The sequence below is a fragment of the Seriola dumerili genome, unplaced genomic scaffold (assembly GCF_002260705.1).
Source record: "Seriola dumerili isolate Sdu_G_001 unplaced genomic scaffold, Sdu_1.0 BDQW01012242.1, whole genome shotgun sequence".
Lineage (NCBI taxonomy): Eukaryota > Metazoa > Chordata > Actinopteri > Carangiformes > Carangidae > Seriola > Seriola dumerili.
In genome coordinates, this window is record NW_019186497.1 from 330,525 (window position 1) to 402,076 (window position 71,552).

The window sequence follows — 71,552 nt, forward strand, 5'->3', positions numbered from 1 at the left end:
AAAGGGGGGTTTCTAATATTTTGTCCACCGCATCTGCATACATGAGGGGGGCAAAATATAGTGTACCTAATAAAGTGGCCAGCAAGTGTAAATATGTTTACTATCAGAGATTTTGCCATACTGTTTACACTGTGGAAGCTATCGCTATCTATTTAATAATGCGAGCAGCTACATTTCACTTATCCAGTGAAATGTCTCTACATCTTCTACATAGATTGGCACATTATCGTGTAGATGTTCATGTTCGCCAGTTATCTACCCTTATGACTTTCGGATATCAGCTGACTCTTTCTGTTGCACCTCCATGAGGTTGACATTTGTGGATTTGAGTGAATTGTCTCTAGAACTATTAGATGAATTGCCGTCAGATTTGGAAAATTTGGTATAATGTTGGAAATTCAGGTCTCTGTCTGGATAAATTGTAAAGCTTTGATGATCCTTTAACTTCATCTATCACCATCATAAGCTCAAGATTTTGACCTACTGTGGTTTATGGCCAAACCTATGACATTCCCACCAGCCTCAGGTGTACTGCGTTTAGTGGTAATTTTGTTAGCATACTAACATGCTAATCTAACATTGTAAACATGGTAAACAATAGCCTATACCTGTTAGCATATTAGCATTGTCACTGTCAATGGGTTAGCATGCTGATGTTAGCATTTAGCTCTAAGCACCACTGTGCCTAAGTACAGCCTCACAGAGCTTCTAGCAGGACCGTTTTATGATAGTATATGTTTTTATATGATTTTTTTTTTCTATTATCAATTTGATAAATTTCCTAATTTTCTGGTATTTAACTCTGGATCAGACAAAAAAACAAACAAACAAACAACAAAAGCAGAGATTTCTACCTGGTTATTTTACCATTTTTAGTGAATGCACACTGTTGATGAAATGAAAACACCTGTTGACAAAACAATCTCCACTCAAGATCCACTTGTTCCGGAGCTTTCAATGGTCATCATGGTCACAAGTTTGTGTGGAGATTGTGAAGAACAAACCTTTAAGCCAAAAACACGGATAAGAAGTCTATTGGTAAAAGTTTGAACAACTACAGTTCAGTGACAACTGAGCAAACTTAATTTGCTTGTGAGAATCTTGTGATGTGCTTGAAAGCCTTGAGTAAGCTTGAGTGGAAATTGTCCTGCAAAAATTATATTTTCTTTGAATTACTACTGCTTAAATTTTACTTTCTAGTACAGATAAGTAGATTTTAGAAGATACACAGAGATCCCCAGTATGACATTACAGCTTTGAAAGAAACCCTCTATGAGAAAATACCTTGTCTGTATGAGGCGAGTGGAACAGAAGTGAGCTTAAAAAGGTGGCAGCTTTTTGTCTCTTTACATACGATAGGGAATTCCTATATGTTTTGTCAGTTTTTAAGTGCTTAACTAAGTGATAATCTATTAAAGCAACCACAACAGGCTTAAATAACTGTAAAATGTACATACATTTACGCTGAGCAGTTGGTAAAGTCCATACTCATGGCTTGTAGAGATGTGTTTTCCCTCAGGGAACTTCTGAATGGTGTTCATAGTTTCTGGCACGGTGGTGCAGTTGGACCAGTTTCTCATATTTGTTGCTTTCAGAATTAGGGCAGTTGATTTTAACCTGACCTTTTTTTTTTTAACAGAATAAGAGCAAGAAAACATTCCCTTATCTCTCACCAACTTGTTGAGAGAAACAATATGCTGATATGTGTAAATATGCGTAGATGTCACTGAAACGCTTGCAGATATTAGGTAACACAAACATTGTAGCTGTTAGTTGATCCTAAGATAACCAGTCAGATACTGTATGAATGACCATGCATGCCTGTATTTATGTAGTCAGAGGCACACACACTATAATGATATTCTAGATTTGGCTTACGTTTCATGGCCACTTGTCAAAAAAAAAAAAAAAAAAAAAAAAAAAAAAAAAAAAGGTAACACGTGGAAACTGCCATACCAACCCACAAACGTACAGACACACTGGTTTCAATACAATTGTGATCTGTGAACCCTTTGACCTCTGTCAGGACAGTTCTAGCACAGCTTCATCCCTGGCTGACTTTTGTCCAGGAGCAGCAACGGTCAGCCAGGGTAAACTATAACCACCACTGTTGTTAGTGGACAAGTTTCAACACATTCCCACCATGAGCTGCTGTTTTTACAGTTGGACAGTGGACTTGTTCAAGGGCTGATTGGGCTGTTTGTTCACATTAAACAGTTTAAGCTAACTGGTTTCACTTACATATATCTTCTTTTCTCTCACAGAACTTTTACAAACTGTTTAATCATATCCATGTTTACCATAGAATTTATTCAAACGGTTTTTCCCCATCAAAAAAAAAGAAGATTGTATCTATATAGTATTTCTGCCTCTCAACGGTTTGCTTGGAACTGCAAATGAAAAAAAGGATTGTTGAAAATGTCTGCCAAAATTGCACATTTAAGGAACAATCATTGATTCGCTTGGGAATTCAGTACTTGATGCAGTTTATACCACAAATAAATTCTCAGCCTGTACGAAATACAGCATATCACTAGCTAGATAACAACAGCAGCTGCCATTGTTGAGCAGTCTTCAGCACTGTGTCAAAAGCAAATCTGTGTCTTTTCACTGCTGCCCCATTTTACTCACACCTGAGCCCACATGTAGCTGAATTTGGCAAACCATTCATTGACATTAGAGGCTTATTCACTGACAATCCTTCGTATGTGGAGTTTGCACAATTAAAATAAAAAAATAAAAAAATGGGCAAAAGAGAAACCAGATTTAAAAAAAAAAAAAAAAAAATCCTGTTTGTCAAAGTCTTTTTTTCTTCTGAGAATAACATATTTCTGGTATATTCCTTTAAAGGCTCTGTACACCCACACAGGTGTTTCCACTGACTGTGGCTCATTAGACGTCTGCACAGGTGTAGGTTAGGTGGAACCATTTGGGAATTGCATGAAATTCACTAACTTCTCCTACCCAAACTGGTGCAACAATGTTAATACAGTAGGACGGTCAGAGAGATGTCAGTCAAACACATTAACCTAGTGAAACTACCTGTGTGGGTAGACTACATATGTGCTGAACTTTTAAAGCACTTTGGTACGACTAGTACAGTTTATTCATATTGTTGAATAACACAAGTTATTCAGTTTTGTTAAATTGAAAACAGCCATTGTGGCTGAAAGAAGAATTGTGATGTCTGTGAACTGACTCAGTAATGTCTGTTAGCTAATATTAGCTAACATTAGCCACCACAAGCTACTTGGGGTGGTTTCCCAAAGACATTTAAGACTGGCCCATAGTGTTAGGCCAGTCTAAATTTTGCTCTTAGGTTAGTCTAATACAAGTTAGACAGTTTCACAAAAACAAAGACTGACGTATTTCAAACCTAAGAAGTTAGCCACCTGACCCCAAAACTCATTCTGAACTAAGATCCATGTTTACATGGTAACCATCAATGACACCTGCTAGAGGTACTGGTGGTAAATATTTTTTTCCTTGCATCTGGTACCATGTAATTTACCCAGAATTCATGAACTAATCAGCTTTGTGCAGCAGATGAATCTAAAGTCTGACATTAGTTAGATCTAAGCCATAGTCAAAGTCTATCTTTGTGAAACTGGCCCCGGGTCACACCAGACCAGGTAAGGCTGGAGCAGAAAAACTTTTTCTAAAAGTTATGTGGTGTTGCTTTAAAATAGTTTTACTTAAAATGGGTGTTTGTCACATAGCAAGGGGCCAATCAAAAGATGCTAATTGTTGCATCATAGGAAATGTAGGCCTCACTTATATTTGGGACCAAAACTCAGGATATCTCAGCCTTTGCTGCATTGATTTTGACCATACTCATAAAAATCTCTTTCATGTGGAAGGCGCAATAATAAGTTACTGGAGTCGCCCTTTAAACTGATGAATGATTGAATTTGATTCCACATTTGCAGTTTTGGGAGAAATGGCACAAATTGCAAGCTACTGTCTGACATTGGGAGAACAAAATGATACCCTTACTGCCAACTAGATCATCAATACCCATTCATATCCTTTAATTCTTTTAGTGTATTATTATTATTTGCACTAGTGCAAATAAAGAATAATAATACAGACATCATACATTAGTGTGCATTGTTGAAAAGAGGCAGTGTATTTTTTGTTTTTCAAAGGCACCAAGTTTTATGAACGAATCGTCACAATGTTCTGGTGAGTGATGATTGCATTACTGTACAGAAACTTGTAATAGTTATTATTCTGTTCCTGTTATGAATGTGGCCAATACCAAGTCCTCACAAAAAACCTCTCAACAAACCAAATGAGAACAACAACATCAATATATTCCAGACACCTCTCAGTTTTAAAGCATGCACACTAACAGCCTCTTACGTTATAATGGAGCAATAATGTAGCTGCAGAGTCAACTGTAGCATTCACTGTCTGAACATGTCTGAGTTAATAAACCATTTCATTTGAGGATTGTTGCTGGGTTCATATGAGCCTCACTGTGCCTGACTTAAATGCATTATAAATGCAATTATTGTGATGTCTTTAAATTGTCTGTTAAATGTATTTAGTAAAAACTGGAAAAGATTTTATCCCATTTCTTTTAATATTGTTTCTAAAACATGTAAAAAATATATTAATCACATAAAGTATAATTAAAATTTTCTGGGAAATCCATTTGTCTGTTTATAGACCTTCTCTGATAAATCAGACCATAGACGACTGAAACAAATAAACTAAAATAGAAAACATTTCACTCAGTTGCACAAACACGTTAATATTAGAGCAGAGTTCACTATTTTTGTTACAAAAACAGCTTCCTCAGTTAACTGTTGACTGTTTGGAGTGAAAACAAACATTTTCATCTGTACATGATTGTCCCGCTTGTATTTAGAATATAAAAATGAGCTCTATACGAACCAGCAGCCATAAACTCTTGAAAACAAATTACTGTCCTTCAAAAACAGAGTAATTGTTTAGTTGCCATTTCAGGGCTAAATGTTAAACATAAAGGCGTTACAGACCAGTGCTCTGTATCTTGGGGTTACATTACTGTTTCTGTAAAGTGAAAAATTACTACAGTTTGTTACAGAATGCATTATACACTGCAGACTACAAGCTACTACAGCCTTAACCTTATGAAAACTCTTCAAGTATAGATGTGTATTCTTTCAAAACAATACTCAGATGCTTGTTGTGCGTTCAGTTACTGGTTGCTGTAAACCACTGGTTCCCAATCTGACAACAAGATACAGTATCGGGTCATGCTATACACCAAATGTGTTAATATCTTTGCCATAGTTTTCCCTCTTCATCCCTATAAAAGGTATTCAAATGCAAAAGCCTGGAAAGATTTGACTGTTCACAACTCAGACATATGCTGAGCAGACATTGCATCATGAAGCCAAAAATGTGGTTGGGAATCACTAATTTTTCCTGTCCATTATAGCCACGAAGTGATTCATTCCTATTTCTACTCCAGTGTTAGAAATGGTAGACAAAATCAACAGTCCTCATTCTTTGCAAAAATGTATACAACCAAAGCAAATGAGTCTTTGAGTCTGAGTTTGCCAAATCAAATGATAATCTTCCCAAGTTGGTCTTTTTAAAAGAATTCTCACTGCGTTACCAAGAGAATTTCATCCTAAAAAGACAGTATTTGGAGCATACACATTTCACTTCATCTAATTCAGGCTACTAAGGCCTCACATAGTGCGGTCTTTGCTACAGATGAATATCAGAAAGTGGACTGTGGATTTTGTCCTTCTTTTACACTGGACTCACTACAATAGGATCTCCTCATGGCAAGAATGGAGAGGAGAAATGAACAGTGTCCAACTGCTATTTCCACATACATACTGGCATGGGAGTATTTTTTCATGACAAACTTGTAAAAAAATCCATACTTATCTTTAAGACTGGACACAAAGCCTTTCCTGTGTAGTTATACACAGTCACCATCACTGTAGAGAACAAAATGTGGCCATATGGCCATCATTTCATCCCTTTACGTTAATTTTGGAACATGAGAAAAGCAAGGCAGGAAGAGAGAAAAGCACAAAATGTTAACATTTTATTTACAAAGTTGTTTTTTGTCATACAGAAAGTAAAAATGTAGCTACAACCTTGATTTGTGCAACAGGCGGCCACACTAAAAATCATGGCTCGCTGGTTGCACAGCTGCTATAGCAATAATTTTATTGGGAAAAATAAGGAACAGAAAAAAAAAAAAAAAAGACAAAAAATGAGAAATAATAAACCCAACAACAAAAAATAATTCATCCAACAAAATATTAAAAGCACAGACCCAAAACTAGATACCAGTCCCAAAGTTCTCACACGGGAATACATAAAGAGGGATCGACAGTGAAATTGTGGAATGCTGAGTGGTGGGCTGCCTGAGAACCTCGGGGGGCCGTGGGGTGGGTGAGGTGGAGGGTGTTGGGTGGCTCTCAGTTCCATTGGGGGAGAAAAAAAAGGGTTGGGGGGGGGGCAGCTCCACTCGGCCCACCCATCCGGTACAGTCTTGCCCCATTAAAAGAGCTCAGAGCTGGGGGGGTAGACGTGGATTACAAAGGCGGTGCGAGTTGTAAGAGGGCGGATGTTCGGGTTTGTGGGGGAGGAAGGGTAACTCGGTAGGCTCATGTTTTCAGTTTTGCTCTTAATCGTCGTCTTCATCGTCGTCATCGTCGTCTTCGTCCTCTGGGTCTCGCTTTCTCTTCTCGCCTTTGCCAGTTTCTGCTTCTTGGGACAAAAAGGAGAAGGGTGTCAAGACCACAACACTTCACTGCGATTCATTTGTATTTTTATTATCAATTAATCTGCCAATTCTTTTCTCAATTAATCAGATTAAGACCATAAAATGTCAGAAAAATGTGATCTCATTCATGCAACTGAAGTTGTGCACTGCATGTGCTACATATTTTAGACATGTGGTGACTTTTTAAACAATCTGTAAGATTTTTAAATTTGGCCTTTACCATAATAAACAACCGTAGACTAAGCATTATTCATGAGATCCGCTGGTGGGTTCACTAGGGGAGTGTCGGCAGTGTTAAAGAATGGTCACTATCATGTTTTGCTGTTCCTACATGTTAAAATGTTACAGGATTAGGAGCTTAAAATAAAGTGACAGATACACGATCAGCTACAACATTAACACCGCCTGCCTAATAATGTGTAGGTCCCGCTCATGCAACCAAAACAGTTCTGACTCGTCGACGCATGGACTCCACAAGACCTCTGACTGTGTCCTGTGGTATCAGGCACCGTGACGTTTGCAGCAGATCCTGTAAGTGCTGTAAGTTGCGAGATGGGGCTTCCCTGGCTCGGACTTGTTTGTCCAGCACTTCCCACAGATGATCGATTGGATTGAGATCTGGGGAATTTGGAGGCCATGGCAACAGCTTGAACTACTTGTCTGATCAATTTTTGCAGTGGCAGGGGGCATTATCCTGCTGAAAGAGGCCACTTTCTTCAGGGAATACCATTGCCACGAAGGGGTGTACGTACTCTGCATGATGTTTAGGTAGGTGGTACGTGTCAAAGTAACATCCACATGAATGCCAGGACCCAAGGTGCCCCAGCAAAACATCGCCCAGGGCATCACACTGTCTCCACCAGCTTGCTTTCGTCCCATAGGCGCATTCATCTAACCAGGCCACCTTCCTTGGACCACATTTGGTAGGTACTGACCACTGCACCCCAAAAGACATGTTTTGGAGAAGCTCTGATCCAGTCATGGAGCTATCACAATTTGGCCCTCATGAAAGATGCTCAGGTCTTTACACTTGCCCATTTCTCCTGCTTCCAACACATCAACTTCAAGAACTGACTGTTCACCTCCTGTCTTATGTATCCCATCACTTGACAGGTGCTAGTGTAACGAGTTAATCAGTTATTCACTTCACCTATCTGTTGTTGTAATCTTGTGGCTGATTGCTGGATGTATCTTCAGTACTGAAATTTTTCTTTTTTACCAGCCCTTCCCAGAAGTTTCTCTTTCTCATGTTAGTATTTATTTCTAAGTCACGATTAACATTCTCATACTGTGTTTTACTTGTAACCAATCTTCTATAATGTCCTAATATCTTAAGTACAGTAATGGGTAATGACTACAGCAGGAACATTAAAGTTGTTGGCACAGATAGATCTTCCTCAGTAAACAGAACCGCCAGCAGATATCATAATATTCCTGGTATCAAGTTTTTTTATGGTCATTATTAAGTCAACGACACTACTCAACATTCTGCCCACATCTCTTTTGTTAACGTGTGTACAAAGAAAATTCAAAAACTCAAGGACACTCCACCTTTATCTTCCAATTAATGCCAAAACCACTTTGTTTCCAAGACTGGACAACTGCAGCTTAAATATATCCAACTACTGACCTTTACACACACACACACACACACACACACACACACACACACACACACACACACACACACACACACACACACACACACACACACACACACACGACACACACACACACACACACACACACACACACACACACACACACCACCCTTGATTAACACAGTTGGCAAAAAAACTGTTTGGAATTATTTAGCACTTTCACTTTTAATTATCAAGAGTACAAACTGGCGGATTGGAGGAACAAGTTGTGATATTAGATTCATAAAAAAAGATTGTTTAACTTAACTTTTATTGAGCATTTTAACACTAATTACACTTTTTAATTAGTAAATTGAATGCAGTCAATTTATTATGCTATTAATTGAGTCTGCTCTGGAAATTCTAGTTATATCTGTCCTCCAGACTGAAAAAAACCAAACTACCTGCCCCTGAGGTAACTCACTACCATGTGGAGAGTCAGAGTTGTAATTTGATAAGAGACTGAGTGCAGATTGCTGAGTGTAGTAGCTATATTTTACTGTGTAGAAGTAAGTGTTTGAGGTTCTCTGGGTCTCTAGGTTTTTGAATACATTTTTTTTTAAATGTGGCGTGTTCAAGCTAAAACTGGGTGTATAGTTGTTCTTTAAGGAGATGGTACATACCGTCTTCATCTTCATCGTCATCGTCATCCTCTTCATCTACTTCTCCATCCTGACCAAAATCTTCCTCCTTTGTAAACAAAATTAAGCAAGTTAAAAACTGAAACAATTATTTCAAAGTCCAAATAATACAACTGAGCTTTTTTTTTTTTTTACCTCATCTTCTCCGCTGACCTCTTCATCATCCTCTTCTCCTTCTACCTCCTCTTCATCTTCCTCATCCTCCTCTTCCTCATCAAAGTCCTCCTCCTCTCCATCTTCATCTTCCTCCTCCTCTCCCTCTGCAATACAAAAGCAAAAACAATCAGTCAACCACAGACAGTGCAAGAATGCTGAGATCAAGTTATACACATATGCATTACATTTTTTAAGGCAAGAGATATGATATATGTCTATTAAAGAAAGTTCAAGATGAGCAGCCATGCTTTGGTTAAAATGTAATATTATATAATAACGCAGCATGCTATTCTCATTTTCTATTTGGCAGCAGTACTGCCATAAGGAAACCATCTCGACTACTCTGGGCTAAAACCGATCCTTACAACAGAAAAACCTGAGCTGTTTGAGATAACGAAAGCGGCTTCTTACCTTCATCTTCATCATCATCTACGCCGTCTCCGTCCACCTCTCCGTCAGAGTCAGAGGCTTCCCTGTCCTCCATGTCATAACCATCCAGGTAGGTGAGCTGAGGCAGCAGCTTGAACACACTCTCTCTGTAGTCATTCAGGTTTGTCACTTCACAGTTGAACAGGTCCAAACTCTTCAGGTTATCCAGCTTTTTCTGTTGATTAAATAGAGTGAAGTAAATTGATGACATGTCTTGAATTAATGGTGCTGGATGCTTATGTGTGCATTCTGTGAATATGGTGGTGTGATAGGTGCTGTATGATTTGACAACCAGTAGACCATTTACACTGAGCTAGCTATGCCTTTTAATACCGCTGGTTGTATTAGGACATTGCAGGTAGTGCTGCCTATCAGTAACAATAAAGACTCTGTGGCAAAGTTAGATTTGCATTTTGCATCAATGAGTTGAACTACATTGATTTGTCACAGTACTTAATTGTCTGGATTAGACAAAAACAGACTTTTCATCTGGTTACTTTGTGTATGTTTCTCAATCGAACTTCGAGAAAATCTACTGAATCTACATCTTCATAATTTCTTCCATCAATAAATAGAAGAATCTCAAATGCAGATACAAACGCGTCTCATGTACATTTTGTTTATGTGATTTTCCAATAATAATCATTCTTTTTTTTTTTTTTTTTAAATACACCGACAATCAGAAAGGAAGCTCCAGTATAAAATGCAGTGTAACAACAACTAGTTTAAATATTTATATCCAGATTTATAGAAAGCAACCCTGAAATGTGGTTAATATTTGTATGCTGTGTAATAAGACAGATGATGACCTGGAATCACATTTACAATAATACAAGTGTGTGCCCCACAAGAATTTGTCTTCATGTTAAAAATGTTTTGTCTAACTACTTTGAAGTAGCATGAGATATAATAACAAAAACCACAATGTATGGATTCAGTGTGAGGAGTGATGCTTCTAATTGGCTTCAAACGAGGCCGGAAACACATACCAATGGTTCCAATGTGCTGATGTCTTTCAATTTGTTGCCACTCAGGTTTAGATGTGTGAGGTTGGGTAGTTTCTCTGCTAAAACATCAAGGCCGCCACTGATTCTATTGTCGCTTAACTCCAGCTGAAACAGAGCAGAGGGAAAGGTTACTCTAGCTGACACTCTTTTCTTTTTAATTCAACTTTTTCATGGAGGTATGAAGGTGGAGCATCATGTTTACCTTTTTGAGTTTCCCTAGTTTAGGCAGGTTGGACACTGAGATTAAGCCAACATTTATCAAACTGAGGAACTCCAGGTTGACAAACTCAGCTGTGAGGCCTTCGATTTTTCCTTCAACTGATCGACAATTGTCAAGGACAAGTTCTCGTACCTGAAATACATAAAAGTATAATATTACATTTAAAAAAAAGTAATCTCCAGTGATTTATGCATTTTGTTAAAGTACTATTACTTTTCATCCATAATTAAACTTTATTCTAAAACATGCCAAATTCCCAATAAGACGAAAATATTTATTACATACTGCCTCTCTCTCTTTAAACGAAAAAATGTAATTTATGTACACAATATCACTGAGAAAACAAACTTGCAAACAACATAATCAAAACGTTTTTAATAGGGGATGTTGTTAAGAAAAATTAATGTGTAAAGTAATAAAAGGCATTTTGTATTTTCTGTAAAATATTAGAAAAACAAGTCTGAAGGCGGAGTTTGTTACACAGTTAAAGCTAACACTGGTTGCGCAAGTCAGTGATGGACAAAAACGTTGCAAAAAAAGTTGTTGTCAAACGTCAAAGATCACGATTTCTCCAGTAAAACACCGAAATGGACACTGCGTCTCCAACAAAAAACACTTCGTATCAATGTGTGCTCGATTTATCAGGGCACGACAGTTAATGCATTGATTTCTTTGAAACGAGGAAGAGCAAAGCAGTCGCTTCCCATGGCCTGCTGATGCAGTCACTAATGACAAATGCAATGATTTTTGTGAGCTAGCTCGCTACAGGCTAGCCATTGCCCCTTTTAAACGCTGCCGTGCGGTAGAGGAGCAGCTAGAGAGCTCTGTCTGCCCGCCATTAGCCAACCCAACAGCAACGGAAAGGATTGCGAATACACCCTTAGTAAAGACTTTCTTTTTTTCGTTAAACCAGCTTTGACTTGGGAAGTGGAATATTCCTTGTCGTCGAGCGAACGACCGATATTGCCAGTTTGTTACAGAGTACTGCATCGTTTTCAGGTCGAAGTGGCGAAGGAAATATATTGAGAACGGAAATTTAGTAAAAACAAAGATGGAGACAGTTCCTTTCTCCCAGAGCTTCAAAGACGACAGAATGACAACATGGCGATCCCCGAGATACAGTATGCAGTTCTCTGAACGCTTCAACGGCGAAAAGTGCTGTTTAGGAAGAGTAATTATCGCTATTTGCACATTACATAAATTATTTTCGATGTTAAATTTGTTTTATTTGATGCATGGGTCGAGAGGAAACGCCGACCGTCGAGTTTTTGGCTGCCCACGCATCAAGCGCGGTGCACCGGATCCCCGTGTCATTCAAGCAGGCTGGCTCGGTTAACGAAGCCGCTGGCCAACAAAGCGACCCGTTTAGTTGCAAACAACGTCAACTTTAGCTTTAATGGCAGTTATTGGAGGACAGAATAGTTGTGTTTGATGTTTTAAGTGTACGACTGGATATATTTTGTTGTCTTTGACCAGTGTAGCGAAGGGGGTAATATGGCGGGAACAAAAATACTAAGTTAGGGGGCTGCTGTCTTAATGATTCTGACTCAACAGACTTCATTAAAAAAGTATGCAATATTTACATCAGTGTAAACGCAAGGATATGAAATGGTAACGTGGCTATTTGCACAAGTGTGTACTCTATTTTAGGGAATTAACTGCTGCACACCCCCTTTAAAACTTACGGATCGCAACAGCTTAAACGTGGCTTTAAACAAATCACGATTACAGGAATAGTTGGCTGCTTGCACTAGTTTGTGTGGAAATATCAACTGGCTATGGTTAGAGTAACAGTGGCTTAAGTGGTCAAGGTATGGATGACTCGTGAACCAAGTGACTGTTTTTTTGTTGTCGCTGCTGAATCTGGCCATTTGATATTAACGTTAACGTGCTGTACAGAAATTTCAAGACATGACTCGCGATCGGCGATGGCCCGTTTACATGTTACAAAAACTCAATTTTAGCACAAACGCCTTGAAGTTATAAAGTGCATTTGGAATAAAAAAAGAGCCATTTTAGCAGTTATGCTAGCAGCAAACATGGCTTCCAAGGTCTGTATAAAATATACCGCTCTGTGAATGCCAAACGCGGCGCAGGAAGCAAATTTCCTAATATATCAGCGTAAAAAGAAGTTTACTAAATGTGCTACAACGGTGGAGTCGAGCTGTATCGTGTGTACCACTGACCAAGGAGGCTGCGAAACGGTTAAAGCACTGCAATAATGCCAGCAAGCTGAGGAATCGCCGTTTCAAAGTAACGATTGAATATAGCTTTTCTCGTCTCCTTGCCCCTATACGCCCAATCCAGAACAGTGTAGAGGATTAAGATTGTTATGCGAGTGTTTTCCGCCCTATTATAAACGAGAAAGATAATCTAAAGCCCATGTGGTCACCATTACGTTAGCCACACAGGTCACTCGCAAAGCAAAAAAAGTAGCAAGCTAGCTAGCAAGAGGCTAGCCAGAAAACTAAGGGTTGGTTTTAAAAAGCACGACTCACATCAGACGGTGTCCTGTTTCTTAGCTCCAAGTGGATCCTCTTTTTCATGTCCATCTTGCCCTGTGAAACTGAAACTTTTCTCTCTTGGGTTTTGGTGGGATCTTCAGTCCAAAGGCAGAGATGCCCTAATGGAGGGAGAATATAGGACTGTATAATGAACTGAGCCAAACGCTAAGTTAGTCGGAGAGAGGAGACAACCATGGAGGGAAACGGGACTGAAACAAAATATATGCTCAACAGCGCCATCTGCGTCCAGAAACGCCCATCGCCTCTATAAAGCCATTGCAGTCACAAAACATGACGCTGCCCCGAAACAGTGCTATGGTGCAATTTATTTCTGCGAGGAAAGTACTGTACTGTGTTTAGTGAAGACAAGAGCCTTTTGTCTGTCAGCTCAGTTATATTAAATAAATGAGCGCAGAACACGTGCACATTTTACGCAAAATAGCATTCAACCCATCAGACGTCAAAAAGAAAAGTCGACCATACGGCCAACTTTTGTTTATCTGCCTGACTTATCAAGTTTAATAACTTGAAAACCCCCCCAGTTTGATATATATTTAACGTCATGTTGTTATTGTTGCATATTCGGTCTTTAAGTATGGCAAACACCTATCATGATAAAGAATTACTGTTTTGAATATTACTCAAACCTGTTGCCTTCCAAAACAAAATATCTTTTGTTCTATAATAGTCCAGGGAATGAAGACACTGTAATCTTTGTAAGATTTTTGTTCAATAAACTGCATAATGCATAAACTGTGTTTGTGCTCTGTTGATTCATAAACGCAAGATTCTTTACACTGTTTGGACACATTGGTAGAAAGGAGGGGGTATATTGGGTTTGCAGTAAAGAGAGCATTGTGTATGCATATGCTAGGGTTGGATACCCCTCCACTCCCAACCCCCTTGACTTCCTGAGACACCAGAGCCCTCAAGTAGGAGTCTACTGAGTATGCATTGTTGATTTTTCTAAGTAAACTATGAATCAGCATTTATCTTCTGGATGTTTGTCAAATTATGAGCTTGTTTAAGGTTAGTAATATAGTAAAAATGTTGCACAAATGAACATATAATCTATCTTATAATACTGTACGCCCACTATATTCACTGTCAAGGGCCCATTATCCAAATACCCCATCTTTGGCCCTGTGCATGTTACACATACTGTATACTGTATATAAACTATTTTTAAAATCAGTGTTTGGCAGCTGAGAGGGCACACCAGAAGATGGCACTGTAATATCTACTATGGCATTCCTCAGACTTGAGTTGCATTGTGCAACAGCAGGGGTGTGTTTGAGTGACAGCATTTTTATTATACTTTTACTAATAATCAGTCATTTGCAAAGATGTGCACACTTGGAATGAGTCCATTCTTGTGTTTGTTAGACTTATCAGCCGAAGAGTTAACCGTGTGCTGCCTATGATCTTTTGACCAGCTGGAAGTCAACACAGATACTGGTGATCGTCTGAGATGTTCAAGGTAGTTTGACATTGAGTGTGTGCAAAATTTTTAGTTCCCAGAGAAGGAGATTGTAATACTTTGTACCATATGGTCTTGCAAAATGAGTTGGACAACATAAGTGAAGGTGTATATTTTCCACTGCAACTTGTTTCCACCCAATAGTTCAACAATGAAATATATACTACATGAATGAGACATTTACTTACCTCCTCTTCTCTTACTATAATTTTAGATACAGTGAGTGATTGCTCGAAGCTCCTTCAATACACAAGCAAGTGAATTTAACAAGAGACCCTCCACGTTTCCCCTGCAATGCTGGAGGCAATTGGCAGTTGGGTGTTATTTACTCTGCTGGACAGTCTCTTTCACTGTGTGGCTCAAACACACACATCAGAGCTCAATGTGCTGTGAGAAGATTGAGAACACACCCCAACTGCGCAGCTCTCCATCTGTGAGATAACATGGGTATGCCCCTACTGTAGTCAAAGACAGGATTTCTTGCTTGGTCTCTGGCCATATAATGGCTTCTCAACGTAGTAGTTTACCTCAAATACTACAAAACGTATCACTTTACCAGGAGAAAAAAAAAACATTTGGCAAGTTTACCAATTGTTATTTCTGCATATAATTTATGCAGAGAGCAACATGTAGGGAATATTACCTCACATTCAGAATGTCATTTAACTCCTTACCTGTTTTGTACCCTCCAGCAGTATTAGGCAATTTAGACATTGTTGACAAAATTCTACGTATAATTTCCCATTTCTAAGAAAGCAACATTTGAATAATGACTTCTAGCTTGGACACTAACATGCATGCATAAATAGAAAAGTGTCTGTTATTATCCAGTCTTCTGCTAGTTTAATTAAGACAGAGCATTTCATATATTTTTGAGCAGCAGTCAAGAAAGCCTGTTCGTATTTCCTACATTACTACATACATACTGCATTTTATCCCTATCACGCACTGCCCACACACAACTTGCTCCTGTCTTTTTTTTTTTTTTTTTTTTTTCTGTCAGTGCTATGCCAACTCCTCCAGCTTTACAAATATGATAAGACCGAAGCTGCAAGAACTCTCCCAGCACTGTGGTAATGGTTAACCAGATAATTCACTTAGGGGTGGGAATACAAAACAGTCAGAAGTTATTTTGTCTTCTTTTCTGTGCTTGCGCGCCTTCAATGAGTTGAATTCATTCATAGTAGGACTCAGAATGGAGGAGGCTTTGCAACAAGAGAAACAAGAGTCGGAATATAAAAATCCCAATGAGGACCAAGGTAACATTTAAAATGTCTCCTCTTTTTCTGAAATGAAGTCCTTCAATATTTCCACACTGGAAAGTTGAGTGATGCAGTTATTCATTTACATACTGTCTGGTGTCTTTTGTTCAACTCAGACACAGAAATATTTTAGCCAACATCTGAGCCGCATTGCTACAAACGAGACCAATTTAGTCTATCTGTGTTATCGTATTTTAAAACTGAGTGACAAAATGTTTCTGTCAAAGACTTGCAAATGTTTAGCTGAAAGAAAAACTGTCTATAATCCATGTCTTTATATGTAATCAATCATCTTACATTAGCCAATCATGCATTTCAAATACTGCTCTATGTATCTTTGATTTCTCACTGGAATTGTTTTCATGGTTTCTTTGCACGGGTTTCTGTTTTAAAGGTGGGATCCGTCGCCGACTGCGAGACAGGGATCTTCTCAGGAAGAGAAAGGCCGAAGCAGAGGAGAAGGAAACTAACCAGTGGGTTTATGGGTAAATTTATAGAAAAGCAAAGTCAATGTTAGGGAAGTGACCCACATTTACAGCTATGCTCATTTGGAGTAACTGTGTTTGGTTTAGCAGTGAAAATGTTCTACAAATTTAAGAACTTACACTGGTGTAATGATGCTCTAAATAAATGTTCTTATGCAGCAGAGAACAGAAACAGAAGTTTTAGTGAAGGGTTATTAGCACAACTTGCGTTATTACACTGTATATTACAGAGCACTGTGAATTATCAGCACTCTAGCTGCTTATCACTCCTCTGGTTTACATTGAATATGGAGCAAGAGGAAACCAAAGGTTGCTCTGATATTTCTATTGACGCCTCAGAGCCAGGTCAAGGACTTTGTACTATTAGCTTTGCAAAAGTATCACAAAGAGCTGTATCAGTGTCCACTGTTGTTGAGCTTGATTACAATGGCTGTGCTCTTTTAGGATGGAGAGCCAGAGGAAAAGATCAAGGACCGATGAGAAGAGTGGCGCAAAGAAGAGAGGGAGGCCCAGGAAGACTGATCCCACGCCGGAGATATCTGTCATTCAGGAAGAGGCAGCAGTTGTTCAGGAAGCTCCTGCAGTAGTGGTGGTGCCTGAACCTGTGGGGATCATCTCAGGTCAAACATCAGGCTCTCTGACCCCCTTACTTGTTGTGGGCAGCGAAACACTGGAGTCACAACCAGCACCTGTCCTTGCTGCCCCTGCCTCTTTGCCCATGTTTGGATCTGCCCAAAGCTCTTTGTTTGGTCCTGTTCTGACTTCTCTAGATCCAGTCAACCAGACTCCAGCTCTGGTTTCACCCTCAGTTCCTGCTCCATCTCCCGCTGTTGTTGTAGATACGACTCCAATCCCCGTCCAAGGTTCAGCTCCAGCTCCAGATGCTATTCCGGTCCCAGCTCTGTCCCAAGCCCCCGTTCCAGCTGCAGCTCCGGCTCCTCCCCAGGTTGAGACCCTCTACAAGGAGTCACAAGGCAGGGAGGCCCTAGACCAGGTCCTGATTGAGGACTTGGGCCCAGATGAGGAGGAAGACATCAATCCATTGCAAGACCAAAGAGCTGATGAAGGTATGAATGACACAGAAGTGCAACACCAGAAGCAATCCTTTGAAACATTACCTGGTTTAAGAGTTTCTGACAATACATGCTTTGTTTAAATGAAATTTTTCTCTTTATATTAACTACATACTGTCTATCTGTCTTTTTTAGATTTGAGTGAGACACCATCGGTCAGCGTACCCGAACAAAACAAAATGTTCTCAATTCCAACTTTGTCCTCTCAGCCTCTGCCACAGGAATATCTCCCAGGAAATCAATTCTAATTTCTTCAAATATACTTTTCAGATAGTGCCTCAGTTAAGAACATGCAAAGCCAGACTACTTCCCATTCTGTCACAGTTTGTATCTGAGTATTATTTTGGTTAGTGTGCAGCCTGATGAGCGTTAAGTGTATGCATTGCTTATTTGAAAAAGTGTGTATGAATTCAAACCAAACTTGTATGCTTATTTATTCTTGGTTTGTGCTTCACTGCGAAGTTCATGAATTCTATTTTGTACTTTGCATTTAGTCAACAGCAAATTTAGCCTGTTTATATTTAAAAGTAAATGGTATGAATCACTGGTAATGATGTATTTGTAATTGTGGATTTATTTGATTGAATTTTGTAAAAGTTGTTTTTCACCGAATACAATACACTGCTTACATCATCTGACTGGTCGTTATTATCCATCCCATCCAGAGCCACACATCTCAGTGTATAAATGGTAAATGTGACGAATATATGATGAATGATCAATTGATTTTATCCTTTTATTCGCCATGTTACAAAATTTGTTAAGACCAAAGGTTCTCCTTGTGTTTTTTGTACAGGCAGTAATGAGCTGAAACTGTGATTTTTTTTTGTTCTTTTTCTGAGGATGTCCTGTTGTTAACATCCAGAATTTGTCTATGTTTTTACGCACACGGGGAAATTAGCAGGAATGATAAGGATGAATTCTACCTGATGGATTTAAACATATTTACAGCCAAATTTTACTCTGAATGTAAACACACCAACAATAAAACTTTATCTGCTTTGCTTAGTGAAATTAAAAAGTATATTTCTATTACTGATTACAGTGAGAACAGAATATCTACAAACACATACACTATTTCACCTGTCTCCTTGTCACTGGGTGCTTTTATGTAATTTGCGCCTTGTTTGGTAAGGCATGTGTAGCCAAACATCTGGCCCTATTGCAACTGCTATTTAAACTGTTATTCTGCTGGTGGTATGTAAGTTTATACTATATACAGGAGTGGAAGAAGTATTCAGATCCTAAACTTCAGAAAAAGCAACAACACCACAATGTAAAAATTCTCCATTACAAATAAAAGTAATGCATTCAAATTGTACTTAAGTAGTAGTAACCTGCAACTAGTATTATCAGCAAAATGTGCACATTATGCAGCAGAGTGTCCCGTTAGTGTCATGTTATTATATATTACAGGCCTATGTTTTATTGTTTGTCATTACTCATGCATTAGCACATAAGCAGCCTTTTAATGTTGTAGCTTGTGTAGCACTACTTTATATTCAGTTTCATCCATAACAATAATTTGTACATGATGATTTTATATATTGTTTAAACTTTGAATCTGTAAAGTTTATTGAAGTTGTCAGATCAATTCAAAACAATATTTCCCTCTAAAGTGAGGTAGAGTAAGTACTTGAGTAAATGCACTATGATACATTCCACCAGTGACTATTTATTATTGTACATTTATGTATTGGCTACTGGTTCTGTGTTCATAAATAAAGATTGCTAAAAAAAAATAGTAGCTGAAATGACTCTTGGCCGCCCCCTGCTGAAATAAAACACGCAGTGGTCTATAACCAGTGCAAATGTATCAATGACTTTTACAACATGCATGCGTGGTTTTTGTGTAATAGCACATGTATGTTGCAATAAACTCCTAAAGGCACAGGATAAGACGAACTGACTAAAAGCTTTAGCGATTTATATGTGTTGTCAGTCATTAGTCTGTCACGTGAAACACTCCTGGTTGGCCAACTATAAAACCCGAACGTGTGCTTCCGTATCGAGAAAGTCACACATGCGTCGTCAGCGTGCGGTGTGTATGCGTCTATTTTGGCAGGTAGTTGCTTCAAAGCTGCTTTAATAAGAAGTGTCTGCTCTTTTGTCACCTCTTCTATCAGTAAGATGAGTCCAGTGTGTGACTGCTGCGGCGAGAACACCAGTAAACTGAAGCAGCAGGCTTCTGTGATGAGAAAAGAAATCAAGAACCTGAGGTACAACGTCACACATCTTATTGCATTCAACCAGTCATAACATTTGTATTTGGCCTTGTTCCTTTAACATTATTATTACCTTATTATTAACTTTCTTCTGTCTTCTTCCAACAGGCAGATGTTGGACAGCGCAGTTCGAGCTCATCGCAAACACATGATATCCATTCAGTCTGCTGTGTCAAAGATTGGAGTCTGTGAAGCTGACAAAGCCCAAACACCACCACCACCACCACCACCACCACCAACATCACCACAGGTTGCATTAGAGAAAGGTAATCACAGCTGTATGCAAATGTTTGGGCAAATTACATGTTTTGCTGAGTTTTAAAGTAAAAAGAAGTAAATACAAACCCTGCAGTAAACAAATGAGCCTTTTCTTCAAATGTTAATGCACTTGCTTAGATAACTGGGGGGAAAACAGTGGCATATGCAAATGTTTGGGCACCCTACTAAGTCAGTTACTTAGTAATCCCACCATTGCCAACTGTTGAGGATGGAAATATTGTCCTTTGGGGGTGTGGCAGACAGTGACAGAGGAAACATTGCACAGATAGTGGATTCCACTGAACATTAGCAAATTCTGGATGCAAATGTTCCACAGCCAGTCAGGAAAGTGAATGTGAGAAGAGACTGGCTTCTACAACCACGACCATGACCCAAAGCAGACCTCAAAATCCATCATCGGCCATTACTGTCGCCTGACTTGAACATAATTGAAAATCTATGGGTAGATCAAGACAGACTAAAAGTATCTTAGAACTTAACAACAATAATTTAATAAATTTAAAGAGCACTTTTCTAAACCCATGTTACAAAGTACTTTGCACAAGGCAGCAAAATAAAACATGCAGGTCATATGAGGCAACAACTAAAACAGGCAATCAGAAATACAATTAAAGTGTCTTAGTATTGGTGCAAATAACCCAAAGGCTGTGTCACCAGCAAGAGGGCGATCAGTAAAAATAAATCAAGAACAGAGAGCCTTTTAGTTGGCTGCAAGAAGTGTTTGCAAAATTTAATCTCTGCAAAAGGGAGGCCACATGGCTCAGATACGGTTTCATGTATTTATATTTTTAAAGTTCATACAAAAAAAGAAAAAGTAAATTTGAAGAAAGGCTCTGTTTTAATGTCTTTTTGCTGCAGGGGTATTTGTGTGTGTTTTAACTAATACAACTGTATTATTAGTACAATTGTGAATTCACCCACAATTGTAATATCAATAAATTCTTTTTGTGAGAACTTTCGAAGAACAAACTCATATTATATATATTAAAATAAGTTAGAGCTGCAACTAATGATTTTCATCATTGATTTATTTTTTTATATTTTTGATTTGTTTATTAGTCACTGAAATGTTAAAAAAAAAAGTTTGCAGAGCTGAAGTTGAAGTTTTAAGACAGATTTCTTCTAACAAAGTACAAATGATGGTGCCACATAATAATGAAAGAGCCGAGTGACGTTTCTGTGTTACAAATTACAAGTGGTGAAAAAAAATCACACACCCATGCCTCCATGTTATTACTGTGTTCCAAATCAAACACATCATTGTTAACTGTGTAACCTTACAGGAAGCATCCAGACGGTCCCGATTGGTTACATCAGTTCCTGTTTCTCAGTGAAGAATGGGACACCCAGACAGCCCACCATTTGTGGCCCCTCGAGAGCCGAACTTCGCATCCAGCAGAGCGTCTTCAATAACCCGGAGCACGCTCTGGTGGGCCTGGAGCAATACTCCCACGTCTGGTATGTCGCATACAGTTGGTGTAGTTTATCTCTGTATACCTTTCACTGTCCAGTCCATAGTGTGGTGTTGTTAGCAAAAAGTGTTATTGTTGGCTGTATTAATGAAACATTGTTAAGCAATATTTTCCAGTCTGCTGTCTTTGTGCCGACTCAGCAATGACTCAAAAGGAACAATATTGGGATAATCTCCATATTAAGGCGCTGTGGGTTCAATAGGGCGAATGAGGGTTTTAGAGGTTTGCCCACAAGCTTGATTTTATTTCAGACTTCAGGAGTTACATATAGAGTTGTTGACATAAGTATATACAAAACCATTTATAAATTAGTAATGTACTTGCACTGTGGGTTGAATCTAGCCATTAAAATGTCTTTCTGTCTCATCATGAGTTCTCCTTGCTTGAATAAAGTGTTCTTGTTTCCTGTCTAATTTTGGCGTATGAAGCCCTTTGAGACCGATATTGTGTTAAAGACATTATAATTCAACTTGATTTGACACTTTTTAAAAGGAATGTTTACTCGCTGACAGCAGCAATGAGTGTGACTGGATAAGACTTGCATTATCAATCACTTGTGGGCTGAGGATTTATGATTTTTTTTTTTTTTTTTTTAAATCCCATTTCAACAGAACCACCTCTGCATATATTTAGACTTTTGTATCCTCTGTTTATTTCATGACATTTGTGCTTTCCCCTCTCTGTGTCTCACAGGATCATCTTTCTCTTTCACAAAAATGGGCACCTGAGTTACAAAGCCAAAGTGAAGCCTCCTCGACTGAACGGTCAGAGAGTTGGTGTTTACTCCACGCGCAGTCCACATAGACCAAACGCTTTGGGTCTAACTCTGGCTAAACTTGATAAAATTGTAGGTGAGTAACATCAACACAATGTGTCTTATATAGCGAATTGTGTGTTTGTGTCTTTGTGAACACTTGTGTTCAGAAACGGATAACAGACTCTGCTTGATAGTAACATATGCATTTCTACTCTTATTTTCAAGGTGACACAATACATCTGTCAGACATTGACATGATTGCAGGCACCCCAGTCCTGGACATCAAACCCTACATCCCAGAGTACGACTCCCCCCAGACCAGGATTCACATGGACTTAGAGCCCTATGAACTAAACACAAACCAGTCAAATGTAACTACTATGGAGGACCTATATAAAGACTCAGAAACAGATGCTCAGTCAGGCCTAAGAGGTGAAAGAACTAATGATGATGACTTGGTGAGTCAACTCTCAAAAGACAAATGTGAAGCTGATATTCCTTTAATAGATTCATCTAGAGTCAGTGCTCAGTTTTCCCTGCCCAAAGACCTGCATGGTGTGCTAGAGGAGGTCAAGGCCTATGTGACACAGGGTGACTTTTGTCAAAGAGAGGAGCAAGTTTCAGATTCCCCAATGGACAAACCTCCAGAGTCAACTGTGGACCGCCCCCGTTATGGAGAGGAATCCTACAGTACCATCGCTGGCTGGATCAGAGAGCCTCCTGTTTCCAGTCTGGAGGTACGCTTCACTCCTCATGCTGAGAGGGAGCTAGAAGAATTCCTCCCCACACACCTGTCAGGTAAGAAATCTTACAGTGTGTTTGGCAGGTCCTAAAGGGTGATGTATGTGTCCTTTTCTCCACAAGAGGGTGCCATTGTGACAGTGATAAATATGAAAGCAGTCATTCATCACTGAAAAACAAACAAACGCATATGCCACACAGGAGCCCCTGAAAGTGTCAGACCCAGGTTCAAGTTTCTGCGCAGTCCAGAGGAGGCCGCCGCTGCCATCAGAGGGGTGCTGTCAGCAGACCCACGGTCAGTCTACAGGAGGACACGCTGCAGGGACAGACTCTTCTTCTTCACCCTGGATACGGCTGACATCACCTGCTGGTTTGGACAGGGCTTTGCTGAGGTGCTGCAGGTCCGACCTGTTGAGTGCCAGACTGCCACCATGTAAGAAACCCTTTCAGTGAACCCATTAGAGCTGGATAGTGTCACTTTTCGTGTGCATAGAAAAACAAAAACAGAGCCTGTACAATGTTCCTCAGATTGACTTTTCCAGGTTATTTCTCCACTGACAAATGGGTATTTCAGTTGTAAGATCAATCATTTAGACTTTCCTAAAATCAGACAGATGAAAGATGGGGTACATCAAATTTTGTACAGTTTCACAGTATTGTTTAAACCAGATTCAGTAGTTGTGTTTAAACGTTTTTCTTGCGTATCATTTCTTTTTTCACATCTTTTTCTTTATTTGGAGGAAGTAACTGGTTCCGTGTCCTTAGTTAAAAATAAACTGATCGTGAATGAATGAGGAGGGTTTTCTTGTCTCTTGTCATTTATTAGTGGTATAACTACCCATTCCAAGAGTGACAGCAATTCAGTCTCCAGCTCTAGTTCACAGTGGTGTGTGTTTGAGTCACAGCAATCGATTGAGAGGTGGTGGTGAAAGGACAAAGGAAACATTCATAATTAAGCTGTTGTTAGATGTGTGGATTTACATCTACCAAACCAGTCTTAAATTTACTCTGAAAACAATGAAACCACATGGCTTCAATTAGGTTTTTATCTTCAGTTGAGGTGGCCTTACTGTACTGTTGTTTGACCAAATTAAACGTAGCACTGATCGGTCCCAAATTCATTCTGCAGCATGAGACAACAACCCCAAACATACAGCCAGAGTCATGAAGAACTATTGTCAGAGACAAGAAGGAGTTAACATCATGGAGTCAGCCTGGTATTACATGAAGAGACAGAGGACTGTGAGATGGCCTAAATCTCACAGACTTAGAATAACCTACCTGCCAAGTACCTTGAAAAAGTGTTTACATGTGTACCGAGGAGAACTGGTGCTGTTTAAAGGCAGAGTTTGTACACACAAAATATTTCATTATGTCTGTTTACTGCACATTGTGTGAATAAATGAATAAAAATAGATAAAAACTGTTCATGGTATTATTTTAGTGCCTAAAACTTTTGCACACTACTGTAGGTGGCACAGTGACTGAAGTGAGACTCATGAAGTACATGACAGCAGGAACGAATGAGAGTGTTATTTTTATATGCAGCCATAACATTAAAAGAAAAGAATTACGAAATGTATTATAAAGCACTGCCTGCAGGGGAGGTCACATGGGAGAAAGCTGTATATTTTATATTGAGTTGTGACATTAACGTCCTGTAGGGGGCGGAAATACGTTGTTGTACGCACTACGTCCACCCGGTGCGTCACACAACAACCGAAGAAGAGAAATTGACCAATAGCAGAACTGACATTTGTGTTTTGAATGAAACGCGGTTGATGGCCGTCGAGCCCAGATTTGTTTTTCTCGTTCACTTTTGTAACGTTGGTCAAAATTGGCCGTCAAAGTTCGGAAGGTAATGTGCTTTTACATAATTTAATGGTGTGGCTCAGGCAGATTATAGTTTAGTTAGATTAAAATGATCGTCATTTAAGTGTGTGCAAACTTAACTAGAGTTAACGATAGCTAACGACTTCGGTAACGCTGTCTTTCAGACAAGTTTGCCACCCTAACTTACGCCCTTGCTGACATTATGTTTAGCAACGCATTGTGTGATAATTTCGTGTTACTCTCGACATCCAAGTTAGGTTTTTTTTTTACTTATTAGCGCTTATGAATGCGCTAAAAATCTTGCTTCTGGGCGACTGCCTGCACTTGATACGTAAATTAAAGTCAGTAGCATCTTAGCTAGCTTGTTAATGTTGACATTTCTGTCTAGAAACTGGCTTAACGTTGGAGTCAAAACAGTTTGCCATCAGTCAGTTTAATCAACAGTTGAAAACATTTAATAGAAAATTATCTTTTATGCAGTTGTACAGATACAGAGTAATGTCGTCCAGGAAGTCAAGTTCCACTGGGGAAGGCTTGGTAAGACATTTGCACTCTGTCATCTACAGTGTACAGTCTTAAATTCTGAATAAGCAAGCTAATAATATCTCATTTCAACTTTTGATGATGTTAGCCTTCCAGCAAATATGGAGAGCGTACCCCTCTGCGAAGTTTGGAGAATGAAATGCTGCACCTGTCAACTCCCTCATCTAGGCTGAAATCAAGTGCTGGTGCCGTGAAAATGACAAAGGTGGGTTTATACCAGTACATCGAAATGGTGACATTGTTTTCATTCCCTTGGTGACTTTTTCTTATTTCTTTCCTTTCTAATGAACAGGGTGATACTCCTCTCTGTGACCCAGAGTCCCACGTGCACTGTCCTCCAACCATCAAAGTGATACAAACCAGTGCTCCCATGAATGATATGACAACTGCTGAGACCGCTTGTGGACTTGGAGATGTAACATTCAAATCCTTCATCTGTCCTGGTGGTGAGGTTGAGATTTCAGGCTCTTCAGCGTGTGAAGATAAGAGCATTATTTTGCCAAGTGATCAGGCTACATGTAACACTGAAACTGAAGATACAGTTATATCTGACAGTATGATAGATCAGTCATGCGTTGACCACATAGAACATCCCTATTACAGTCCCGAGATGATAGATGCTTCTTCGGTCGACATTGATGCAGCATGCCTCTGTGAAATTCCCAGCACTACACTTGCCTCTGGCAGCCTGGATGATAAAGCTGCCACAGAAGATTCAGGAGTGCTTCAGAGAGATTGCTGTGGAGAGAAAGATGTCACCTGGAAATCTGTTGTCTGTGATGGAGGTGAGGTAGAAGTTGCAGATGTCACCAGACAACATGATGAGACCATTCCTCTGCCCCAGGCACAGCTTGGTGAATCTTTACAAGACAACAGTGTAAATTCAACTAATTTCTCTGTCTACGGTCAAATGTGTCAAGCAGAACATGCTGAACATCCCTACTGTGGCAGTGCAAATGGTGTTCCTGTCAACGCCACCTTCTCTGAGATCCCAGATGGTTTTGAAAAACCTGCTAATGGACTGAGTGATGTAACCTTCAAATCATTTAACTGCACTGGGGGTGAGATAGAAATTTCAGATGGCACCAAACTTATAAATGAGACTGTTCCTCTACCAGCCGACTACACTGTGACCAGCAGTGAGTCATACAGTTGTAGCATAAATCAGAGTCTTTCAGCTGGTGACCATGATGCGCAAAACGGTAATGATCATTTAGATCACCCATACTGTAATAGTGAAAATTATTCATCAACTTCAAGTGGCAACCTTTCCACTTCCCAGGAACCAGTGCCATTCAGCGCTGATGCTATGGGTGAGATTAAACAGATTAGCTTGGTGGTACTTGATAGCCAGACTGGCACACAAGAGGCTGTTGCATTTGGCTCTTTAATCAGTGCTGGAGGTGAGGTTGAAGAATCAAATGGCACCCAATTGTCTGAGAAGACTTTCCATCTGCCTGATGACCAGGCTGTGATCTGCCAGCCCGTGGATGACACTGTACCAACTTCTGTTACACAGGATCAAATCCGAGATGACAAGGAACAACCTCCCTGCTGTGTGGAAAATTATGAAGTTGTTTTAGATACTCACCCACCAGCTTTCACCACATCTTTGCTGACTAACACATTGTTAAAAGCTTCGGATAATGAATCCATTAACTGTCAAGTGCAAGAAATATCAAAGCACTCAATACACCCTGAGGACAGTGCGTTGCCTTCAATGCTTAACAAAGCAGAGTCTTCTTACCGCAGCAAACTTGTGGCTTCAGCAGAGAGTCCCACCCCTGTGGAAGTGCAAGAGCTTCTGGAACATGTCTCTCAAATACGGTCAAACAGTGGACTGCCTGAATCCAGTGAGGCAAAAGACAGTGCCCTCGGCTCATCAGGAAATGGACCTGTTTTTTGTAACTCTGCAGAGAACCTCTCTAATGTTTTGAAAGTGCTGTCACAGTGTCCCTCGGTAGCATCAGCTTTGCAGTTTGGAATCCTCAGTCCTGTTGCCCGGAGAGCTTCTCTCTCTGTATTAAAGGCTCATAATGATCCCGCGTTTGACCATTTTGTAGCTGACGACTTTGCTCTCGAGGGTGAAAAGAGCTTGGTGGCTCCTGTTGATGCTGACCCCGCTGGGTTATGGGCAGAGCACTTGGAGAGCCCCATGCCACGTCCTCTGTTCAACTCTACAGCACTGGGTTACAAGCTCCAGTCAGGCCCAGTCACTGAGCTGGATGAGGGTGTGGGTGTGAAGCCCCGTGCAGTGCCCCAGTCTGAGATGGAGAAGCCAGTTCTGGATTTCCCGTTGATTCCAGATGGTCCCCTTCAGCAGCAGCTCCGGCAGATGGCAGAGTTCCTCATCTTGGCATCTGGAAAGATGGGTCCTGCTGCTGTCTCTGCTTCTGCTCCACCTCCTGCTGTCGTCACAGTCCAGTCAGCAAGAGCTAGTCCTGCAGAAACCCACAGTGTTTGTGTGGGCACTGCTGCTGTGAAACTGGTAGACCGCAGCCTCAATACATCTGGCCAGTTTGAGAGAAAAAGGGATTTCTCTGTTGTTGATTCCTGCACTCTTACTGACCCCCTCCTGTGGAAGTAAGTGTTAGCGATGAATTTATTGTTAAACAAACTAATGTTGCCAATCATTATGGCATTGCCAATTCTGCTATCTTGTGTTTCTCTGTCTGCCTCTTCACTCTTTCTTTCTATTCATGTGACTTCAGTGTACCTCCAGGTAGCCTAGAGTGCCTCCCCAGACAAGAGCTGGAGCAGAGGTTACGGTCTAGCATGATCATGGTGGAGGCCCTGGTGCAGCAATTGGCTGCAGCCAGAGCACATGGATGTCCTTCTGCAGGCCCTGCACCTTCAGAGCTCAGGGAGAAATTAGTGCAGACAGACCACACTGAACTCAGTCAGGTAAGGACACATTCAGACAAGACGCTGACAGTGGGAGAGATTTAGAGTTGGTACTTTTGTATATTGAATTCTGTATCTGTATTTCAAATAGACAACAATGCACCGGGACCTTTATATGGAGGCTCTGAGCAGGATTAATGAGTTGGAGCTGGACAGAAATTCTCTACAGAACCTCATACAGAGTATGCAGGATATGAGGGTCACCATGGTGAGACACAAACATTAATAGAACACATGCCCTAAGTTGTATAAATTTTACAGGTACAATGCTCTTTCATGTCACTGTCTTCTTACACCTGTATATAAATTGTACAAAATTATGTTTTTTATGACTTACTTTATTTATATGTGAAAACACACCTGATTTTGTTTAATAACAGTGTAGTGTGTGTGTATTTGTCCCAACAGACTTCTCTAAGTAGTGACACGGATGCTGCTCTCTCCAACATGAAAGAAATAGAAGACATTGTCAGAGAGGACCATCAAAGTCTTGTTTCACATGTATGTAAATGTGTCTCGCATGTCATTCTTACATGATATCAACCATATAAGTATTTCCAGCGATTACATTATTGCATATGTTAACTCTGTACACTTCGATAATGGTTCATGTTTATGTGCTTGAATTTAGCTGATTTATTCCCTCTGTACTGTTTAGTATGGTCAGATGAAATCTCTGTTTGAGAAAACAAAGGAGACACAAACGCAAATGATGCAGAAAGTCAAAGATGCTCTTCACCAAAGAGATGACATGAGGACACAGATGGAGGAGGCTTTCACAGCTAAGCAGGCGGTAAACAGTGACTAATCTTTTAATTGTCATGTGGCCTTGGTAGATCTATTGTTTGTTTGTTTGTTTCTTTATGTCCGTTTTCAAGTGTCTCTGCTGCAGGGTGCAACACAACATCATTTTGTGGTTATTTCCAAACAGCAGGGCTGCACTTTTTCATGCTTTTGTTGGGTGGAAAGATAAGATGAAAGAAACATCACAGTCCTCTTAATAATTCATGTTTTGTGTAGCTTGTGGAGCGGTAGTTTTCCTGCCCTGGTTGACCTAAATACAAGCATTATGGAGAATATTCAAACTGCCCTCCAAAGTTAATTTTTCTGGCATTCTTCTTTCCATAAAGTGTGTGTCTGATTGTCTGGTTCCAGGCCTTCAGTGCGATGGATCAGCTGAGAACACACTGTGCCACAGAAATGTCAGAGCTAGAGAAGAGTGTGGGGTCTCAGCAAGAACTTCTGGCAGCTGTAAACCAGGCCTACCCAGAACAGGCAAGAACAAAAATCAGTATTGTAATAACATACCAATACTGCAAAACATCAGCATAACATCCTTCAGAATGTGTCTTAATTTCTTTTTTTTCTCTACTAATGCAGGTTGCATTAAACCAGGCCTACACTGAAACGCTGGACTCTGCTTCTGATCTTTTGTTCCAAACCATGGAGGAGCAGTCCAGTTTGATGAAAGAAGTATGTGCAGTTTATGCCGATTCCATTTGATTTTGATTCTTGACAATTAAGTCACATCAGTTAAATACTAATGTTGTGTAAAGCGCTTCTCAGAATTTATCCAGGGACCTTAAATTTCCTCTACATCAACAAGCGAGCATCACTATAAAAACTTTTTATATTGCACATAATCAGCTAAATTGTAAACATATTTCAGTTATGAAACTGTGGACAAAGTACTTATTTTAAAATAAATGCTATCCCATAGAGTTAGGCATAGACTGTCAGTGACAGATGCTTCAATAAGGTTTCATCTGCACCGTTAACGTTGACAAGACCTCAGCCTGATATCTGCAGACAGCTGCTAGCTAGCATTAGCTCCCCGGCAGGAACAGACAGAGTAAAGTAGAATCCACAACATGTTCAGTCGATTTGCATGGCCTCACATCTCGTAGCCAGAGCTCTGATCGGAGTCTGTTTTTTTAATATATATATACGTTATATATCTCCAGCTCTACCCAGAAATCAGAATCTGATTCTACAGAAGTTGAGGAGGAAGGACTGAGATCTTATATGACAGAGTACTAACAACAACATCAACTGTGCTTTGTTTTAAACCATTTTCTCTAAATTGTATTTTGATATCTGTGACAATTTCTCACAACTTAACAACAGTATATTCATATTATTCATATTATTTTGCTTGGAATGGACATAGCATTGACAACTTTATTTCAAATATAAAATGATACTCATGGTGTTGACGGTTTTGCTTGGTCATCTTTCTACAGCTCAGCACAGTCAGAGGTCTTCTGCAGAAAACTGTTCCCATGCTTCTGAAGCTGAATGAGAAGGCAGCAGATGCTTTGAGAGACAGAGACGAGCATATTTCTGCAAGAGACCAAGCTGTTGAAGAGAGAGAGCAGGTCAGACTTTAATCATTTAATTGGGATGTTTATTGCTCTGCACTGCTGGACGGCTTGTTTTATGAGAGTGATGATTGCAAATCATAGAGATGTTTTTTTTTTTGTTGTTGTTGTTTTAATTTAAATGAAACTGTATTTAACAGATTGAAGAAGAATTGAACGAAGCTAATTTGAATCTCCAAACTGCCAGAGAGCACATTGGTGATTTAAATCTGCAGGTGACAATTCTGACCTCAGGTAAAAACTCAAGTGAATAAGTTGCTTTGGTCATTTCTTTTCTTTTTTCTTTTTTCAAACCGTTGTCAAAAAAGTCGTAATAGTTATCAGGCTATAAAATTTCTTTTCATGAAATTTCAGAGATGGGTGTGCTGCGTCAGAAGCTAACAGAAAGAGAGGAAGAGAGGGGTCAGCTGGAGAGGAAGGTGACAGAGTTGTCTGCTACAGTTTCCTCAACGTTGGCCTCCTACACCTTCTTGGAGCAGGCCCTCGCTTCTGAGACTACAAAGTATGATCCCTGCAACATCACAAATTTTATTGTAAAAAATAAAGAAAATGCGAGTTCAACATTCTTATCGAGGGGAAAATTGAAGAAGCAAAAATACCCTCACTGATATACAGCATGCAGGGGCTAAAACAAGTTGTTATTTTTAGATTGCAGCAGTCATGGAAGGACATCCAGCAAGCCAAGGACAGAGCAAATGAGTAAGTGGCAACAATGCTTTTCAGTAGGAATGAAACAACAAACAACAACAAATAACTTGAAATGGATTAATGGTTTGAAGAAAAGTTTTTCTTTGTTAAAACTTTCTCCCATACTTCTTTATATCCTTTGCTACTTTACATTTATTTCTAAATGAGTGGATAGGCATTTGGGTATCCACATTTTCTGTTTTCATACACTCGTTTGATTAGGAAAGGAAGTTGCTGACAAGATGCCATCACAGTTGTCCATATGCAGTGATGAAGAAAGGGAGTTTAAACTTCTTGAATTCTGATAGATTGTGAGCAATAAGCGACCTCCCTGCCACACATCAACAAATTATATAGAAAATACTGCCGCTAATGCCACCGTTTGTGTTTTGTCCGTGCCTGTGTGCAGGTTGGAGATGTCGCTGGGCCAGTCGGAGCAGCATGTGTGTGAGTTGAGTCAGACTCTGGCTGAAAGTGAGGAACAACTCAGTCAGCTTCAGACCCTCTCACAGTCTCAGAAAATGCAGCTCCAGCAGCTCCAGGATGTTTGCACACAACTCAGTGGCGTGCGGGAAATGAACGAGGTTAGCTTGTACAATGAATATATATATGTTACACCTGCGGTTCTTTCTGGATTCTTGGCTTGGAAAGTTTCTCTGATCTAGACCCTCTCACTTTTTCTTTATATTGTTTTTCATGCATGTTGTTGCTTCTGTTGACTGACAGGATTGCCACAATCAATAGGATTGTCAGCAAAGCCAAATGTTTGTATTGGATGACCAATAAAATCCTTTGATTCGGCCGTAGTTATTCAGCGTAGATAGCATGTACATTTTTACATAATGCTTGATTATTACTCATAAAAGTACTGTAATCGTATAAGCAATCATAAATCCAAGATCTGATCATCTGTTCCCACACAGTTGAATAGTAGTTTTTTTTTTGCAAGTAATTAAAAAATAATTTTTAATCCCCTTCGCTGTCTTGATTGGCAATTATTTTATTTTACAGTCAGGTGTTGTCAGCATAGGAATAATATGTGATTTCTGTTTCATCGTGGGTTTCTGGTTTAATTTTCTGTTTGTGTCTCTGTGTGTGTCAGTTCTTACAGATGGAGAATGAGTTGGCAAGGGAGCAGGTGGCTGAAAGTGAGCGTATGCTGAGGGCCAACCTGCAGGGGCTCCGGGAGAGGAACATCCAGTGTGAGGACCTAAAAGGAGAACTTGGTCAACTTCAGTAAGTTTAAGTTGACATCATACATTTAATGAGCTTATCTTTTTTTGCATTCTACTAATGAAGCTAAATCTGTAATTACTTCGATCAATGCGCTGCTCCTATAGCCATATGCTAGTGAGAAATCTTGATTAGATGTGGCGCGTCCCATCTGTCAGGTGGACACCACTGCTATCTTACTTAAATACTTTAGCATTTTGTTGTCATCCACTGTTTTTGGTTTTGTTAAAAACTTTTTTGTTTTGATCAACAACAGTATGTAATATAGTTAATATGTTGAACTGTGTTAATCTTACTACAAATTGTTCTAATCTTTGTCTAACAATGTTTAACATTTTGTCTATATGCTTAGCGATAACTTATCTGTGTATGTGTGATGCAGGCTTGAGAACAGAAGTTTACAGGAGCAGCTGGAAACTACAAGGTCCAGAGCCAGTGCAACCCAGCTGGAGCTTGGAGAGAAGCTGGCTCAGGCAGTCACTGAGATCACTCTGCTGCATCACACACTGCGAGGGCTGACCAACGAGCTTCATGCAGCTCTCAACGACCAGGTAACAGTTGGGAACTGCAGAACAGCAGCTAGATGTCACCACCGTTGTCTCACTTTCATATGCGCCCATGTACTGGCAGGGTCAAAATTATTGTTACCTCCCCACTAGAAAAAGAAGAATCACAATTTTCTTTGAAATAATCTGAAACTGACAAAATTAAATGGTGTCCACTATTCTCTATTCCATATTTAATGAAACAGACATGTTGCTTTTGATTCTCCCAGAGGCATCGTGACATCTGAACCTGCGTTTTCATTCTGAAACTACTTGGTTTACAAAACTTTAAAAAAAAAACAAAAAAACATTTAGTAGCAGGTATTTACACAGGCCTCTATTTCTACTCTTTAGAAAGCAGATCCATGGAAGGATAAAGAGTCTGAACCAGTCCACAGCTTGGAGCGTCGGCACCCCTCCAGCTCGTTTGTTGACAGCATCATGGTTGCATTAACTGTTGAGAAGGAGGAAGACGTAAAAACGGAGACACCTCCTGGACCAGGTACTGCAGCCCACCCCGCATATGTTTTATGTTTTATGTTCTTTTTTGCTCTGAGGCGGTCAAGAAAAAAACACAAATTAAAATAGTAACAGATTGTATTTGCTCATTATAGCAGCCAGTTACTTAGCATTTCTTATTTTTAAACTTGAACTTGAATCTTGAACACAACTAGCAGCTTTGAGACTGACATGCTGGTTAGACGCATGGTGGTCAGTCTGAATGGGTCATGGTGCATCACCCAGCCTTGCTTCATGATCTCTGACCTGGGTCGTACTTAGATCAGACACTTGCACTGCTTTCGTGAACATATGTTTCTATTGAGGATGAGAGCTGATATTACAATTTAACTTAATATGGTTCAAGCAAGTTCAAACAGGTGTCTCTGAACAGTGTCAGTGACAACAGCTGTTCCATTTGAATGGCTCAAACATGGGTTAACTGCGTTTTCAGCAAACCCGTGTCAAATACGCCTCCCCTTTATAGAATGGAGGTATAGATATCCTGTGAAGCAAGGTTAAAAGTCCATTTCCCGAGAATAACTCAAAATGTTCCTCCCTTCAAAAGAAGCTGGTGGTTGTGTTTTCATCAATACTCTTATTATTTTTTTTGTTTCTACAATATCTGGTGTTACAATCACCACATTTCCCCCAAGGATAATAAACCCAGCTGTCATTTTCCTCTAGTCTGGTAAAATATACTGCTAAAATTGCCTGCTTGTTTGAACTAACGTGTGTCAGAGTAATTTAGCACACCTAGCATCTGGGTTAAATGGGCTATAACTGAGCGAAAGTGAAAATTGCACGCCTACATGGGAAAAATCTAATTGCAACACCTCAAGCCCAGTTCAGAGAGGGATTGAATGTCATCCAATGACGGTGTGACAATTGAAAATCTAAGTTCACTGTCTCTTCAGTCCCCTCAGACGTGCCTGAGCCACAGTGTGAAACTTTGTTCAGTGAGATGAGCGCCTTCACCCGCATTGCAGCCGTGACTCCTAAAAAGAATTTAAATGCAGTAGAGTTTGAACCAGAGGAGGAGGATCAGAGCAGTGTGGCAGAGCTGCTGGTTGACCTGGGCAGCACCGTCATGGAGCTCGCCAGCACCCTGAAGCTGGTGCAACAGCGCAAAGATGCTCAGCTGGAGGAGCTGCACAACACCATGTAAGTGCTGTAAAATATGTAATTTTTTCATAGAGGAATCTGATTATTTTTGATAAATTTACTTCTTTAATGATTTATTCAAGTAGTTATTCTTTATTTAGCTAATCACTTTTACTATATTTTCATTAGTTGATGATATTATAGATAAATGGATGTGCAGTGAAGTCTGTGCAGTCTATTAAATCTTAGAAAATACTAAAAAATGCCCAATGTTAGTTTCCACAGCCCAAGGTCGTGTCTTCAAAATGTTTTGTTTTTTTCTGAAAATCTGTTCAAAACCAAAAGATATTCAATTTACAGTGACATAAAACTGAGACAAGCAAAAAACTCACATTTGAGAGACTGGACACATCAAATATTTGGCATTCTCTGCTTTATGAATGACAGAAAACTACCTTCCATTTATTTTGATAGTCAGTTCATTTATTGATTCAACTAATCTCTTTAACACTAGAACAGTTAATGAAGGGTTACAACAACAATTATTTTCATCAACAATTCTGCGATTTATTACTTTTCTAGATTAATTGTTTGGTTTATAAAACTCCAGAAAAAAGTGAAATGTTTTCTTAAGTCCAGGGGGATGTCATTTGATTGCTTATTTTATCAAACAAATTGTCCAAAACCCATAGATTTTGTATTTATTATCTCATGAGACAATAAATACAACAAATCCTCACAATTGACAAGCTGGAACTAATGAATATTTTGATGTTTCACCTGTCAAAAAGGTGTTCAAGAGTAAAGAAAACCAAATGTAAACTTAGCAGATATAAAGATGATGATTGATTGGAACAACTAGACCAATTATTTTTATGATTAGAAAAAAGCATTGTTCAAGCAAATGTAAAGTAAAATCCAACTTTATTTCCTGCTCTGTTCCAGCTATGGCCTGCAGGAGGAGCAGCAGGCTGCAAACAGCAAACATGAGGATGAAGTGTTTGAGCTGAAGCATCAACTTAGCCGCCTGAACAGCCTGGTTGAGAGGGGCAGCCAGGCGTTGCAGCAGAAAGCTCAGGTAAGAAACGCAGTACAATTTGACAGTGGTAACTATACTATATTTGATGCCTAAAAAAGTCTAAGATGGCTTAAAAAAAAAAGAGGGCTGACTGATGGGAATGATTCGTGTTGAGCTGAGAAAAGCACTTGAAAAATTTCTCTCTCTTTTTACACAGGATGAGAAAACTGTGGCAAAGTTGTCGGCAGAAATTCAAGACGCCCAGGAAATTCTAAATAAACACAAGGCCGACAGTAACGTAAGTCAGAATCCATGTATATATTTCAAAGCCACTTATGAATAATTCATTTGGCCATTTAATGTGTGAAAACAGCAGAGAGATTTGACTAAATGTAATGTGTTTTTTTTGTCAATATTTCACAGGAATTGCGGAAGGAGGTGGTTGAGCTGCGTCGCTCTCTCCAGCAGTCGAAGGTGGAGTGTCATTGCCTGCGTGAGGAGTTGAGAAAAGCTGGTGGCCTGTCAGCTAACCCAGCACATTTCATGGAAGAGAAGATCCAGTTATTGAGAGAGGTACATATGATCCTGTTGCTTATAGAGCCAAATACAGCAATACATCCTATTCCTGAGCAAACACTGCAGGTTTAATGCTCTTTTTCTCTAACATACACCGCTTTGATTTTGATCCTTAGGTGGAGAGACTGAAGTTGAGTCTTCAGGAAGTGGAGCAAGCCAGAGTGAAACTCCTTGAAAGAGCAAAGAGACATGTAAGTGCTGACTATATACAGTATAATTTTATATACTTGACACACCAGCACCTTTTTATTTAGAGTATTGGGACAACATTTGATTGTTTTAATGCCAGTACCCTAGAACTGTCTTGTGAGGACGTGATCCAGTGTGTTCATGATGTTTTAACGTCTCTCACAGCAAATGATCCATCAGAGCAACCAGCTCAAAAGTGAGAATGAGCTTCAGATGTTAAACAACATGATCAATAAAGTCAGAGAGGTAAGAGAGACTATTTAAAATTGGTTCCTGTGTTCTTTCACATCTGGCATCCTGTCAAGAGTGTAAAATCTATGGTATGGATATTTGAGCTAATGGATGTTTTTTTATTTTCTCCACACAGATCCTGCTGTCTCTGCCAGAAGTTGTGAAAAATTGTGAACAACTCCAACAGCTTGTTGAATACATTGGCTGATGTGTTTATTATCACCTTTGTTCATTGTATTTATGTCCGTGTTAGATTTTAGCTTGTCCCGGCTCTAAGTGTTCATATATTTAGTATGATTAAAATATTTCGTTTAAATCTTATGAATTGTCTTTGCTCCTTCCACTTGATCCAAGAAGGTGAGCAAACATTCCTGTGTTACATTCATGTTAATATTAATATCAACACAGTTAGATTTGAATACACCGTGTTGAATAACTACATGTGTGTCGCACCTTGGTAGATCTTTGCAAATTATTAGCAATCATACTTAGGTTTTCCTCACCAGGCAATAATTATAAAAGTGATATCTTTTTAAGGGTTTGAATTTCATATCTTGGTCTTGCACTTGGTTATAGCTGTTAGCTGATAGTTTGTGAAAAGGAAAAATGGTTAGTATGGTAAGTATGAATTATACCCTCTTCTCTCTTCTCAGCCGTCTTCTCTTACCCCTAAAACGAAAACAAATGATATCTTCCGTCATGGATGTTTTTCCTTACGGCACGCTAAAGCATTCGGTAAGTTAGGACAATCCTACAGTGTAAAATAATGTAGATCCCAGTTGAATGTGTTTCAGATTGGATGTGGGAAAAAAAGCTGATTTTTTTTTCCCCCTTTTCTCAAGGTTTAGCACAATGTTACTGTCTGTGGAAATCTTCTGTCGCTGTGTACTGTCAACATAAAGGATGTATGCCACTGTAGGCTACATCTGAGTATTTAAATCCATGCTTCTTACTTAGATATTGCTCAACTAATTTTATAACATTAAATAAGTGCAGTATGTGAAAAGAGCACCCATTACCTATTAGAGCCTGCCATTGGACCATAACTGAAACTGTAGCGCATCTTTGAAGCGTATATCACCCATGCCACTGTTGTCTTGAGTGCAGGGCTTGTAATAATTAAATCATCCTCCATAATTTGACACTTGATGATCAGTGTTATTCTTATTTAATCCACATAGATATTAAGATTCAGCGTCACTCAAGAAGAACTAGGACCCTCTCAAAGGAGGATACTGTGTCAAAAAAAAAAAAACATCAATTCATACCAGTCAACAAAGCTTGTGTTCTGAATCGAGTGTCTTCAATATAGTGAAGTATTTCCACACGAGTCTCATCTTGTCTGATACGCAGACTTGTGGAGGATGTTCTAGCGCACCACTTACTTTTAAAGGCTGAAATATTGAGTTACAAGTCCATTCATTTTCTTGATTAGTGGATCCATCTGATAGAGTAACTGTGTGTGTCTAAGTGCTGTGTAGATGTCTGGACATGATAACTGAGGCTGGTCACGGTGACTGCTAATACTGTGGCTCCAGACAACACTTCAAACCAGCTGAGCTGAAACAGTGTAGGAAGCAACGTAAACACAAAAGACACAGATGTTGGAGGGTAATTTTGGTTCCTAGTGGCATTATATCTGGATCTCTTGGTCCTTGTTATTTTGTAATATATTATAATAGTTTTATAGTTTAATTACAACATGTACAAATATATCTGATGTAATTCTGATATGTGACTAATGTCACCTGGCTACAAATCAAATTTCTCTCCTGGGACAATAAAAAGTATGGTCTAATATTATGGCACAATTGCTTACGTTGTAATAGCAATAATACATCAATAATTTAAAATTTTTATTCTTGAAGAACAAAAGTTCTATATAATTGTTTATTTCGAAACGAATATGCATTTTCATTTGGCAACAAAATACATGCAAATGTACTAAAGCTGATGTTCTTCATACAAGCCACTTAATGCAAAGCCTATGAACCATGAAACACAATAATTTATAGTAACATTTCAAAGACTGTCATTTCAACAGTAAATATTTAACTTGCACATTCAAGTCATGACAAAAAGCTCAAAAAACCACACATGAAATTAGATGAATTTTACATCCTCACATGCTGTGAAGAGGCCTTGACATTTAAACCCACATTTAAAGTGTGATCTAAAAGTAAATTACCGTCAGAACTGAAAATGGGTTGTGGGGTTAATGGTATAAATCACAGTTGTGTTGAGGGAGGCGTTTTTAATCAGACTGTTTAGTTTTGTCCTTAATGTCACAAACAAAAAAAACAACCAATATGTTTGTGTGCAGAAATGTCTGGCTCACTTGGTGCCGCCTCAAGTCTCTGATATTCTGTTTGAAGTTAAAGAGATGCTGGGATCTATGTTCTCAGTAGCTCAGATGGCAGACACAAACCTGTCCATATTCCCCGGGTATGTGGGGTGTCTCAGATAACCCCCAGTGTTGCTGATAGGACCTGCAGCACTGTTATACTGGGAGAAAGAACCCAGCTGTACTGGGGAGAGCCGGCCATAATGGTCCACAGACTCGGCAGGTCCGTGGGCTGAGGCATGGAGGCGTCCTGTCGCTGCATACCCCTGGGTGTGGCCCTGTCCATATGAGCCCTGGTGTGCATGGTGGTGAAGGTGGCCGCTTGGCCCGGAGTAGGTGAACCCAGGATGTGTAGAGGAGCGGGATGGTACGGCTCCTCCGCATGGTTGGCTCGGGAAGGCTGGCGCTCCCATCCTGCAGGGACTGGATCCGTTGGGCAGCCCTTCGGGACTGAAGCTCCGGCTGGGCTGCTGCATCACCTCTGGCCCTTGGCCTCCCAGCATGCTGGCTGGACTCGGGTGTCCCATGAGGTTATTGATGCTGAACATGCGGGTCTGACCTGGTCCGAACCCAGGAGGTGATGAGGAGGGGTAGTAGGCGGATGGAAGCTGCTGCCCGTAGGTTGGACTGACTGTCATGTTGGGGTAAACTGAGTTGGTATATGCAGCAGATCTGGGAATCTGGACAGGAGAGAAAACTTGTGTCTCATGCACATATGTCGCATAGGTGCTCAAGTCACAGCGCTTAAACCTCTTCCTCCGCCTCAGGAAGCTGCCGCTCTCGAACATGTCCTCTGCGTTTGGGTCTAAAGCCCAGTAGTTTCCCTTGCCTGGCCGCCCCGGTTCTCGAGGGATCTTGATAAAACAATCATTGAGAGTCAAGTTATGGCGGATGGAGTTCTGCCATTTCTTTGAATTGTCTCTGTAGAAGGGGAAACGCTCTGTGATGAATTTGTAGATGCCTCCCAATGTCAGCTTGCGGTCAGGGGAGTTTGCTATGGCCATAGAAATGAGTGCAATGTAGCTGTAAGGGGGTTTCCCCCGCTGCAAAGGTCTCTTCCTCCTCCGACCTCTGGGCTGCTCCTCTGTCTGTGGTGGAGGGTTGGAGTCAGACAAAGTGTCTGCTGGAGAGTCTTTCTCCACTTTGACCACTGGCATTGTCATGGACAGTTCAAAAATGTCCCAGAAAACAGATGATAAATTGAGGTTACTGCAAATGCTGTGCAGTACTGGTACTTCCACCGTCTGCCTGAGGAAACAAATTTGATCCTGGACAGTGGAAACAAACAATCCTTGCAGAAAAATCACATCTGTTTTTCACAACTCACTGTCTTTGAGTCCAAATCCAACAGTTCATCAAAAGCAGAGGAAGTAAAAAAGTGTTTCCAAGAAATCCCGTTTCATTAAACGCAGTGCATACTCAGCTTATTCCCACAGTTTGTTGTCAGGTTGAGTTGAAGAGGTAAGGTGTAAGGGTGCCATGTGTGGTGTTTAAGGTGTGTGCCAAAATGAGTCACTCAGTGTTACCTGAAGAGTATTACCTCCAGAGCACCTGAGGGGCCACACCCCCCCAAGCATCACATGCTCTCAACATACCTCAGCTTTATAAGGGCCTATTGTTCATGTTTGACAAAGTCTGCATACTTTGTGGTGGAAATTTCTATTTCAAGTGTTTTGGCACATTTTTTATGTAATAAATGTCTGTCCAAATCAGGATCTACTTTTTCAATTAGATTTTAGTTAACTACTGTTAATCAAAAAATAAATACAGAATTTAGTTTAGAATATTTAAGTTTTCACCTTTAGTTACTTCTTATGTATAAACTTGGAACTATCAGATTTATTCTATACTGGACCGTTTTTAGTTTCATAGACCAGAACTGTTAAAACAGAGTTTCCTCTTCATATTCAAATTCCCCTTTAAAGCCAACCTCAGTTTATTTTAAAAAGTCCAAAATGGTCCATGTTGTTTTGACGTTTAACACTAAAAGACCTCTTTAGTGGTAACTTAACCTATGAGTTGTTTTTCTACCTTGCTTCCTTGTTTGTTTTGTGCCAGTGGTTGGACAAGCCAGCTGTGTTAAGAGATGTAAATATTTTCCAGACAAAGGCCCTCCTGTGATTTCAGCATGCAAAATATAGGTCATCATCATCATCCCTGGACGAAACCCGAGAGACAGGAATAACCAACTCTTAAAAGAAAAATTGTTTGTTGAAATTGGTTTTGATTATGAATGTTTCTAAGGAATTGGTGGTAATACTTGCTGGACATGTTTTAAAGTCAGTCTCATTTAAGTTCCTCTTTCCATATATCAGACTATTTTTGCAGTGCAGAAACTGCTGCATGCAGTTTTGATTTTTAAATCACTAGGTCCATTCTTTGATAGTCTAATCTGTGAAACCTTTGCTTTTAATTGGGATTTAAACGCTTCTAAATTTCACCGGCACCAGTGACTGACAATGCTGACGCTCTGTGCAGCTCTGGTGGTATGAAGTCTGGGGACTCCACAGGGCTGGGGTTCACTACCTTAATCTCTTAAACAAACAGAGAGGACAACACAGCAGCACACTCCCACCGCTCAACACCAGGATGGGTTAACACTGCGGGCATGTGTCAGAGCAGGAGCATGGTGAGAGAGCGTGGGTTTGCGCAGACAAACAGCCCGATGAAAGGTTTAGTCCTGTGGGGAGGGCTGGGGATGTGGCACTCCTGGGTTGGACTTGGAGTTGCCCTGTTGTATGATAGGGTGGGGTATGTGACGGGATAAGGAGTTTTTTTTTCAGGTTAACATGAGGGTACACATACCTGTTCGCTATTAATTCAATTTAGCTAAAGTAACAAGGGTAAGGTAATTTGGTAAAAATAGAGAAAACTGGATGAAAAATGAGGACAGGTGAAAATTGTGATGTAGGATAATTATAATTTCACACAATCATTTTATTTAATTCAAAATTATCCAGGTATAATCTAGGTTTGATTTCTAAAATCCTCAGTCTGTGTTAATTAGTTGTTTAGGCAAGTGTTAGATTTATTTATTTGATTATTATTGTTTAGAACTATTTAATTATTATTAGATGAGGAAAGAGACATTCATCTAAGTTACTGCTGAAGTATTGAACAAAGACTGATGCAATATCTGTTATGATGCTAAGACTTCAGATGAAGATGTTATTCATGTTTAGTTTAGTATATATCATGTTTATGGAAAAAAATTTTTGTATGTCTTTAGTTAAACCCAGCATGCATGTCTCATCATGGTGCAAAGTGAGGAACTGTGCAGCAGTTAGATCAGTGTGCAGTGGGCATGCAAAGCTACCTGACACCCCTGTCAGTGAGAGGAGACTGGGAGAGGCAAATAAACAAGCCACTGGATCACAGTGGATGGTCGTATTATTCATTATGAGCATTTACAGAGTAAATGTAAATACATGTAAATTATTGCTAATATAATTAGCTGATTGATAGTTGTTGATACAGTCATTTAACAAAACTCCAAACGATGTAATAGTTCCAGCTTCTTAAATGTGATTTATAATATTGGAAACTGAAAACTATTTAGTTTTGGACTATTGGTCAAACAAAACAAGTAATCTGTGTTTGTCATTTGTCACCTTTTTGTGGCAATATACAGACAAAGCAATTAATCAAAAGAATAATAGACAGATTATTAATAAATTAATTGTCATTTGCAGCCCTAATGTAAATAATTGGCTGACATTTGAAAACTGATTTGCTGTGTCTTCTAGTTCTCCTACCTGAATTTTGCTCAGAATCTAATTTAAAAGGACAGAAACATACTTAAAACACATCGAAACATGAAAATAGGTGATGATTTTTTTTATCCCAATTTCTTGGATAGTCCATTTCAGTTCAGTTCAGATCTTCATTGTCCTACAAAGGATATTCTGCAGCAAGGGAAAAGTAGAACGACAAAAATACAATAAAATAATGAATCACAGAGGACAGTAGAAAGTCTGCACACACAGTAAAAAATACAATAAAGAGTCCAATGTGGTTAAAACTGCAACAAAGGAATGAGAGTAAAGTGTTAGGTTGTTCAGCAAACCAAGAAGCAGTTTATGGATTATTTATTTATTGCATTTATTGTGAATGGTATAAATTTTAATTTGAACCTCTCAACATAAACAGTTTTAAATGGTCAATTCAAGTTGTGTTTTATACCACAATATAACCACAGGGAATATTGCATTAAATTAATGCTGTTTTATCCACATGACTTTAATAATGTGTTTGATTGTGTAGTTACTTCATTTCAGTTTCTGACAGATGTGATAGACATGTAATGTAGTTTGCAGTGGACCTCACCCTTTGCCTAAGACAGCCTCGTATGCTTTATGATTATGAACAATTAGTGGTGAGTTATTTCTCAGGTACCTGTTGTTACTGGAGCTCAGGCACATAGTTGCCATAGTTTGCTTATGCATCATGATTTGGCACTACAGCATTTACTGTCTAATATTTGTTCATGAGCCTTTTACTTCAGTGTTCGTGCTGGTGGATTAAAAATATGGTTTATGCTGCTGAAAGGAGACTCTACTGTCTACAGTTTTATAATGTGTTGATGTCTTTCAGGGACTTAAATGGTTCTCAGCTCATTCCAAACGGATCGCCTTGTGTAACTTCAAACGTTCACATTTAGAAAAAAAACAAACTTTCACTCTTTTCAAAGGTGATATTTTACTGAGTGAGATCTTATTATTCTTTGATTGCTTGTTTTTGTTCACTTTAAATCTAATCATTATATTTATATTTATATTAATATGCATATGCATTGGTGAAGGGACAAACCCATGCAGGATAATCTCCCAACTCTCATGTATATATATATATATTTATATATATATGTCTGTGCATTAATATAACCCACCTTTGTCTTTTAATAATTTAGTTAAAGTACGGTTTTGCTACCCTTTGTGCTCTCATGTGGCCACTTAAGCATTCACTTTCCAAGTCCTGAATTCTTTTAGGTGGGATTTTAAAATCTAGTTTAGTTTTGGCTGCAAAAAGAGCCCCACATCTTCCTGCTGAAGTGTACTTGGGTTTAGCATCAGCGAGTATACATTAGGGCCTCCAAGGCTAAGGGCCCTGGAGCCATGCATTGATGCTGCTGTGAGAGGCCTCCACCTGTCCATCACAGCGCAGTGTGGGGACGCAAATGATGGCAGAGACAGCTGCACAGGAGAGCAGGGCTGCAGCCAAGGCAAATGAAGGGCCCTTCACCTTGTGTCTCACGTATACTTCTGGCTGTGCCAGAGAGAAACGGCTCTTTCCAAACAAAGACAAACAAATTAGACATTTGAATTTGAACACTAGACTTTAACCATTTGGTGGCTGCACATATACAGGTGGCAGGTGTCTTTTAATAATGTGTCTTTTAAAAATAGAAGATAAGAAGCTCTTCAACTGGAGCTGAGGTAGACATAATGGCAAAGATGATTATGATGATTAATTAATTTGTGTATTAAAAGAAATAACAACCAACCCATTTATTTGAATTAACTCATGCAGTTATCCACTTGGCGGATGCATAAAATCTTGCAGATACAAGTCAGGGGCTTTAGTTAATGTTAACATAAAACCTCAAAAAGGGGAAAATATGTGATCTCAGTGACTTTGATCGTGGCACAATTGTTGGTTCCAGACGGGCTGATTTGAGTGTTTCTGAAACTGCTGATCTCCTGGGATTTTCACACACAACAGTCTCTAGAGTTTTTACTTTGAATGGTGTGAAAAACAAGAAACATTCACTGAGCACAAGTTCTGCAGATGGAAACGTTTTATTGACAAGAGAGGTCAGAGGAGAAGGGCCACACTAGTTGGAGCTGACAGAAAGGCTACGGTAACTCAGATAACCACTGTTTACAACTGTGGTGAGCTTGATTTCTACTGAGGCACACAGATGGTTGGGTCCGAATTAAGCGTCGACAACATGAATCCATGGTCCAAACCCACCTTGTGTCAACAGCTTAGGCTGCCAGTGGTGATGTAATGGTGTGGGGAGTGTTTTCTTGACAGACTTTAAGACCCTAAATACCAATCAATATTCATTTGAATGCCACAGCTAAGTATTGTCAAGTATTGTCGCTGGCAATGTGCATCATGATAATGCACCATGTCACAAAGCAAAAGTCGTCGCAAAATGGTTTCATGAACGTCACTTGTCATGAAGATTCACAGTCATTCAGGTCATTGAAAAAAATATAATTTATACAATTTATAATTTGAGAATTTGAGTGACTACTTTGGATTATAAACATATCCCTAAATAATATAATGATATATTATAATAATAATACTTCTTAAAATGTGCCATATATTTTTTTTAATTACACCTTATCGGTTAAGGTTTCATTTCCCTTTAGGATGAAGGTGTTAATTTCTGTATTTAAATTTGGTTCTCGTGTGTGTGTGTGTGTGCGCGCGCGCGCGTGCGTGCGTGTGCGTGCGTGCGTGTGTGCGTGTGTGTGTGTGTGCGTGCGTGTGTGTGTGTGTGTGTGTGTGTGTGTGCGTGCGTGTGTGTGTGTGTGCGTGTGTGTGTGTGTGTGTGTGTGCGTGTGTGTGTGTGTGTGCGTGTGTGTGTGTCTGTGTGTGTGTGTGTGTTTGCCCTGACCTAGTCCAGGCCACTGTGGAGAAAGTGAAGGCTTCTTGTTTGCATTAGCAGCTGCAGGGGCTTGGTGAGGATGCAAACTCCTGACGGTTGACTTGCTCCAAACCCGGGGCAGTTTACATAACTGAAGCACTGCACTGCCCAGGAAACCTGCCGTTAAATCACACTGTGTGAGTGTGTCATTGTGTGTCTCTCTCATATCCACACTGACTTATAGAAAAATAAGCATGTGGATTTATGTAATATTGTTTCTTTTATTTATCCAGGTGGCAAAATGACAAGTTGAAATAAAACAATCTGCTTGTTCAGTTTTATTGCTCATCCATGAGACTTCATCAGTTTCACAGAGCTGGCAAATCCCCAATGATTAAACCTCTGGGGGTTGTTTACTCCCTGGTGTCACACGGCTATCACTGGACAGTTGTTAGTAAATTGTGTAAAACTGCCTGTTAGGTTGGTTGGGATGGCACATTGAGTAATTAATAGCCTGAAAGATTTATGCAGTGAAGTGAAACGAAGAGTACAAGTGTGTACACTCTTGAAGAAAAACAGTCCTTTGATGAGACATGGCACAGCATGGAAGAGCAAACAGGGACACAGCGGTAGTCATGCATTTCCTGTATAATGTAAAACAGTTCTGAGGAAATCCTATAAAAAGAGGTGGTTGAAACACATCCCACCCCACCCCACCCCCGGAAGCTTTCAGATATCAGAATTGGTGTGAGAAGGTGAGGTGAGAAAGTACAAAGGGTTTGAACTTCTCTCTCTCTCGCTCTCGAGCCTTCTCTTTTTATTCTTCACACAACTACATCTGCCACTTACCGAGTGCAACACTACAAATGCCTCCCAGGAAAGACACTGACAGTGTGCGCCGTTATCCCCATTTGAACGATTACAATGCTTCCCCACTCTCCATGACGGCAGCCTTTTTACCTCACCTTTGAATGTAGTCATTTGGAGCAGTTATAAACCCTTGTGCCCTCTGTCGTGGCGATACGACACATTGTATGAACAAGTTCTTTTTGGAGCATAAATCAGCCTTTAGGCTAAAAGTTCTTGCTTCCCAGGCCTCTCTTCCCAACCAGTGGCACATCAATTCACACCTTAATTCATGTGAATCAATCATATAATTACTGTGTGACTTTTAAGACTCTCATTAGACCTCAGGGTGTGAACTACCACATAAGTCTGTAAAACTGTAATGAAGCCTTTTGAGTAACCCATGAAGCAAACAAAATGCAGCAAACAGTCCACACCTATCGGAATCAATTAAACACAGTGAGATAATTTTGAGCGGCCGACTCAGAGCCAGAACAGCTCAATGAGTCAGCCAACGACACTCCAATTAGCGTCTTTCAACTCAAACCAACTAACACAGAAAATTCAACACCTGCGGAAAATAATACCTTTATCAAGATAGTGAGATTAAACCACCCCTTAAATTATTGGCCAATTAATTTATCAGCAGATGATAAAATTATCTATATCTGTCACTATTCATAGGCAGTTGTGGATCAGGTTTTCTTTGTATGACTCACACAGAGTCTGACTCACCCCTTACCTGATAGAGACTGCATCTGTATCAGAGCTCACAATTATAGCCATGCCTGGTTGCAAATGTCAGTGTCTCTATGTCAGTTGGGCTCTGTTAGGATCCATGTTTCAACACCTCATGTCTCAGATGTCTCAGCCTGCACATGAGCCCAGGCAGCTGCACATGAACATTTTTTACCCGTGCCTGCACCTGAAAAGAACCTCAGTTGCACAACAGGATTGCACGTTAGGATGGTTATACAGTGGCAGTCGTGCACCATCCTCCTTATTTTGTTCTACTTCATTAACACAGATTTATTTCTCTGTGTGTGTGTCTGCTGTCTGACAGAGAGGCAGAGAGGAGGGTGGAGGAGGAGGGGGGTAGAGTCAGAGGAGATATGTTACCACATAGAGCTCTTGTGGCTTTGGCAAAGTATTTCCCATGAAGTGAAGCTTTTGCCGTCTTTTTTTTCTTGAGTTGTGCAGTACAGCTCATTCTGTGTGTGGGCGTGTAATGGCAGGCAATTCAGTCTACAGAGTGATGTCATTTTAAAAATTCAACCTTGTTTTAAAGAAATACTCTAATCCACTTTTGTGCTTAGAGTTAGATGAGTGCATTGATACCACTCTCAAGTCTGTTAGGTAAATATGAAACTATTGCCAGCAGCCGGTTAGTTTAGCTTACCACAAAGACTTGAAACAGGGAAAACAGGAAACAGCTAGCCAGGCTATGTTCAAAGGAAACACCGTCTGCCTTATAGCACTTCTAAAGCTCACAAATCAACATGTTATGTCTTGTTTGTTTAATTCTGAGGAATAGTAAGAAATAATCCGACACATAATCCCCCGGTAGAACCACCGCACTGAGATACAAATTGGATAAAATGTGTTATCTAAAATGCTAAAGTGTGAGCTTTAGAGGTGGTGGTAGGAGGATTCTGTCACTTTTGGAGAGAGCCAGGCTAACTGTTTCCCCTGTGTCCAGTCTTTGTGCTTGGTTTAACTAACCAGGTCCTGGCTGCAGCTTCATATTTTACTGTACAGACATGAGAGTGATATCAATCTTCTCGTCTAACTGGCAAGAAAGCGAATGAGTATTTCCCAAAATGTCAAGCTATTCCTTTAATGCAAACAATAACCAAAACAAAAAACCCAACATGAACACAAGAACAATTCCACACCCAAAAACTGGACATGTAGCTACAGTAAAAAGATACAGCAACAACTTGGAAGCACTACCTTAATATGACAGTTTTACTAGTGCATATAGTGTTTAACTTGATTCATTACATGGTGTCTTTCTTGTCTGTGTGAGCTAAGCACCTTGCCAAAACCATATCCCTATTATAGCAACAATAATGGGCAATTCATTTTTTAAATCTTCTATCTTAACTTGATTATAATCGCTGCTTCAGTCACAGCTATTGCAGTTGTTCAGTGCTGCACAAAAAGGCTTTTGTGTGTCATTGCTGACAAGCTTTCACCGCCACCTAAATCCTCTGATTCCTAAGCAGGAAGATACAGGTATTCATCCAGCTTCCACCGATATCCTTGAGCACAGTGTTGTGTTTTCTCAGCTGTCAAACCCCTGACATGTCTTTTTAAGCTTGGCAGATGAAGCACTTGTGGAAAGGGCATTGGCTCTAAAAATGCATGTTTGTCACTATGTGATATTAAACATGTCGATTTTGTTTTAATATGAGGAGATGACTGATTTTTAAACAGTAAGTAAATTTTGTAAACAGATAGGTAATACCTCCTCAAATGATAAAACAGCATGATGAACTATTCTGTTGAGAACAGTTCAACCAAAGAGTGAAATTCACTGGTGAAATTATTTGGTTTAATAGTTTGTAGAGGTCTGAGAACATGAATCTCTGGTGTTTTACATGAAAAAAGCAAAGATTTTTATAAAAGGGCAAAAAATACACATCATTTTGTGTGGCATTAATGTTCTTCTTTTTTACCATCCTAAAGTACTAGTTTGACATTTGGGGAAATTTATTCGCTCTCTTGTAGAGAGAAGATCAATACCTGTCCCATGTCTTTTCAATAACTAGAAACAGGGGGAAACAGCTAGCTTGGCCAGGACCAGCGGAGATTCCAGGAAGATACACATCCAAGAAATATCCTGAAACAGGGCATCCAGAGTTATTTTTACACTTTTTGTACTTTTTTTAAAAAAAATTTTAAATTAATTTTTTTTTTTTTTTTTATGTACTGATTAGGTATATTTTGTTAACATTAGACAGAGCCAGGTTAGCTGTTCTCCACTGTTTCTGGTCTTTGTGCTAAGCTAAGCTAACAGGCTTCAGATCTCAGCAAGAAAGGAAAACTGATTTCATTTTGAGTTGAAGTAAAACTTTGTCTGGCATGCAATAGCACTTCTTATTTGGTAGATCTGAGTGTTTGACTGTGTTCTTTGAGTCTTAAAATAAATACGTCTTATGTTGCCACAAGTTTTCGTTATTGGTCATTATGATTAAAGTGTTATTTTTCATTTCAGGTTACATTTGCCTGGTCAAAATTTCTGCCAGGCTAATCAAGATAGGACACATGCAATGGTAGCACCACATGTCAGTGCATGACGTGACTGAGTGACTTGACTGTGACTGTGACCACTCAAACAGGATGCGGTGCAGAGCGGCCCACTTGTGTGTCTGTGTGTGTCTGTGTGCGTGTGTGTGTGTGTGTCAAGAGAAGAGATAGAGGGTGCTGTGTGTCTTGTAGGTCTCACGCACACCTGTATCTGGGCTGTGCAGAGGGAGGCCTTCTGACTCAGCCTTGCATGGTAATAAGCCAAGTGAGACACACATAGAGAGAGAAATCTAGGCTGGTATGCTGTTTCTTTCCAGTGCCACCTGTGTGTCTGTTACTGTGGGATTTGTACCTCCTCAATCACTGACACATGTGGATTATCTGTACTTAAGGCAAAAAGCCAATACAAGCCACATCTTGTGTGCAAGCAATCAGGTACTCAAACACAACATATCTTTGCCTTTGTGGACAGAATCATCTAAAGATCTGCTACTAGTATAATTGCTGTAATTAGACCAGAAAAAAGATTGTTATTTCGGTGTAACCCTTCCCAATTGTAAATTTAATACTTTTTAAAAAAAAACAAAACACATAGACACCCTGAAGCAGTGTTGTCTTAAAAACTGTTTTAGTTCAATGCCGATTGTGGTGTAATTGTGGATTTATTCTGCTGGTGCTGGGTGGGTTGGATGATAACTTGTCTTTGTGGTTTTGTTCTGAGGTGCCCTGGACTTTTGCCTGGCAAAGATAGCTGAGCTCAGATGTAAAGACAGGTTAGAGGTGGGTCAGCTGTTGAGGAAACATTATGAGTGAGTGAGTCAGAGAGAGAGAGAGAGAGAAAATGGGAAATACTGTTGAACAATACTGATAATCTCCCTCATCAGAAACCTACTCACCTGGATTTCTCTCTGTGCAGGTGCAAGTAGAGGTCTGCCCCAAAGCAGATACTTTCTTTTTCTATGTTTAGCTTTTGCATCTGTTGTCATCATCTATTCATTATCTATGCTGTCAGGGGGTTTATATTAACTTACATAAGATACTGTGTGTTTATTATTATTATTATCTATTATCTATATAGAATAACTAGGATGGAAGGAAGCAGGTAATTAAAAAGGGTCGTACTAACAGTGTGTCTGTCGACATCTTTGTGTTCCAAGAGACTAAAAGTCTGATCAGAAATCCAAATTAAACAAATCAAATACATTTAAAGCTTCTATGATACAGTCATGAACAAATTTAATGTTTGATGAGCGATTACATCCACTGGTCTGGATTTAAAGGATGTTTATTACAACTCTCTTACATTGTTAATATAATATAATCAGAAATTAAATGATTGCCAGAAGTATGAAAATAAGACGGACGTTAACTGGAGTTACTCCTTAAAGACAACAATTGGAGACAAAGAGCTGGATCAGTACTGAATCTAGAGCTGAATTAGGGATAAAGGAGGCAACAGAGACAGAACATGTGCAAGGAAGATGACGCAAAGGGGGGTTAACATGTTGCATTAGCAAAGGTGAAAAGATAAGGATTTAATCTAGATTAAAATAAACACACATGCTGTGCGAGTCCATAATCTGACCATGTAAGGCTATTCTAAAACAGTTTTGTTCAGTTGGATGAAGCTTTGCTGCCTGGCAAGTTATTCTGGATTCTTTCAGAAAATAGACTTTATTTTTATGTCTGGGTGTCTTAATGGAGTGATGAAGGGGTAAACCCAGAGTCAGACACAGAAAGACTGTCCTATCAGTCCAACACCCTGATGCAGGTTGAGGCCTGAAAGCTGCAGGTATTCAGTAATAAGGAAATAAATGCACAAATTATAACAAAAACCAAGACTTGGAATTGCGTGCGTGTGGGTCATTGAGTTTGCACGCTTGTGTGCTCACATACATGAATATGTGTGTATGATATGGGCTGTGCTAGCAGCTTCTGAAACTCAAGCACCTACACTCTGTCATGCATAGAGAGGTTTCAGCCACACAATGGCAGAGTGATGGGTGTGACTGTCTCCGGGATTAAAGTAGGAGAATAGATCCAGAAACAGACAGGTTCCACTGCCCGGCTTGCTGAGACTCCTCCTTAAAAACGAGCGGGGAAATCCTGGCACTCTTTAATGTGACAAGATCTGCAGCAGTGAGAGTTGCATTGACTTTTTTAAGTCTGAGTTGATATTAAATGTAAAGTACAATTTTGAAGGTGCCAGGTTTGAGCCTGTTCCCTGATGAACACTTTTTCTTTTTTTTATTAATTCATTCTGACCCCCCCCCCAGGTTAATTGATTTGTTTGTGTATCAACTTTTTGTTTGGGACAGCATTTGAATGGACTGATGGATTTGCACAACAAATGCTGTCCCATTTTACTGTTTTGCATGCTATGCGGCTGGTCCTTAACCTGGCACCATTTGTCATGAAAGCCCTTCTTTCTGGTTCACTGTTGGCTCACACTTAAAGAACCTTTTACAAGCTAAACCACTGTGGACATTTTATGGCCAGGAATAAGTTACACTGAAGTTAATGTGCTCAGTGCTGCCAAATAACTCTGGCTCAAAACCTGGTTTTTCATAAATAGCCTGGTGTAGTGGAGGGTAAGCTTATTGTTTTGTATGAAGTACGTGATAAATTCTCAAATAAATTCAACAGTTTCATTCTATGAGAAAAATAGTTTCATTCTGCCTGCAAGTGTTACAACGAGACTTTTCTGAAGGAACTGCCTTTGTGAACCCCATTTCTGTGTTTCTTCTGTTTTTGTATTATTATGCATAAATATATATAAATAAATACATTATTATTAATCAACTGCTTTGATGTTGTTAAACGCTTGTTTGGGTATTTCTAAGAAGCCTTGATCATAGATCCAAAACAATTTGTTAATTCATCGATCATCGACAGAGAAATAATCTATTTTGATATTGTTTTAGTCATTTTTCTTCATGCAAAAATGAAAAACATTTGCTTGCTCAAGCTTCTTAAATGAGCAGATTTGACACGTTTGTGTTTTGTACATGACAATAAACTGAATATCAGTTTGAAGAAGCAGTTTGAATCACACCGGCTTATGGGAAATGATCACCATTGTATTTTTCCCACCATTTTGTAGACAAAATTAATCAGTTCAAATCAATGAATCAAGAAAATAAAAAGCAAATTAAATGATTATGAAAATACTTGTTAGTTTCATCCCTTTTTCATTAACAAGCTTTTTATGAATTCAGTCTTCAATTTTAATTTTGGTCACATGTTGAAAGCTACTATTTTATAAAGACTCTTTTTCATTACTTCCCCTGAAACATACAGGATGTAATCTTTACATGTTTTAAGAATTTTGTTCATTTGTTTTCTCTTGTATTTACATCTCTGATGCTCCGGACAGACAAAGACCCTTACGACAAATGGCCTGAAGATTATCATGCAAGTTAACATTTTGCCACATACTGTCTATCAGCACTGTGATAGACAGCGCAGAATGTGGCCTTCCCCAGTAAAAGAATTGATGATAATTATATCATATAAATTATTTGCATAATAGATACATGAAATAGCCAATCTGTGTGAGTTCAAGCATAAATGTTGTGCACTATTTTCTTCTGTGATGTACCTGATGAAAGACTGAGTAGAAGTGTTGACAGTTTGCAGGATTTTTCCGTTCTTCCACTGATGCTAATTAAGCTTAGTTAAACTGACCTGCAATGAAATGAAACTGACAACATGTTGTTTTAAGCCTGTGCCTCTGTCCTTGTGGAGCCTTATCTTCCCTTTTACCCCTTTTTAATTCAACATCCACCCTTTGAGGACTGACCCATAACAAGATGGAGCTTGATGGAGAGAGGTGAGGCCTGACTCACTCTGTCTGCTCACAGTCATGTGAAGTTGAAACAATTATTGATCATCACTGGGGATAAAAATAGAAGGTTTATGGCTATATTTTAACACATGCACACGCACACACACACACACACACAAATGTTTTCTCCCTCTCTTAGATTTCAGTGTGTAAGCCTGAGTGACAGAGACCTTCACTGGGGACAGATCTGGTGTCGGAAGTGAAACAAACTCACACCTGACAGACAAGCATGGCGTCAGACCCCCGGAGACCCTCATGGTATGATTACAAAATATGCAAGAACACACACACACACACACAAACACACACACACACACACACACATAAAAGTACCTGCTGGAACTTACATGTTTCTCTCGGTCTCTGCCTCCTCTCTTTTCTCTCCCTCTCTCTGCTGTTGCCGCCGTATAGCTGCCTGACCTGTCTTACTGCCTCATTTGTCATCTCCAATCACTTGCTCTTTGAGCGGCTCTGACAGACAGGGGTATTAGCTGCCTCTGTCTGGTGTTGAGAGCTGGGCTTTCCTGCTGAATAGAGAAAATATGTATGAACGCCACAGGAAAACATGTAATGACACACACTGCCGCACTCCCACCAACAGCTGCTCCTATAAGTGCATGAGTGTGATTGTGTGTGTGTGTGTGTGTGAATTTATTTTCTTTTTATTTCTTTCTTTCTTCTTCCTTTTTTTCTACATTTTCTTCTCTTGTGTGTGTTTCTGATTGTGTATGTGGGCAGAAGTGTAGAAACCAGTGGTAGTAATCAGATCATTTACTTAAGTAAAAGTAGTAATACCAAACTAAAAATACTCCATTACAAGTAAGTCATTGTTGGAATTGTAAATGTTATTTAAATAAAAGATTTAATCATTATGAATATTCTTTTTTCAATGTGCAGGAAGTATCCAAAGTAAAGATACTCAATGTAGAAAAATGGTCCATGTTAAGTGTTACACTGTTACTTATTATATTATTGGTTTATAAATATTGATGCATTAATGTGTAGGCAGCATTTTACAGTTATAGTTTGTCAAGCTGGAGCTAATGTTTGCTATTTTATATACTATTGCAACACATTATATTTTACAAGCTCCTCATATGTTTGTATGTAAAGCGGAGGAGAAGAAATATAAAGTTTGAAGTGAAGTACTGTACTGGAAGAGTCTCAATTTTATTTTTACAAAAGCACAGTACTTCATTAAATGTATTTAGTTACTTTCCACCTCTGGTAGAAACATAAGTTGAGGAGAGAGAATGAGTTAGAGTGTGTGTTGCTGATTATGTGACATTACAGTGGAAGAAGTCACACTTTTTACTTCGCCATGTTTATTTGAATGAGAAATCATAAACATCAGTTTAAAGTTCATATAGTTCAGTTATAATCAAATTATATAGTTTTTTCTAGATTAAAACGTCCAGTATAATAACTGAATTATTTATATAACTACATGACAGAGGCTGTTGAGCTGTAGTGAAGTATATATTTTGTTCCAAATACTTTTACTTAAGTACACTGTACACTGAATCCAGGATTTTTTTTATTGTAATGTTTTACAGATCGATACTTACTGAAGCAAGGGAACTGAATACTTCTTTGACCACTATAATGGCAGCGATTTGGCAAAGACAGGAAGGCACCTGTTGTACCCACTGCATTAGTTTCAGTGGCTTTAAGGATGGGCTGAAGATTTATTACCTCTGCCAAGGAGGTTTTTTTCATACTTTTAAGGAGCATATCATTATATCTCTGCTTATGAATTTACAATGACCTTCAGTCAAACATGGTTTTGGAAAATTTCCACCTGTGGCAAAAAAAAAAATTGTGAATAATGGTGGATATCTGCACCTTATTACCAATCACTTTATTAAAAACTCTCATGCCCCAGCTAAGACTGGGGACGATGGCTCACATAGTAATTAAATTAAAAAACACTGAAGTGGCGCTGAGGTTCAAAGAAAACTTTTGGAGGCGATGTTCTAATACAACAATAAATCAATAGACAATAAATCTGCAATAAAGCCTATCTTAATGGAGGTTATGATTTAATGTATTGGCCAACCACTTTATATCAATCAGGGTAGATAATCACCTAATGCATAACATCATGACAAACTACATCCTCCAGAATAACTATAAAGCTTCAGGGCACTTCCTTAAAACAGTTTAAAAAACAAAAACAAACAAACTGAACATTATAAACCTTCATGATGGTAGAATTAATTCCAGGACTGCTGTATCATACTGCATTATAGTTTTAGATAATTGTACATAATAAACTACCATCTGATTGATTATAATGTGATTTATTTTAATGTGAGTTTGACATGGGTGTTTTTCTTTCAAATATCTTTTAAAAATAATTGCAGTAGTATGTACTTTATATGCATTATCTTTTTCGTTTGAGAGTAAGTAGTAGTAGTAAGTAGTAAAACCAGTTTTAATGTACTGTAAGTCTTGGCTGGTATCAAAGTTTGATACTCATTGTTCCCTTGTCCTCAGTGATTCAGTGACTATGTGGAACATGTCTGTAACTGGTGTGGGTGTCTTGCGGTCTGCTGCGGTTTGGGGTTGGCCAGAAAACAGCGCAGCATTCATGCATTACGAGCTGTGGCTGATTCAAGTGTCAGATATGATGGAGTGGCTGACTAGCCTGCCAGTTTAAGCTTGCCGTGGTAGGCTAGTTGAGCAGCTGACTGCGTGTGCAGCATCGCTTCTCTTTACACGCAAACTAAATAAGTTGTTGAATCCAGCTCCTGCAGACAGGCCAGTTAAGCTAAGATTTCACAAGGCAAACTCTCTCAGCGAAGATCAAAATAACTGCTCGGACTCAAAACACAGGTCAGAGACTCATCAAAATAGATTTTATCTTCAAATATATACAGTGTAAGCACCAGGTAAACAACCATTCAGCTGATAAACGTTTAAAAAGATCTCAGCTGTCAGTTGTAGTCAAGGATCGTCAGCCATTTAAAACTCAACATGGTCAGTGGTTAGAAATGTTCAGCAGCCGTGGAAGCGTGTCAGTGTCTGTAACACAGGCCGGCGTGGGCAGACACGTCTGTGAAGGAAAAAGTAGCTGCTGTCTCGGAGGTGCTGCATCCAAGCAGGCCACCCACCAGGAGAGAGGGTCTGAGGAATGCTTTTTACTGGATTGCTTGTCTTGCCCTCGAACCCCCCCTCCACAGACCTACAGTGTTTGTGTGTGTGTGGGCATGTGTCAGAAATGCCATTACATATATTAGCTGGAAGTGTGTGTGCATGACTGCTGAGCGTTAGCATGTTTTTGTTTGCCTGGACCTGGATTTTCCTCGTGGACTGTGACCACTAGTGTTTTCGATTTGAGTCAGTGGGACTTTTTTCCCAGCTTGCTGACAGACTTTTCAGCACTGTGTTTTGTGCTTTTTCTTGTTTGCTAAGTTGATTATTTGATAGGCAGAAAATTATACAGCAACACCTTTTTCGAGTTGCATTGTGGATAATGTAGGCAGCAGGTGTTGATAAGAAAGAAGCGTGTTTTTAATAAAAACAACAGCAGCTCTGGTTCTGCTGGATCCATTTTGATCCTTTCTTTTAACCTGCCCATCAACTGTTATAGGAAACAATGCTGAATACATGGAATCAGCTTCTCACATATGAATATTTGCTGGTTTTCTTGGTCTTCCTTGACGGCAAACTGAATACATCCTGGCTATGGACTGTTCAGAAATTTGCATATGTAAACTTGAGCTTTAGTAAAGTATGATGAGCATTTTACTTTAGTTCCTGTCATTTTATAGACCAAACAATCAACGGATTAATCAAGAAAATAATAGGTAGCTCCGTTAATAATGAAAGTAATTGTTAGTTGCAGTTGTTAGTTCCCTACTCACAGTTTTCTTAGATTGAGAATCCAGACCAGAGATCCTTTTAAAACCATAATACGGACTCAAGACTCAAGAGAGCTGCAAACTAATTGCAGTGTCAGTAAGATGCCATGTCAGCTTAAGTATAAGAAAAATAACATCATTTTTTTCCTTTTTACTCTGGTGCCGAAAATATAGAATTGAAAGAGCATTATGAAAGACATTAGTGTGAAAAGTCTTGACGGTAGTTACATGTACTCTTTTTTTATGAGTGGTGGAACAAGTGTTCATATTATTTACTTGAGTAAAAGTAGCCATACAGTATGTAAAAACCAGTCCTATGTTTAAAAGATTATGTAAGTAAATGTATGAAAGTATTATCAGCAAAATACACTAGTAAAAGTAAAAGTATGAGTTATGCAGGCAGAATGGCCACTCTCTGTTAGATAACATACATATATATATATATATATAATACTGGATTATTATTATCACTGTTGGAGGAATGTGTAAGAAGTGTTTCAGTGTTGCAGCTAGTCAAGGTGGAGCTAATTTTGACTATTTTTATACTCTTGGATTGTTTAATATACAACAATGCATTAAAATGTGTGAAATAATTATATAGTTTTGTGCAAAAAAGTAACTAGTAACTGTAGATGTCAAATAAATATAAAAGTTCATTATTTGCCTCTGAAATGTAGTGAAGTGGAAGTAAAAAGTTGCATAAATTAAAGTAAATGACTTATGACCACTGCTTTAGTCTCTGGTTGAGCACAATGTGTTTTTCTTTTCTACCTTCAAATATAAAAGCACTACATGTAAAAAAGACCAGAAAAGATAAAAAATACATCTCTTTCTGCTCCATGATGAGCACTGTAAATGTCCCACCACTAGAGGATGCATTACCTCTAGCATCAGATTTACAGAGCAGCAGACTGAGTGACATTCAGGAAGATAGCTGGTTTCATAAACAACATTTAATAGGTGACGCCCTATATCCACAATATCCACCTGTACACATATGACACTGCCGGTTTACTGTTGCATGTGGTAGGCAGAAGTGTTTGTAGAATTATGTGCAAACTGTCAAACAAAGTGCAGGCTGTGTCTATATTTGCTGTGATCAGCGGAGCGACCGGCCACAGGGTGTGACTATGAGGGTTACATGCTCTGATGCTATTCAAAAGACCTGACTGACTTATTCTGCTGTAGGATGTTACATCTGCCCCATGGTACTGGATCAATCTCAACCCAGTGTATGTGTAATGAGTGTGTGTGTGCTGCAGCGCAGAGAGAGAGAGAGTGGGGGTTAAACTGTGCTTGAAAAAAGGGTGTAGCCAGACTGACTGGTGGTGAGAGATAATGGGTGGGGACCAAAAGGTGTCATCGCACGCCTGATGTTAACTGTTATACAGTTATAAACTCAACTGGCTTATCAGATTGTCACGAAGGGGAATATCCTCCATATCTCTGACTTTCATACCTGAGCTTCAGTGAGCAAAACTCTTAGGTTTACCATGTCACAATATTATTTCACCAGTGCATTTTAATCATGTTGACATAAAATGGTTATTATCATCAAATGATGCAGTAACAACAATAATGTGCAGCCTATACGTACTGCCTATACCTTTCCTTTGTATTTATGTGAAATATTATTGTGTAAGAATTTCTTTTAAAATTTTAATTTATCAGACATACTGTAATATTATAGATATAGGTGAAATAGACCTGACTCTGATGATTGTGGCACTCATTGCATCAGTTTATATGCTCTGTATCTACTGCAAAGTTTGTGTTTTCATTTAATACATTAAACATTGAATATTTCTGTCATTTGTAAGTTCAATAATTAAATTAAATACAGTAAGCTACTGTGATGCCGGGAAGCATGCATGCCGCATTAAAATACAGACTACATCAGTTTAACTGCATTTGTTTTTCTTTTCTTTATTTTAAAGTGATAAGCAGTTATGTGTCAGTGCCACTTACATTGATGGGTAATGGTAAAGTAGAAAAATAGTGTTGATTCAGTGATCTGTACATTTACTATTAAGGTTTGTGCTAATATGAGATGGCTGTGTTCTGAGGACTCAACAGTGTTTTGCACTTTGTGTGTAAGGAAAGGATTTTGTGTTTAAAAGTAAGAATTTAGTCAATGTGGCATTAAGAGTTTGTGAAAACTGAACCAAAGCTATTTTAAAATATTGTAAAACATGTCAACATTTTGACAGACAATGAAAGGAAAAAAATATTCAGTTTTCAGTCATATCAGTTTTTAAGTAATTAGCAGTGTGTTGAACTATTCACAGGTGAAGGAACTCTATTTAAAATGTTACTTAAGTAACAACATAACAGCACACAAGTATTATCAGCTAAATGAACTTTAAATATCAAAAGTTAAAATACTTAATATGAAGAAAACTGGCCTCCAGATTTGTAGTAGTATATAATATTCAAATATTATAATATATAATATATCATAGCAACACATTAATGTGTAAGTAGCATTTTTATGTTTCAAGTGGTTAATGTACTCTAATAGTTAGATGTAAGATTGCATCACACTTCAGATTAATGTTGTGGAGCAAGGATGTCTTGTGACTTGCCAATGCACCACCACCATCAGCCAAAGGGCCCTCCACTGCATCACTGCCAGCAGCCAGGGAGTCCTCCACCACATCACTACCACCAGCCAAGGGGTCCACTGCATCACCACCACCAGCCAAAGGGCCCTACACTGTGTCGCCGCCACCAGCCAGAGGGTCCACTGTGCCACTGCCACCAGTCAAAGGGCCGTCCCCGCCATCACCATCACCATCACCATCACCATCACCATCACCATCACCATCACCATCACCCAGAGCCAGGGAGTCCTCCACTGCAGCGCCACCAGCAGCCATGGTGTCAATCACTGAGTCACCACCACCAGCCAAAGGGTCTTACACACCATCACCCAGAGCCAAGGGGTCTTCCATCGCATTGCAGCAAGGGAGCTACAGGAGCTACTGGAGTTGTTTGCTGACATCTTTGCAGCCGGGGATGAGGACTGCGCACACACCAGTCTGGTGTCAACATTGACACCGGTGATGCATGCCCTATCCGCCTCCACCCCCGTTGCCTGCCCTTTGCTAAGTGGGCTACAGCTGAGCAAAGGATCTGGTAGAGGCAGGCATCATCGAGCCCTCCAGTAGTCCCTGGGCAGCCCCCCTAGTCTTGGTCAAGATGAAAGATGGCACCGTTTTTTCTGCATTGACAACCGCCTCCTCAATGACATCACACACAAAGACTCCTACCCACTTCCCTGCCTTGAAGATGCCCTTGACCACATCTCTGGGTCCTGCTGGTTCAGCTCCCTTCAGCTTCGCAGCAGGCACTGGCAAGCGGAGCTGGCACTGGAGGTGCGACCCAAAACTGCCTTCTCCATTGGCTAAGGATTTGTGGCAGTTCAAAGTGATGCACCACTGCCTTTATATGGCTTTATACAGCACTCATTGAAGCCCCGTGCTGTCCTATCCAGATCCACAACCACCATTCATTGTGGACACCGATGCCAGCCACATGGGTGTTGGAGCAGTGCTGTCCCAGGAGGGGGAGCATGGTGAGCAGGTTATTGTCTACTACAGCTGCTCTCTCAACCGACCATAGAGGAACTACTGTGTCACTCATCCAGAGCTGTTGGCTGTCGTCAGAGCGTGCCGTCACTTCCAACCCTACCTCTATGGACAGAGATTTCTTCTGCGCACTGACCATGTCTCCCACACCTGGCTCCTGAACTTCAAGGAGCCAGAAGGGCAGTTGGCACAATCGCTGGAGAAGCTACTGGAGAAGCTACCACCAGGCTGGTCGTCTTCATGCCCACACGGATGCCCTGTCCCGATACCCCTGTGAGGAATCAGAGTGCAGGCACTGCCAGCGGGCTGAGGAGCGGAATGCAGAGACCTCTGTGGTGGAAGCCTTGTGGACTGCAACAACAACATTCCTCTGGTGGGAAGCAACAGCAGCCCCCAGGTTTCACCTCCAGCTGCAGTTGACGACAATGGTGGCATGGAAACTATTGAACTCCAGCAACTCCAACATGGCCAGAGCCGAGACCCCATCCTCTCTCGGGTCCAAGGTTGGGTTGGGGCAGGCAAATGACCAGCATAGGCAGCAGTATCAGCACTGGACCCCGAGACCAAGGCCTCCACCACGGCTGCTGGCAGGCCTCTGAGCAGAGCATGACATCTTCCGGTTATACACTTCGGGGTCTCCAAGACCCTACACCGGCTCTGGTCCCGGTTCCACTGGCCAGGATGTTGCCAAGATGTTGAGTTCTATGTTCATTGTTGTGACTTGTGCACAGCTCGGAAGGGACCAACCAGGTGTTTGCACGCGCCCTTGCAGCAGTACCAGACGGGGGCCCTGATGGAGAGTGTGGGTGTAGACATCCAGGGCCCGTTTCGTACTACTGACCAAGGGTACTGTTATGTCCTCGTGGCCATGGATTACTTTACCAAGTGGCTTGAGGCATATACAGTTCCTGACCAGAGTACTGCCACCACTGCTGAACACCTGGTCAGTGAGATGTTCTGCCATTTCAGTGTGCCTGAAGAACTACATAGAAAGGACTTTGAGGATGAAGTGTTCAGTGAGGTCTGCTGGCGGCTGGGCATCAAAAAGAGCCGGACCACACCACTGCACGTCGGGATGGTTGAACTGTTCAACCACACCCTGGCCACCCGGCTTGCAATCCTGACCAGCTGCCAGCAGAGACTGGGACCTGCACCTGCACCTGCCTCTAGTTCTGTGGTCCAGGAATCCACTAGGTGCACTCCTGCAGCTCTCCCCCCAACCCTAACCCCAAACCAAAGGCAAGGGTTAAGCCCAGCCTGGACTACTTTTGAAACCTCCAAGAACAACTTTGGCTAGTGCACGAGCTGGCTAGACAGGCCCTTACAGAAGCTGGGGCTCGGCAAAAGCGAGCATAGAGCTGGGTGTGGGTGTGGGTCTACAACCAGAAGAAGGGCCTTTCCCTAATCTGATGAGTCCAGTGGGTTGGACCTTGTACTGTGCTGGAGAGACTGTCTGATGTTGTGTACAGGGTGTGGCTGGTCAAATGGAACCAAGTGGTAGATCTCCACCAGGACCGTCTCCCATCCTACTGAGAACTGGCCTCATCCGGAGGTGCTCAGGTCCTGCTCCAGACCCCCACCTCATCTCCAAAAACCATTTGGGGTCTCCAAAGCTGGCTTGGCAACAGAGTCGCCTTACCCAACACCTCAGGGACTTTATTATAAGCATGTGGGTTGCTGGGGAAAGATAACCGCTTAGGTTGGGGCTGTGTAGCATGTTGGGGATCAATGGGTGGGATTTCCCAGCATGCTCTGAGGTGATGTGTATATTAATAAAAAATTAACAGACTGTGTTCCAATTGTTACCTAAATATTATCTGTGCAGGGCGTTACTGTTCTAGAGAAATACTCTCCATTGTTCTGGTAGTTTAAAGTCTCTTTATGGAAAAAAGCATGTTACACCATGTGTCAGAAGAATTGTTCAATTAATGACGTGCTTGGAGATGTAATGTGTTGTTGTTGTTATACTAATAAATACTGCCTCCAATTGTTGTGCAGCGTAAGGGACACAGGGGTTGTTACAAACCAGTAATTATCTCTCAGCCTGAATTATTTCAACAGTAAACCTTTGGCTTGCTACAATATCATATACTGTATATAAATACAAAAGATTGACATGTATGTTTGAATTTAATAAGAAATTATTGAGAAAATCATATACAAACATAGAATTTTAATGAGCATGTTATAAACTTAGATCTTCAAATATTCTAAGGATGCAAATATATCAATAATATATCCTCTTATAGGTGACAGATATAATAACTATAATAAATATCTTGAAATATGGACATATATGTCATACATATGTCAGAATTTATAGTGTATTGAGGTATTTAGGTTTAGTGAGGCATAAACACGTAATAAATACGCTTTTTGGCATTAATTATATTATTTTGTCTCATGCCTGACCATACTATGACGTTTTTATTTGCATTTATGCCTTAATATACTATGACGTTTTTTGGCATTCTCTGCCATACTATACTATTATATTTTTTGGCATTTTCTGCCATACTATACTATGATATTTTTTGGCGTTTTTATGCCTAATTATACTATGTCGTTTGATGCCTGACCATACTATGACGTTTTTATTCGAATTTATGCCTTAATATACTATTTTGTATTTTTGACTTTTTATGCCATACTATACTATGACGTTTTTTGGCATTTTCTGCCATACTATACTATGACGTTTTTTGGCATTAACTATATTATTTTGTCTCATGCCTGACCATACTATGACGTTTTTATTTGCATTTATGCCTTAATATACTATTTTGAATTTTTTACATTTTATGCCATACTATACTATGACGTTTTTTGGCATTCTCTGCCATACTATACTATTATATTTTTTGGCATTTTCTGCCATACTATACTATGATATTTTTTGGCATTTTTATGCCTAATTATACTATGTCGTTTGATGCCTGACCATACTATGACGTTTTTATTCGAATTTATGCCTTAATATACTATTTTGTATTTTTGACTTTTTATGCCATACTATACTATGACGTTTTTTGGCATTTTCTGCCATACTATACTATGACGTTTTTTGGCATTAACTATATTATTTCGTATCATGCCTGACCATACTATGACATTTTTATTTGCATTTATGCCTTAATATACTATTTTGAATTTTTTACATTTTATGCCATACTATACTATGACGTTTTTTTGGCATTTTCTGCCATACTATACTATGACGTTTTTTGTCATTTTTATGCCTAATTATATTATTTCGTCTCATGCCTTGCTATACTTTGACATTTATATGACCTTTCATGCCTTAATATACTATGATGTTTTTTTTACATTTTCTGCCATACTATACTATGACGTTTTTGGCATTTTTCTGCCATACTATACTTTGACGTTTTTTTAACCATTTTTATGCCTTACTATACTATGTCGTTTGATGCCTGACCATACTATGACGTTTTTATGACCATTTATGCCTTAATATACTATGATGTATTTTTGACGTTTTATGCCACACTATACTATGACGTTTTTTGGCATTTTCTGCCATACTATACTATGACGTTTTTTGGCATTCTTATGCCGAATTATATTATTTCATATCATGCCTGACCATACTATGACGTTTTTATTTGCATTTATGCCTTAATATACTATTTTGAATTTTTTACATTTTATGCCATACTATACTATGACGTTTTTTGACTTTTTATGTCATACTATACTATGACGTTTTTTGGCATTCTTATGCCTAATTATATTATTTCGTATCATGCCTGACCATACTATGACGTTTTTATTTGCATTTATGCCTTAATATACTATTTTGAATTTTTTACATTTTATGCCATACTATACTATGACGTTTTTTGGCATTTTATGCCATACTATACTATGATGTTTTTTGTCATTTTTATGCCTAATTATATTATTTCGTCTCATGCCTTGCTATACTTTGACATTTATATGACCTTTCATGCCTTAATATACTATGATGTTTTTTTTACATTTTCTGCCATACTATACTATGACGTTTTTGGCATTTTTCTGCCATACTATACTTTGACGTTTTTTTAACCATTTTTATGCCTTACTATACTATGTCGTTTGATGCCTGACCATACTATGACGTTTTTATGACCATTTATGCCTTAATATACTATGATGTATTTTTGATGTTTTATGCCACACTATACTATGACGTTTTGTGGCATTTTTATGCCTAATTATATTATTTCATCTCATGCCTTGCCATAGTAAGAGGTTTTTATGACCCTTTATGCCTTAAAAATAGTATTACAATTTTATGACCTTCTTATACTTTACTATACAATGGCCTTTTCATTGCCTGCATAAAAGGATTTTGTGATGGGCCATCTTGTGGTACAATGGTTAAAACAGCCCCCTTACACTCAGAAGGTTGTAGGTTCAATTCCCAGTCAGTTCTTTAATGTTATATACCTTTTTCTTGAAAATGTCACCCCACACTATACTATGACATCTTTTGGCATTTTTCTGCCATACTATACTTTGACATTTTTTAGCATTTTTATGCCTTACTATACTATGTCATTTGATGCCTGACCATACGCAACAAACAACATATTATAATTATGCATAAAAATGCCAAAAAATATCATAGTATAGTATGGCAGAAAATGCCAAAAAATATCATAGTATAGTATGGCAGAGAATGCCAAAAAACGTCATAGTATAGTATGGCATAAAATGTAAAAAATTCAAAATAGTATGTTAAGGCATAAATGCAATTAAAAACGTCATAGTATGGTCAGGCATGAGACAAACTAATATAATTAATGCCAAAAAACCTCATAGTATAGTATGGCATAAAAAGTCAAAAAACGTCATAGTATAGATGAAATAATATAATTAAGCATAAAAATGACAAAAAATGTCATAGTATAGTATGGTAGAAAATGCCAAAAAACGTCATAGTATAGTATGGCATAAAATGTCAAAAATACATCATAGTATATTAAGGCATAAATGCACATAAAAACGTCATAGTATGGTCAGGCATCAAACGACATAGTATAATTAGGCATAAAAATGCCAAAAAATATCATAGTATAGTATGGCAGAAAATGCCAAAAAACGTCATAGTATAGTATGGCATAAAATGTCAAAAATACATCATAGTATATTAAGGCAGAAAAGGTCATATAAATGTCATAGTATAGCAAGGCATGGGACGAAATAATATAATTAGGCATAAAAATGCCAAAAAACGTCATAGTATAGTATGGCAGAAAATGCCAAAAAACGTCATAGTATAGTATGGCATGAAATGTAAAAAAAAAAATCATAGTATATTAATGCATAAAAGGTCATATAAATGTCATAGTATAGCAAGGCATGAGACGAAATAATATAATTAGCTATAAAAATGCCAAAAAATGTCATAGTATAGTTTGGCAGAAAATGCCAAAAAACGTCATAGTATAGTATGGCATGAAATGTAAAAAAAAAATCATAGTATATTAAGGCATAAAAGGTCATATAAATGTCATAGTATAGCAATAAAAAGGCCAAAAAATGTCATAGTATAGTATGGCAGAAAATGCCAAAAAACGTCATAGTATAGTATGGCATAAAATGTCAAAAATTCAAAATACTATATTTAGGCATAAATGGAAATAAAAACGTCATAGTATGATCAGGCATGAGACGAAATAATATAATTAAGCATAAAAATGCCAAAAACGTCATAGTATGGTATGGTAGAAAATGCCAAAAAACGTCATAGTATAGTATGGCATAACATGTCAAAAACACATCATAGTATATTAAGGCATAAATGCACATAAAAACGTCATAGTATGGTCAGGCATGAGACGAAATAATATAATTAAGCATAAAAATGCCAAAAAACTTCAAAGTATAGTATGGCATAAAAAGTCAAAAATTCGTCATAGTATATTAAGGCAGAAAAGGTCATATAAATGTCATAGTATAGCATGGCATGAGACGAAATAATATAATTAGCTATAAAAATACCAAAAAATGTCATAGTATAGTCTGGCAGAAAATGCAAAAAATGTCATAGTATAGTATGGTATAAAATGTCAAAAATACAAAATAGTATATTAAGGCATAAATACAAATAAAAACATCATAGTATGGTCAGGCATCAGACGAAATAATATAATTAAGCAAAAAAATGCCAAAAAACGTCATAGTATGGTATGGCAGAAAATGCCAAAAAACGTCATAGTATAGTATGGCATAAAATGTCAAAAATACAAAATAGTATATTATGGCATAAATGCAAATAAAAATGTCATAGTATGGTCAGGCATCAGACGAAATAATGGAATTAAGCATAAAAATGCCAAAAAACGTCATAGTATAGTATGGCAGAAAATTCCAAAAAACGTCATAGTATAGTATGGCATAAAATGTCAAAAATTCAAAATAGAATATTAAGGCATAAATGGAAATAANCACGCATCAAACAACATAGTATAATTAGGCATAAAAATGCCAAAAAATATCATAGTATAGTATGGCAGAAAATGCCAAAAAACGTCATAGTATAGTATGGCATAAAAAGTCAAAAATTCGTCATAGTACATTAAGGCAGAAAAGGTCATATAAATGTCATGGTATAGCAAGGCATGAGAAGAAGTAATATAATTAGGCATAAAAATGCCAAAAAATATCATAGTATAGTATGGCAGAAAATGCCAAAAAACGTCATGGTATATTATGGTAGAAAAGGTCATATAAATGTCATAGTATAACAAGGCATGAGACAAAATAATATAATTAGGCATAAAAATGCCAAAAAAAGTCATAGTATAGTATGGCAGAAAATGCCAAAAAAGTCATAGTATAGTATGGCATAAAATGTCAAAGATACAAAATAGTATATTAAGGCGTAAATGCAAATTAAAATGTCATAGTATGGTCAGGCATGAGACAAAATGATATAATTAGGCATAAAAATGCCAAAAAGTCATAGTATAGTATGGTAGAAAATGCCATAAAACGTCATAGTATAGTATGGCATAACATGTCAAAAATACATCATAGTATATTAAGGCATAAATGCACATAAAAACGTCATAGTATGGTCAGGCATCAAACAACATAGTATAATTAGGCATAAAAATGCCAAAAAATATCATAGTATAGTATGGCAGAAAATGCCAAAAAACGTCATGGTATATTAAGGCAGAAAAGGTCATATAAATGTCATAGTATAACAAGGCATGAGACAAAATAATATTATTAGGCATAAGAATGCCAAAAAACGTCATAGTATAGTATGGCATAACATGTCAAAAATACATCATAGTATATTAAGGCATAAATGCACATAAAAACGTCATAGTATGGTCAGGCATGAGACGAAATAATATAATTAAGCATAAAAATGCCAAAAAACTTCAAAGTATAGTATGGCATAAAAAGTCAAAAATTCGTCATAGTATATTAAGGCAGAAAAGGTCATATAAATGTCATAGTATAGCATGGCATGAGACGAAATAATATAATTAGCTATAAAAATACCAAAAAATGTCATAGTATAGTCTGGCAGAAAATGCAAAAAATGTCATAGTATAGTATGGTATAAAATGTAGAAAATACAAAATATTATATTAAGGCATAAATACAAATAAAAACATCATAGTATGGTCAGGCATCAGACGAAATAATATAATTAAGCAAAAAAATGCCAAAAAACGTCATAGTATAGTATGGCATAAAATGTCAAAAATTCAAAATAGAATATTAAGGCATAAATGAAAATAAAAACATCATAGTATGGTCAGGCATGAGAAGAAATAATATAATTAGCCATAAAAATGCCAAAAAGATCTTAGTATAGTATGGCATAAAATATCAAAAAAACATCATAGTATAGTATGGCATAAAACGTCAAAAATATATCATAGTACAATAAGGCATAAAATGTCATAGTATAGTAAGGCATAAAAATTCATAAAACTNGGCAGAAAATGCCATAAAACGTCATAGTATAGTATGGCATAAAAAGTCAAAAATACATCATAGTATATTAAGGCATAAATGCACATAAAAACGTCATAGTATGGTCAGGCATGAGACGAAATAATATAATTAAGCATAAAAATGCCAAAAACGTCATAGTATAGTATGGTAGAAAATGCCAAAAAACGTCGTAGTATAGTATGGCATAACATATCAAAAATACATCATAGTATATTAAGGCATAAATGCACATAAAAACGGCATAGTATGGTCAGGCATCAAACAACATAGTATAATTAGGCATAAAAATGCCAAAAAATATCATAGTATAGTATGGCAGAAAATGCAAAAAAATGTCATAGTATAGTATGGCATAAAATGTCAAAAATACAAAATAGTATATAAAGGGATTAATGGAAATAAAAACATCATAGTATGGTCAGGCATAAGACGAAATAATATAATTAAGCATAAAAATGCCATAAAACGTTATAGTATGGTATGGCAGAAAATGCCAAAAAACGTCATAGTATAGTATGGCATAAAATGTCAAAAATACAAAATAGTATATTATGGCATAAATGCAAATAAAAATGTCATAGTATGGTCAGGCATCAGACGAAATAATGGAATTAAGCATAAAAATGCCAAAAAACGTCATAGTATAGTATGGCAGAAAATTCCAAAAAACGTCATAGTATAGTATGGCATAAAATGTCAAAAATTCAAAATAGAATATTAAGGCATAAATGGAAATAAAAACGTCATAGTATGGTCAGGCATGAGACGAAATAAAATAATTAAGCATAAAAATGCCAAAAAACGTCATAGTATATTAAGGCATAAAAGGTCATATAAATGTCATAGTATAGCAAGGCATGAGACGAAATAATATAATTAGGCATAAAAATGCTAAAAAACGACAAAGTATAATATGGCAGAAAAATACAAAAAACGTCATAGTATAGTATGGCAGAAAATGTAAAAAAAACATCATAGTATATTAAGGCATGAAAGGTCATATAAATGTCAAAGTATAGCAAGGCATGAGACGAAATAATATAATTAGGCATAAAAATGACAAAAAACATCATAGTATAGTATGGCAGAAAATGCCAAAAAACGTCATAGTATAGCATGGCATAAAATGTAAAAAATTCAAAATAGTATATTAAGGCATAAATGCAAATAAAAACGTCATAGTATGGTCAGGCATGATATGAAATAATATAATTCGGCATAAGAATGCCAAAAAACGTCATAGTATAGTATGGCAGAAAATGCCAAAAAACGTCATAGTATAGTGTGGCATAAAAAGTCAAAAATACATCATAGTATATTAAGGCATAAATGCACATAAAAACGTCATAGTATGGTCAGGCATCAAACAACATAGTATAATTAGGCATAAAAATGCCAAAAAATATCATAGTATAGTATGGCAGAAAATGCCAAAAAACGTCATAGTATAGTATGGCATAAAATGTCAAAAATACAAAACAGTAAATTAAGCCATGAATGCACATAAAAACATCATAGTATGGTCAGCCATGAGATGAAATAATACAATTAAGCATAAAAATGCCAAAAAACGTCATAGTATATTAAGGCATAAAAGGTCATATAAATGTCATAGTATAGCAAGGCATGAGACGAAATAATATAATTAGGCATAAAAATGCTAAAAAACGACAAAGTATAATATGGCAGAAAAATACAAAAAACGTCATAGTATAGTATGGCAGAAAATGTAAAAAAAACATCATAGTATATTAAGGCATGAAAGGTCATATAAATGTCAAAGTATAGCAAGGCATGAGACGAAATAATATAATTAGGCATAAAAATGACAAAAAACATCATAGTATAGTATGGCAGAAAATGCCAAAAAACGTCATAGTATAGCATGGCATAAAATGTAAAAAATTCAAAATAGTATATTAAGGCATAAATGCAAATAAAAACGTCATAGTATGGTCAGGCATGATATGAAATAATATAATTCGGCATAAGAATGCCAAAAAACGTCATAGTATAGTATGGCAGAAAATGCCAAAAAACGTCATAGTATAGTGTGGCATAAAAAGTCAAAAATACATCATAGTATATTAAGGCATAAATGCACATAAAAACGTCATAGTATGGTCAGGCATCAAACAACATAGTATAATTAGGCATAAAAATGCCAAAAAATATCATAGTATAGTATGGCAGAAAATGCCAAAAAACGTCATAGTATAGTATGGCATAAAATGTCAAAAATACAAAACAGTAAATTAAGCCATGAATGCACATAAAAACATCATAGTATGGTCAGCCATGAGATGAAATAATACAATTAAGCATAAAAATGCCAAAAAACGTCATAGTATATTAAGGC

At 38.6% G+C, this 71,552-nt stretch overlaps 5 protein-coding genes across 9 annotated transcripts; 3 read left to right on the forward strand and 2 right to left on the reverse strand.

Annotated features, from left to right (window-relative positions):
• Positions 1-6,439: 6,439 nt before the first annotated feature.
• Positions 6,440-13,577, reverse strand: anp32b (acidic nuclear phosphoprotein 32 family member B). 2 transcript variants are annotated; one of them, XM_022770088.1, is made up of 7 exons: positions 13,334-13,577; positions 10,818-10,967; positions 10,598-10,720; positions 9,591-9,783; positions 9,159-9,283; positions 9,006-9,072; positions 6,440-6,726 (listed from the first exon to the last, which is right to left on the reverse strand). In XM_022770088.1, the coding sequence occupies exons 1-7, from the start codon at positions 13,385-13,387 to the stop codon at positions 6,644-6,646; spliced, it is 795 nt and encodes a 264-aa protein (XP_022625809.1). In that variant the 5' UTR covers positions 13,388-13,577; the 3' UTR covers positions 6,440-6,643. The 2 variants fall into 2 exon arrangements, with proteins under 2 accessions (XP_022625809.1, XP_022625810.1); XM_022770089.1 differs by having other exon boundaries at positions 6,440-6,723; positions 13,334-13,576.
• A 1,148-nt stretch (positions 13,578-14,725) lies between these two features.
• Positions 14,726-18,269, forward strand: LOC111240128 (BCL-6 corepressor-like protein 1). Of its 4 annotated transcripts, XM_022770118.1 has the most exons (6): positions 14,726-14,819; positions 15,034-15,266; positions 15,823-15,892; positions 16,476-16,566; positions 17,011-17,633; positions 17,775-18,269. In XM_022770118.1, exons 3-6 carry the CDS (start codon positions 15,853-15,855, stop codon positions 17,885-17,887), a joined length of 867 nt encoding a protein of 288 aa, XP_022625839.1. In that variant the 5' UTR covers positions 14,726-14,819; positions 15,034-15,266; positions 15,823-15,852; the 3' UTR covers positions 17,888-18,269. The 4 variants fall into 4 exon arrangements, with proteins under 4 accessions (XP_022625839.1, XP_022625840.1, XP_022625837.1 ...); XM_022770119.1 differs by lacking the exon at positions 15,823-15,892; XM_022770116.1 differs by lacking the exons at positions 14,726-14,819; positions 15,034-15,266; positions 15,823-15,892 and adding an exon at positions 15,901-16,078.
• Positions 18,270-19,675: 1,406 nt separating this feature from the next.
• trmo (tRNA methyltransferase O) lies at positions 19,676-24,513 on the forward strand. Its single transcript, XM_022770090.1, has 7 exons — positions 19,676-19,858; positions 19,973-20,130; positions 21,427-21,601; positions 22,309-22,466; positions 22,598-23,170; positions 23,315-23,546; positions 24,243-24,513. The coding sequence occupies exons 1-7, from the start codon at positions 19,770-19,772 to the stop codon at positions 24,310-24,312; spliced, it is 1,455 nt and encodes a 484-aa protein (XP_022625811.1). The 5' UTR covers positions 19,676-19,769; the 3' UTR covers positions 24,313-24,513.
• A 1,814-nt stretch (positions 24,514-26,327) lies between these two features.
• On the forward strand, positions 26,328-37,126 carry spag5 (sperm associated antigen 5). Its single transcript, XM_022770114.1, has 22 exons — positions 26,328-28,072; positions 28,201-28,393; positions 28,485-28,601; positions 28,802-28,894; positions 29,052-29,186; positions 29,549-29,668; positions 29,774-29,866; positions 30,637-30,771; positions 30,915-31,008; positions 31,129-31,276; positions 31,423-31,473; positions 31,871-32,045; positions 32,564-32,697; positions 33,077-33,245; positions 33,594-33,741; positions 34,655-34,901; positions 35,787-35,919; positions 36,077-36,157; positions 36,283-36,432; positions 36,552-36,626; positions 36,790-36,870; positions 36,992-37,126. The coding sequence occupies exons 1-22, from the start codon at positions 26,400-26,402 to the stop codon at positions 37,061-37,063; spliced, it is 4,317 nt and encodes a 1,438-aa protein (XP_022625835.1). The 5' UTR covers positions 26,328-26,399; the 3' UTR covers positions 37,064-37,126.
• Positions 37,127-38,829: 1,703 nt separating this feature from the next.
• Positions 38,830-40,687, reverse strand: foxe1 (forkhead box E1). The gene has a single exon (XM_022770115.1). The coding sequence runs from the start codon at positions 40,360-40,362 to the stop codon at positions 39,265-39,267; it is 1,098 nt and encodes a 365-aa protein (XP_022625836.1). The 5' UTR covers positions 40,363-40,687; the 3' UTR covers positions 38,830-39,264.
• Between the last annotated feature and the right edge of the window lie 30,865 nt (positions 40,688-71,552).

Excerpts from the sequence above, each read along its gene's own strand:
- anp32b (XM_022770088.1), bottom strand. The coding sequence starts at position 13,387 with ATGGACATGAAAAAGAGGATCCACTTGGAGCTAAGAAACAGGACACCG. Across the intron at positions 9,073-9,158 it reads AGGTCAGCGGAGAAGATGAG|GAGGAAGATTTTGGTCAGGA; the intron begins GTAAAAAAAAAA and ends TTGTTTACAAAG. Across the intron at positions 6,727-9,005 it reads TGACGATGAAGATGAAGACG|AAGCAGAAACTGGCAAAGGC; the intron begins GTATGTACCATC and ends TTTTGTCCCAAG.
- LOC111240128 (XM_022770116.1), top strand. The coding sequence starts at position 16,015 with ATGGAGGAGGCTTTGCAACAAGAGAAACAAGAGTCGGAATATAAAAAT. Across the intron at positions 16,079-16,475 it reads AAATCCCAATGAGGACCAAG|GTGGGATCCGTCGCCGACTG; the intron begins GTAACATTTAAA and ends TCTGTTTTAAAG. Across the intron at positions 17,634-17,774 it reads AGACCAAAGAGCTGATGAAG|ATTTGAGTGAGACACCATCG; the intron begins GTATGAATGACA and ends TGTCTTTTTTAG.
- trmo (XM_022770090.1), top strand. The coding sequence starts at position 19,770 with ATGAGTCCAGTGTGTGACTGCTGCGGCGAGAACACCAGTAAACTGAAG. Across the intron at positions 19,859-19,972 it reads AAAGAAATCAAGAACCTGAG|GCAGATGTTGGACAGCGCAG; the intron begins GTACAACGTCAC and ends TTCTTCCAACAG. Across the intron at positions 20,131-21,426 it reads ACAGGTTGCATTAGAGAAAG|GAAGCATCCAGACGGTCCCG; the intron begins GTAATCACAGCT and ends GTAACCTTACAG.
- spag5 (XM_022770114.1), top strand. The coding sequence starts at position 26,400 with ATGTGTCAAGCAGAACATGCTGAACATCCCTACTGTGGCAGTGCAAAT. Across the intron at positions 28,895-29,051 it reads ATCAAAGTCTTGTTTCACAT|TATGGTCAGATGAAATCTCT; the intron begins GTATGTAAATGT and ends TGTACTGTTTAG. Across the intron at positions 29,187-29,548 it reads CTTTCACAGCTAAGCAGGCG|GCCTTCAGTGCGATGGATCA; the intron begins GTAAACAGTGAC and ends GTCTGGTTCCAG.
- foxe1 (XM_022770115.1), bottom strand. The coding sequence starts at position 40,362 with ATGACAATGCCAGTGGTCAAAGTGGAGAAAGACTCTCCAGCAGACACT.